The following is a 72,089-nucleotide window of genomic DNA, read 5'->3' as shown; positions in this document are numbered from 1 at the left end:
ATGGAAGTGAGCCTGCCCAGGTACCATCACCCAAGCAACTAGCTTAACATTCCAGAGCTGCCCGGCAACAGTGTACACACCTTGCTGGAGGTGAGCCTGTCCAGTTACCGACACCCAAGCAACTAGCTTAACATTCCAGAGCTGCCCGGCAACAGTGTACACACCTGGCTGGAGATGAGCCTGCCTATCCTTCAAACACTGCCAAAGACAGACATATACACGCTCAAATACAATTGGGCCCACTTCTATAATGTTACTATAAACATACACCTGTACACCTAGCAACCAGCTCCCCAGAACAAGGATGCTTTGAGAGCATTCTCAGGCCATGCTGAATACTACGCACAATTCATAGTGGGGGCTGCAACTAAATGCACTCTGCTAAATGACCGACTACAAAGAATGAGAGGTGTGCGTGATCTGAAATGCATGGTCAAATAGTCACACAGGTGAAGTATCTCATCACATAGGGGCCAACTTTCACCATGTTCTGCATATTCGATTGCACCATAATGACAGTTTGGTACAGCCGGGTCTGCGGCTCTGTGGACTAATGCACCCACTACAGGGGCCTGTGTGTGACCTCATGGTCACAGGTTCGAATCCCAGCAGGTGCACTCAGCCCTTCATCCCATAAAATGAGTACCATTAAGTTGGCTAACAAAAAACAACTATTATTAGTGCCAAGATGCCCCTTGGGGGGTGAACGTGCACTTTACAAATACACCTGGTATGTTGCAATGGGCGCAAGGAATGTAGAATTGGGAGCAATGCTTACACAATTGAGACAAGGTCAAGAAGTTGTGATAGCCGACATTTTAAGGATCAGAAAGAAATTAATTTAACATGGAAAGGAAAACACTAGCATGCCACTGGGTGGCAGACCCTAGCATGCCACTATGTTTCTTGTGGGTATTACCTGTGTGGTCACACATTGACAGAACAGAGCACTTTCTCTAGAATGCATCGCTGGCAATTAGCTCTGCAAGAATTGGCAGAAGCCAGTCACCTGTTAGAGGAGGGTTGGCTCAAGGAAGAGAAGGGTATAAGTCTGCAATGTCACCAAGTCCAACATTAATTGTGGGTAAAAGGAGACATTTTATTTAGGGGGGAACATGTTAATATTTGAGATTAACCAGCGGGGTCATTGAGGAAGAAGGTAGACAAAGCGATGAATAAGGGAGTGGTCCTGGGGGGGTTATCATTCAAAGCGATGGATAAAGGAGTGATCCTGGGGGATTATCTTTCAAAGCAATGAATAAGGAGTGGTCCTGAGGGGGGGGGGTGATCATTCAAAGCAATGAATAAGGGAGTGGTCCTGGGGGTTATCATTCAAAGCAATGAATAAGGGAGTGGTCCTGGGGGGTTATCATTCAAAGCGATGAATAAGGGAGTGGTCCTGGGAGGGTTATCATTCAAAGCGATGAATGAGGGAGTGGTCCTGGGGGTTATCATTCAAAGCAATGAATAAGGTAGTGGTCCTGAGGGTTATCATTCAAAGCGATGACTAAGGGAGTGGGCCTGAGGGTTATCATTCAAAGCAATGAATAAGGGAGTGGTCCTGGGGGGGTTATCATTCAAACCGATGAATAAGGGAGTGTCCTGGGGGTTATCATTCAAAGCAATGAATAAGGGAGTGGTCCTAGGGGGGTTATCATTCAAAGCGATGAATAAGGGAGTGGTCCTGGGGGTTATCATTCAAAGCAATGAATAAGGGAGGGGTCCTGAGGGTTATCATTCAAAGCGATGAATAAGGGAGTGGTCCTGAGGGTTATCATTCAAGCGATGAATAAGGGAGTGGTCCTGGGGGGGTTATCATTCAAAGCGATGAATAAGGGAGTGGTCCTGGGGGGGTTATCATTCAAAGCGATGAAAAAGGGTGTGGTCCTGGGGATTATCATTCAAAGCGATGAATAAGGGAGTGGTCCTGAGGGTTATCATTCAAAGCGATGAATAAGGGAGTGGTTCTGGGGAATTATCCTTCAAAGCGATGAATAAAGGAGTGGTCCTGGGGGTTATCATTCAAAGCAACGAATAAGGGAGTGGTCCTGACGGTTATCATTCAAAGCGATGAATAAGCGAGTGGTCCTGGGTGATATCATTCAAAGCGATGAATAAGGGAGTGGTCCTGACGGTTATCATTCAAAGCGATGAATAAGGGAGTGGTCCTGAGGGTTATCATTCAAAGCGATGAATAAGGGAGTGGTCCTGGGGGTTATCATTCAAAGCAATGAATAAGGGAGTGGTCCTGAGGGTTATCATTCAAAGTGATGAATAAGTGAGTGGTCCTGGGGGGTTATCATTCAAAGCGATGAATAATGGAGTGGTCCTGGGGGATTATCATTCAAAGCGATGAATAAGGGAGTGGTCCTGGGGGTTATCATTCAAAGCGATGAATAAGGGAGTGGTCCTGGAGGGTTACCATTCAAAGCAATGAATAAGGGAGTGGTCCTGGGGGTTACCATTCAAAGCGATGAATAAGGGAGTGGTCCTAGGGGTTATCATTCAAAGCGATGAAAAGGGAGTGATTCTGGGGGTTATCATTCAAAGCGATGAATAAGGGAGTGGTCCTGGGGGGTTATCATTCAAAGTGATGAATAAGGGAGTGGTCCTGGGGGATTATCATTCAAAGCGATGAATAAGGGAGTGGTCCTGGGGGATTATCATTTAAATCGGTGAATAAGGGAGTGGTCCTGGGGGGTTATCATTCAAAGCGATGAATAAGAGCGTGGTCCTGGGGGTTATCATTCAAAGCAATGAATAAGGGAGTGGTCCTGGGGGGGTTATCATTCAAAGCGATGAACAGGGGAGTGGTCCTGGTGGGATTATCATTCAAAGCGATGAATAAGGGAGTGGTTCTGGGGGATTATCCTTCAAAGCGATGAATAAGGGAGTGGTCCTGGGGGTTATCATTCAAAGCGATGAATAAGGGAGTGGTCCTGGGGGATTATCATTCAAAGCGATGAATAAGAGAGTGGTCCTGGGGGTTACCATTCAAAGCGATGAATAAGGGAGTGGTCCTGTGGGTTATCATTCAAAGCGATGAATAAGGTTGTGATCCTGGGGGATATTATTCTATGCGATGAATAATGGAGTGGTCCTGGTAGATTATCAATCCAAGCGATGAATAAGGGTGTGGTCGTGGGGATTATCATTCAAAGCGATGAATAAGGTAGTGGTCCTGGGGGTTATCATTCAAAGCGATGAATAAGGGAATGGTCCTGGGGGATTATCATTCAAAGCGATGCATAAGGGAGTGGTCCTGGGGGATTATCATTCAAAGCGATGAATAAGGGAGTGTTCCTGGGGGTTATCATTCAAAGCGATGGATAAGGGAGTGGTCCTGGGAGATTATCAATCAAAGCGATGGATAAGGGAGTGGTCCTGGGGGTTATCATTCAAAGCGATGAATAAGGGAGTGGTCCTGGGGGTTATCATTTAAAGCGATGAATAAGAGAGTGGTGTGCTTGGGGATTATCTTTCAAAGCGATGAATAAGGGAGTGGTCCTGGGGATTATCATTCAAAGGGATGAATAAGGGAGTGGTCCTGGGGGATTATCATTCAAAGCGATGAATAAAGGAGTGGTCCTGGGGGTTACCATTCAAAGCGATGAATAAGGGTGTGGTCCTGTGGGATTATCGTTCAAAGCGATGAATAAGGGAGTCCTGGGAGATTATCATTCGAAGTGGGGGGTGTGTGGAGTGAAATGAAGATGCCACATCTAGGGCTATCATAGGGTGGCTGGTTAAGGTGTTGAGGGGTGCAGGTGTTCCCTCTATTCTGCTAACAGACAATGGTGTGTAGTTTTAATCTGATGTGGTAGCCACATGTGCAAATGGGGCGTGGGCAGGACATGAGACAACAATTGTGTACTGTCCAATGAAATATGGCATGGTAGAAAGATGTAAGGGAACTCTCCAACTCGCTCTCGTATCAAACCTAGACACCCAGACATTACTCCTGGCTGTTGGGAATGGGAATAAACAAATGTTGCTCCATCACAATGTTCACACAGGGTCCAAATTGGGCCAGAAAAGGCTGCTCTGCAGCCTAGTAGGCATCGCTGGCATCTCCTTGCCCCCTGAAACAATGGGCAAGGTCTCATAAATCCGCCGCCCTTCCACAGCCAGACAATTTAGTAGGATGGCCTGTTTTGTTTCTATGTCAATGGCAGGTTCAGCAGGTCCTGCCTGAAATACAGGTGGGGCGTGTATGGGTGTCACCACGGCTGCACCCGGTGCCATTCCCAATGTACCAATGTACCAGTCCAAAGCCAATACAGCAAACGATGAAATGACTACAGTTTCACAAAGCACTCATCAGAAGCTTGCAGGACAATACCACCAACCGACACGAGGTGGCACCAGAGGCTCAGCAGTTGTTATGATCCGATTTCCGCTTTACAAATTCTTCTCACTCCAACGTGGGGGGAACCAACTTGTTGCCAATATGTTGCAGGTGGGGCCTCTCAAGAGGGGAGCAGAGGACCGGAACAGGAAGGAGTCTGGAGGCAGAGATCAGGAAAGTGCTTTATTCATGAGATGTTGTACTCCCAGCATAGGAGCCTCCTGGGTCCCTGAGCAAGTGTTGATTGCTGTCCTCCGCACAGCAGGTGACACAGGAGCATATCAAAGGATGCTCCTGCGCAACCTGCTGCACAAGGGACAGCAGCCCAGGGACCCACAAGGCTGCATGAACACGTGCAGGCGCAGCCGCACACAGTAAAGACACAGTAACCCTGTACAGGTTTCTCATCAACATTCCACTCAACATTGCACACTGAGCATGTGGCACCTGTGGACTCCTCTTCTGAGTATTCTTCTTCTGATGGACCATTTTTAGTGTTAGCTTTGATTTCTTTTATACTTGTACTCTTATTGGACGGGCTGCGACAGAATTTGGTGTAGTGCCCTGGCGCTCTAGCGGCTCTGAAAAGAAAAGAGGGAGGGGGTTAGTTAGTGGGAATAAGCTGGAGAAGTGCAAGAGAGCAGTGATGTGCTGTTGGCGGCCTCAACCCGGTGGGTCCGTTGGTTGGGCTTAGGGTGTTTTACAGTTGGTAGTCGTCGTGTGCTGTTGTGCGAGTCTATGTGTGATTTGTATTGTTGTTGCAGTGTAGTGAAGTTTGTGCAGATTTTTGTGTTGTAGGCTTGTGGTTGTGTTTGGTTAGAGTTTGAGAGGTGTATGCAGAAGGGTGAAATTGTTAGTGGATTGGTTAATTGGTGTTGTTGTCCGGAATGGAGGAGTCGAATTTCCGTGTTCTCTCCAGGTGAGGTGCAGGAGCATCTCTGCATCTATGTCCTGATCTGGGCCGTCTGATCCTCACAGTCCCTTTCAAACGTGGCATCCACTTACATTCATAACTTTGTCCACCTTCGGTCTCGGCCACCTATGTGACACCTGTCTGTATGCGGGGCAGGCAGACGTATGTGCAACCCTTCAAATCTGGCCCAGAGAGCATTCCCGATCCAGTCGGTGCGCGGCCTTAACTAGCCAGGCTATGCCATCCATTTGTGGCGAGTGGTTGGCATTCATCATCTTATTCAGTTATTCATGCAGGCTACTGCTCCCAGCCCCTTCGAATCGTGGCACATGCCAACGCTTCCAATTACATTCAGGTGTGGCACCTGCCTTCATTCGCAACTGCATACGGTCAGTGTCCATGCCATTGTCCACAACTTAGTTCAAGTGTGGCCAGTGCTGACATTCACACGACTCTATACAAGTATTATACCTCGTAGCAATTATGGGGCGGGTGAAGTTGTTGGCTGGAGATGGCTAGGGATGCTGATTTCTCTGGTCGGTTCTGGGTGTTGGCAGTGTCATCCGAAGTTTAGTCATCCTTTTTTGTGTTTCCTGTTTGGTTGTTTCGGTTTTTCAATTTGAATCTGTGGTGTTGAATAGCCAGGTTTTTAGTAATTTCTTGAATTGTAGGTAGTCTTTGGTGTTTCTTATTTCTTTCGGGAGATTGTTCCAGGTTTTTGCAGCTAAGCATGAGAAGGAGGAGCCCCCAAGTTTCTTCTTAAGGTATGGTTTTTGTTCCAGGTGGATTTCGTTGCTTGATCTGAGGAGTCTCGTTGGCTTGCAGTGTAGGAATTCAGCTCCTTGTCCGCTGATTGCCCTGTGTGTTATGCACATTGTTTTGAAGGTAATGCAATGTTTGACTGGGAGCCAGTGCAGTGTTTTTAGGGCTGGAGTGATGTGGTCTCTTTTGGATAGTTTGAGGAGCAGTCTGCCTGCTGTGTTTTGGATCCATTCTAGTTTCTTCAGGAGGTAGTCTGATATCCCGAGATAGAGGCTGTTTGCATAGTCGATTCTTGACATGATGACGGCAACGATTGTGAGTGTTTTGTGCGCGAAGGAGAGGAAAGGTAGGATTCTTCTTGCCGTTTGGAGGAGGAAGAAGCATTTCTTGATGATTGCATTTATTTGTGGTTATAAGGTTAGGGTGTTGTCCATTAGCACTCCCGGACTTTTTAGTACCTTAGATGGTGTTGGTGCGGTTCCCATTCCCGTTGGCCATGGAATGTAGGTGTTGTTCTCTTGGTTATTGGATATAATCATGATTTCTGTCATTCCAGGGTTAATTTACAAGTTGTTGGCATTCATCCAGTTAAAGACTTCTTTTAGACACTCGATTAGGTTTGAGTGATCGGCTTGAGTGTCTTCGATTTTGTAAATGATTTGAGTGTCATCTGCGTAGTTGTAGCATGTAATGTTGTATTTTTTGAAGATTCTGATTACTGGGGTCTGGTAGATGTCGAAGTACAGTTGTGATAGTGAGGACCCCTGTGGTACTCCACAGTCGTTAACTCGTGGGGTGGATTTGAAGGGTTTTATCCATACGGTTTCTGTTCTGTCTGCTAGGAATGATTTAATCCAGGGTAGTGCTATGTCCATTATGCCTATGTTTTCCAGTCTTTTGGTTAGGGTGTCATAGCTAACTGTATCAAAGGCTGTGGAGAGGTCGAGCAGAATCTGAGCTGAGGTTGTGTTGGAGTCTCTGTTAGTTTTTAGGTCGTCCCAGATGGATAGTAGTGCTTTTTCTGTTTCTATTGCAGGTCTGAAACCGACTTGTGCTTGGTAAAGTAGGTGGTGTTTTTCTACGTGTTCTTGGGTTAATTTGTATACGTAGGTTTCAAGGAGTTTTGCTGTGTATGGAATGTTTGAAATCGGCCTGTAGTTGGAGAGGTCTTCTACGTCGTCACTTGTGTTTTTTAAAAGTGGCTTGATATATGCTGATATGAAGGCTGTTGGTGCAGTTCCTGTTGCTAGTGAGAGATTTAGGAGGTTTCTGTAGTATTCTGATGCCGTTCCTTGTGCGAGGATTGACTTGTAGATGTTAGGGGGGCAGGGATCCATGGGTGATCCTGCTTTCTTGCTGTGTTTTACCAACAAGACGAATGCCTCGGCTGATATTTATGGATAGTTTTGGAGTTTGTGCTGTGGTTCTGTGTTTGGTCCGGTTGGTTGAATGTTGTGGTTGGTTGGTCTGTTTTGTATGATTTGTCGGATGTCGTTGATTTTGTTCTTGAAGTGGTCTGCCAGGTCATTGCAAAGTTTCTCTGACGGGGTTGGGGTGTTTTCTCGCAGCCTGTTGGGTTTCTCATTTCTTTAATGATGTTGAACATTTCTTTTTGTGTATTGGCGGCATTGGTGATTGTGTAATCATAATGCCTTCTCTTCGCCTTTTGTATTTCCTTCTTGTATGCGTGGATTCGTTTCTGAAACCATATTTTTTTGTCTGGATTGTGTTCTTTTCTCCATTCCAGTTCCATCTTCTTCTTGTTCTTTTTGATGGTGCTTACTGGTGGTGTGAACCATTTTGCCATTGTTCTTTTTTTTGATGGGGTGAATGGTTTTTCCGGGTGATCTTATCAACTGTATTAGCAATCCATTTGTGTAGTAGCTCCCCTTTCCCGTCTAGGTCAGCCAGCTCTAATTCTATAGTTGAGGGTTTGGTCATCTCCAGTTGTTCGAATAGGTTGCTTGCCTTGACGCTTTTCCAGTTTCTTTTTGAGATGGTTGTGAGTTTGGAGGGTTGGATGCAGACTTGGGTTGGTAGTCTGATCACGAAAAGAGTGATGAGCTGGTCATTCCACAGTATTTGTATCGGCGGTGCCGTGGTGATAGATTTTTCCTTGGCAAATATTGCGTTGAGGGTGTGTCCTGCCGAGTGTGTTGCCCCTTTGACCAGCTGTTGTAGTTTCATGGCTGTAAGTTGTCCAATCAGTGAGTTTTGGGAGTTGGCGTGACTTTCTTCAAACCAGATGTTGAAGTCCCTCAGGATGATTAGATGTTCGTGCTTGATGGCTATGTTGGTGATGGCTTCTATGAAGTTATCAACAAAGGTTGCATCGTATATCGGTGGTCTGTACACCAGGATGAATGTGATGTTGGTTTTTGGGTTTGGTGATAGGTGTATGACCATGGTTTCACAGTTGATGATGTTGAGAGGTTTGTCTGTTTTTATTTTCAGATGTCCTTTGAATGCTATTGCGATGCCGCCTCCTTTTTTATTTTTCCAGTTTACTTGAAGGTATTTAAAATTAGTTGGGGGGCAGCTTTGGAGTGTGATTTTGTAGTTGTCGTCCAGCCATGTTTCTGTGATGAATAGGATGTCAATGCCGTTGTCATCGAGTAGGTTAAAGATCTCAGTTGAGTGTTTTGACATGGATCTTGCATTTATTAGGATGCAGTGGAGTTTGTAGGTGTAGTTTGCTTTGGGTTTTATTGTTGGGATCGTCTTCCGATCGGTGTTGAGGTTTCCTTTCTGGTCGATCTCTAGTTGAGGTGTTGGTGCAGGTGCGTCTGTGTCGTCGAAAAGTTCTTCTAGTTTCTGTCAGGGGTTTTTATTTTCATCAGGTTCTTCTTCCAAGAATTGTGGGTGTCGGGTGGAAGTTCCTCTTGTTTTGTTTATGTAAGGTGTTATAATGTCTATTGTGTTTTTGTTGTTTCTAGTGTTGTCCGTCCTTCTTCTGCGTTGTTGTGTTCGGTTGTTTGCTGTTGCTGGTTCTAGCGTTGGGTTGGTTCGTTCTGGTGATCGATTGTTTGCGAGGTATGGAGTTAAGTAGAGAGATTTGTCTCTTCTCTCAGTGTTGGTTCGGTTTTCGTTCCTGTCTGTGGGAGTGTGTTCTGCAGTTGTCAGTCTTTGTTGCTGTTCTGGTGCGTTTGTTCTGGGATGCCATTGACAAGGTAATACAATGACCTGAAGGATGACCCTCAACAGTTATTACAATAAGTAAACAGGGGGGTCAATCAAGATGAAGAAACCTCTGTACCAATGATGGATGCAATAGCAACTCAGATTAGAATATGTTCTCAAGTATACAGATCTTACCAAGCTAATGGTGGAACGAGGCAAGGCAGTATGCAAACAGTGCCTATGAAAAGAGCAATAACAATAACTTGACATATGATGCTCAAAGGCTATCAATATAAGTCAACATTATGGCTGCAAGATAAGCAAAAATCTGTACTAAAGGTAAATGCAATAACAACTCAGTTCAGCATAGCGTCCCAAGTATACAGACCTTATAAGGTTAATGATGGGACGTGCTGGAGGCAGTAAGTAAATGATGGCAAAGTCATAATACTAACTTGGCAGATGATCCTCAACAAGTATCACAATGAGTGACAGGTAAGGCATGCAAGGTAAACAAGCATTTGCAGTATGGGTGTATGCAATAGTAATTCAGATCAGCAAAGCGGCCCAAGTATATAGACCGGACCAAGTTGAGGATTAGAAGTATAAGAAAAGAAGAAGTTGCTCTGGCAAAATGGAGCAGGGATTGGACTAGTCCATGTGAACAGAACGCCATATGCTGAAATGTAGAAGATCCTCTGAGAATGGAGGCTGAGTGAGGTTTGCCTAGGTTGGTAGGCAGATGAGGATGCTATACTGGCAATGTCGGTAACGCTGAGAAGGTAGCTCAAAGTGGAGTAGTGTGCTGTACTCTGAACCGCCTGACGAGGTGGGGGCCAAACCAGGTAAATGATGTTGTGAAACCTCCAAATTGAGCCTGAATGGCAGTCCACGGTGAGGCATCAGTGAGGACAGAATGAAGCCAGAGAGGCTCTGTGAAGGAGGATGAGCTCCTGGGTGCTGCTGGCTAGGGGGCTGGCTTTCAGTTACAGGTGTGGCACCTGAGAAGTGAAGACCCGAACGTGAGAGGTAAATCCACAGGCGTGGTGGCAAGAGACGGCCTGAAATGCCCTGAGAGCACGTTTGAAGGGCAGAAGGTGCTCCAGGAGGAGGTAAAATCCAGCCCAGAAGGAGCAGAAAGTAGAGCAGTATAATGAAGGTGCAGGAGGGCTTTTAGTAGACATTAGCTCGTCGCCATTCTGAAGTAAGTGATTTCCGGGAGTCCAGTAGGTTTCTCCAACTGAAGTACTTATTTTCATAAAGAAAAGAAGCCTTCCTGCTGCAGCTGATTCCCAACTCCAGAAGGCTGGCTCACACATATACACAATGCTGTAGAACCTTGTGCAGACTCTATATCTCACTGATTCTCAACTCCACAAGGCTGGCTCGCACACATATACAATGCTATAGAACCTTGTGAAGATTCTATATCTCACTGATTCTCAACTCCAGAAGGCTGGTTCACACATATACACAATGCTGTACATTCAATGCTATAGATCTTTGTGCAGACTCTATATCTCACTGATTCTCAGCTCCAGAGGGCCAGCTCACACAATATACAATGCTATAGAACCGTGTGAAGATTCTATATCTCACTGATTCTCAATTCCAGAAGGCTGGCTCGCACATATATACAATGGGCCTCATTACAAGGTTGGCGGTTCGGTAATAACGATACCGGTAAGGCATTACCGGCATCGTTTATGGGACCGGCCCATCACGACCTGCAATGCCGGTCCTACCGGCATTGACAGGGACCCGCTGTGGACGCGCACCACTGTACCAGCATGCGCGCGTGCGCACGTCCGCCTTGCCTGTAATACCGGCATGCTGCAAGGAAGAGGACATTATGAGATGCACGGACATGCCCATACCGGCATCCAGATGCCGGTAAGAAGGGCCACCAGGATGCCGGCACCTGTTGCAGTTGGAAATACTGCTGTGTTTCCAACTGCAACAGGTTCACACAATCAGCACAGGTGGAGACAATGGAGCCTGGCCCTGCACAAAAGGAGCACACACACACACCACACCCCTTCAAAGACCAAAATGATACCACTTGCACTCGCCATACTGGAGCAGGAGGACATGCCTGCACTGCTACTCCTTGAGCAGGCAGTACAACAGGCAACACAGAGGAGATGCAGGAGGAGAAGGAGGGTGAGACTGGTCCAGCAAATCCCACCAGTGCAGGCAGTGGTTCCCCGCAGGCAGCCACCAATCCCACGTATAAGGGCCAATCCATTCAACTTAACCCCAGCACAGATCCACACCCTGTACCGTCTGGACAGGGACACCATCACCACCATAATGGAACTAATACATGAAGACTTGGTCAGCCTGATCAACATCTGCACCGCCATCCCCCCTCTGCTGAAGGGGGCATCTGTGCTCCACTTCTTGGCCACAGGCACCTACCAGCACACAGTGGGCCAGCTGCATGGCATCTCACAACCATGTTTCTCTGGTGTGCTAGACCAAGTGCTGGATGCACTCTGAAAGTACGCAAGGGCCTACGTATCCCTAACACGGATACCACAGGAGGCGAATGACACCAAAATAGCATTCCATGCACTGGCAGGCATGCCCAATGTAATTGGTGCTCTCGACTGCACCCACGTGGAGTTGGTAGTCCCACATGCCGTGAAGGTGGTGTACTGCAATCTGAAGCTATTCCACTCCATCAATGTGTAGATGGTGTGTGATGCCAGCAAGATGATAACACATTGCTGTGCCAGATTCCCACGATCCACACATGATGCAATGGTGCTGCGGAACTCCTCGCTACCCCGCTAAATGGAAGGCGATGTCGGACGACGTGGCTAGCTGCTGGGTGAATCTGCTCTCTGGGCCATGGGAGAGTGTTTGGGGGGGTGTACATGCATACGCAAGCAGTCTGCTCACTGGGCCATGGGAGAGTGTTTGGGGGGGTGTACATGCATATGCAAGCAATCTGCTCACTGGGCCATGGGAGAGTGTTTGGGGGGGTGTACATGCATACGCAAGCAGTCTGCTCACTGGGCCATGGGAGAGTGTTTGGGGGGGGTGTACATGCATATGCAAGCAGTCTGCTCACTGGGCCATGGGAGAGTGTTTGGGGGGGGTGTACATGCATATGCAAGCAGTCTGCTCACTGGGCCATGGGAGAGTGTTTGGGGGGGTGTACATGCATACGCAAGCAGTCTGCTCACTGGGCCATGGGAGAGTGTTTGGGGGGGTGTACATGCATATGCAAGCAGTCTGCTCACTGGGCCATGGGAGAGTGTTTGGGGGGGTGTACATGCATATGCAAGCAGTCTGCTCACTGGGCCATGGGAGTGACCTCAATGGGGTGTCTGGACACTGTCCATGCTGCCTAAGACCGTGCCCATAATCAACCAAATAAGATGCATGACACAGACAATTGAGGCTGATGCACTCTGGCCGCACACCAATGTGTAAATGTCAGACTCACAATCAGTGCACACCCTTGAACATGTCCACCGGACATCACCTGACCATGCCCTCAGCATCACAATGCACCATCAGATGTCCACAAAGCTCGATACACATGACCGCATTGAAGCACCTCGTAGGACAAGCATCCATGAGTGCGCAGTATTAATTCCACCTCAGGCAATTCCGCGGTCATCGCCCCTCCCCGACAGCAACACTGCATAACACCATGGCAACATGTGCAGATGAATACAAATGGTGGAAGACATGCGACAAGGATGCTTCAAATTGAACCCACCAAGTAGGGAGCAACACCTACATGGGTGCGATTGGTGTGGGAAACCCCCACAGCACATGAGTACCAGCATGCACGTTGACACCCTGTTCATCTAAGGTACTCTTCCCAACACTGGCGGACACTACCAACATTCACATTGTGCCATTGTGACTGGTGTGAAGAAGTTGAGGGTCACGTGCATGGCGTCTACAATAAACCATATGCATCACAGTCTGAACAAGCAATATCATGTAGTCCAGCAGCCTAATGCATCAAACATTGCCCAACATGCATTTAGCCTCATCCCCTGCCACACAACCCTCACATGTGTGTACATCATGGACCTTGTCACTCCATCTGGGTGACAGGTGATTCCAATGTCAAGGCCCCTAAGTCGTGTACGTCACCCAAGACCAGCACCATGGATTGACAAGTAGTGTACAGGGCAGATAGTTGTGCAGATGTGAAGTCAATTGCTGCATTGACGAAATAATGCATGCGAGCATGAACGATGTACAGGCAGAGCACAAATGGAAATTGAGAAGTACCCTTACACATACCTTCTTGTGCTCTCATGCAGGTGATGCTGGCTATCCCCCTCACCCCTGTCAGGAATCCGCAGAACAGGCACGAAGAGGACTTCAATCGTGCCCATACACGCCCGCGTGTGGTCATTGAGCAGACCTTTGGCCTGTTGAAGGCACGGTTTCGCTGCCTCAGCAGGTTGGGTGGCGCCCTCATTTATGGGCCTAAGAAGGTGGGCAAGATCGTCATGGTATGTGCCATGCTGCACAACATGTGCATCCGGCGGAACGTACCCCAGCCACCTGACATGGACCAGCCACCACCAGGTGAAGTTGAAAATGAGGAAGGAGTAGATGTTGGACATCGGCCAGGTCGCGATTCACTTGAGGGACGTATTGTGTGCCAATCGGTCATAGACCATTCTTTCTGACACACTGGGATGCAGAGGGTGCTATGTTTGTGGGACTCTGGGCACTGGGTGTGGGGGTATATGGGCAATGTGCACTGTAATGCAATAAATTGACACACCCAGAAGAAGCAATGTCCACTCATGTGAAGTTTCTGTACACAACGGGTGTATTGAACTGACTGATGGTAAATACAATGTGAATTGATCCTCCACCCCGCACACACCACCTCCGCCACCCCCACTCCCTCCTCCCCCCAAAATCCCTACCCCCTTCCACCCTCCCCCTCCCTCTCCCCCAACAACCCCCACACACCCGCTCCCCCCTCCACCCTCACTCCTCCCCCCAAAACCCCCACACACCCCTCCCAGACTGCACCCCCCACCCCCAAAACCCCCAGACATTAATGGCACAACAGGTGTCCAGATGCACTGCAAGTCAACATGGGCAAAGTGCCCTGGCTACTGCGGATCCCCCTTCGGGGGAGGGGGTTGCATCTCAGAGCACCGCGTGCTGCGCAGGGACCTGCACACAGGGCTGGTCTGAGTAGAACTGGCAGGCGTGGTAGATGATGATGATGTTGATGGTTGTGGCTCAGATACTGCTGTATGCCGCTGCTCCATAGTGTTGGCTATCCTGGTGAGGATCTGGGCCACAGCAGCGAATTCATCATGGACGCGCTTAGAATTTCGGTTGATGGCCTTGATGACGGCCGCAGTGTTCTCACGCATTGCACGGCGTGTTGCCTCACCTTCTGCGAGATACTGTTTGACAAATCCATGCATCTCCTCCTGCCGGCCCTCCTACAGACGTCCCTCGACATCCCGTATTGCGGTGGTGGAGGTGGATGGGAGGTTTGCTGGTGTGCTTGAAGCTAATACGGGGCTGTCCTTTATTGGAGACCTCTCTCCATGTCTGCCCTGTCCTTCACTATCATGGTGAGGGGTGCCCTGTGGGGTGACCTGGGGGCTTGGGGTTTGATCAGCATCCTCAGAGAAGATGCCTCCTACATTGGTGTCGTCATCATGGCCCTCTTCCTCATCCCCACTATGAAGTGCCGAACGGGCTTTCTCCCCTATTGAGCTTGTGGCGGCGGACTGTGAGCCCTCACGCTCAGTTTCCACATATGTGGCCTCAACCTGTGTGGATTGTGTCTCCAGGGGTGCAGGGGCAGGTGTCTGCTGGTCCTGTGTAGGTGGCTGCGGGGTTGTTTGGGCACTGGTGGCTGATTTGTGTGGCACTTGGGCCATCCTTGTACCCCTCGACGTGGATGGCCTGGTGCCATCATCCCGGCCCTGGGCCTTTTGGCAGGTGTCCTGCCCTGTTCACTTGCATCGTGTTCATCACTGTCTGCATCAATTCCTGTGGGGGACAGAGAGAGGCAGGGCATCAGCGATGGTGGTACTTGCATCATGCATGCATTGGTCTTTGTGCAGTTAGTACCATGTGGATCGCTGCATGCTTGTTGTTGCAGCGGACTGGGTGCGTGCATGGTTTGGGGGGGAGTATTGCCATCCCTCAGGTGTTCAAATGTTCACCATGGTGTCTGCTGTGGGGCCCACGGGTGTGTTGTGTCTTGCGTGTTGTGTGACACGTGCAGTTAATCTGTGTATCAGGTGTGTATTTGGGTTTGGGGGTGGCATGCAGCATGCATTTTGATGTGATAGTGGTGGGGCCAGCATCTGGACAGGGATATGTGAATGTGTGTATGATGGGCCATGTATTGGCTCGCCTCACAATCACAATCACATTTGTTGATCAACTATGATCGTTGGATGTCAGGTGTTTGTGGGGACACTCACCTTCATCTGACGATGATAGGACTCCGAACTCCGCTCCACTGACTCCTTCGATGGACTCGACATCGATTAATGTGCTGCAGGTCTTTTCCCACCTTGCCAATTTAATGGGTGGGTGGGCACCGCCGCTTGTTGCCAGCCCTTGGCTGCGATTGGCCGATAGGATGTTACTAACTCTTAGGCGCAGGTCGTCCCACCGCTTTTTGCAGTCCCTGATGGTACGTGCGGTGATGCCAACCGCACTCAATTTCCTCGCTACCGTCTCCCAGATCTCCTTCTTCCTGAGCTGTGCTGGATGCCTCAGGTCAGCACAGACGACCACGTCCGCATGCTCCACTAACGTGTCCGCTAACATGTTGAGCTCCTCGTCCTTGAATCTGGGTTTGCGCAAGAGGGCAGTGCCTTTCTGGGTTGCTTTCAACATCTTCTCCAAGGTGTGTTAGGGGTTTTGCCTGAACAGGTCCAGTCTGTGGAGAATGGCAATGGATTGTGTTTTTGAAGATGGCCGCCAAAGCATTTCCTGTTCCGACGCAATTACGTTACTTCCGGGGCCGGTAGTAACGGACCCGTTAATACCACTGTGCTAATACCAGTACCGCTATTTGGGGGCTGCCGATGGCGGAGGTGTTATCTGTGCATTTCTTGATGCTGCTATCTGGGGGTCGTTACCGGCATGGCGGTATGATTGTTACCGGCATGCAGGTATGCGCATACTTGCACACTCGTAATCTGCTGCTGTTTGCGGAATCAAAGCTACACGGACATGTTGTTACCGGCATGCCGGTAATGAGGGATTTTTAACGCCAATCTCGTAATGAGGTCCAATGCTATATTGTGAAGATTCTATGGGGGTCATTACTAGTATGGAGGTAGCCATGATGCTATTAGCGCCATGGATACCCCCATACCGCATACCGGGTCCGGGTTCCGTGAATGGGGAAATACCGTGCAATTCCACCTTGGAGGACCCGGAATTCCCCATTCAGGGAACCCATTCCCAATCGATCCCCGATAGGGCTCAATGGGAATGGGGAGGGAGCTAACAACGGGCCCGTCAATAACGGGCCCGTTGTTAGCTCCCTGGTCTGCTAGCGGGGCCCGCTAAGGGTGCCTGGTTGTACCAGGCACCCTTTGCGGGTCCCGCAAGCAGACTCGTAATAGGGCGGTAAGGGGTTAACGGCGCCGTCATCATTACCTCTTTCACTCTGGACGCCCTCCTTGGGCCCTCTGCCTGCGCCTTCCTGCGAGACAAAAAACCTTAGTGTCATCTTCAACTCCACCCTCTCCTTCTCTCGTCACATCATGGACCTCTGTAAGAAGTCCCACTACCAGCTGCACCTCCGCACAGGTATTCTTCCCTTTCTCACTTTTCACCAGAAGCTCACTGTGTCAAGAGCCCTGGTTCTCTCTAGGCTGGACTACTGCAACAGTCTCTTTCTAAATCTTCCCGCCTCTACTCTTTGCCCTCTGCAACTAATCCAGAACAGGACTGCGAGACTTGTCCTTGGCCTCAATCCCAGGCATCGTATCTCTCCAGCACTGAAATCTCTCCACTGGCTGCAAGGATCAAGTTCAAGACCCTCTGCATTGTCCACTAGGCTTTCTGGGTCTGGGGACCACACTACATCCAACTCTCTCTTCCTAAGCACTTTCCTTCTCGAGCCCTGCGCTCATCCACCTCCAACTCTCTGAGGGTCAGGCGCTTCTCCAAGCAGAGGGTAGGGGTAGATCTCTCTCCTCAGCTGGTGCCTCCCCCTAGAACAGCCTCCCTGCCTCTATAAAACTTGAGCAGGGCCACCTAAGGCTCCAGAAGTAACGCAAGACCTTCCTTTTCACTTCTGTTTTCTCTCTCTCCCTTGCTTGCTGATATATTTTTCTGCTGCTCTAATTGGTTACCTGGCCACCCTTTGAACCTTGTGTGCACCAGGCTCCTTCACGACCAGTAGCCCCATGTACTGCCTCCAGGCCGACCACACACTTAGGGACTGTATCTGCAACCCTAAAGTCCCCTGCCTCCTTGCACTTACTTAGGGCCGGCCACCCCAGCGGCCCTTACTTGAGCTTTGCTTATTGCACTCTCCCCTGCTTCCCTCTGGCACTTCTCCTCACCCTTCCACCCCATTGCACTTGCATGATCTGAATGAAACAAGGCCTAGTAAGATCGTCTGTTTTGTCCCCCTTTTGTCTCCTCTTCATTGTCTTTTCGCGCCTAGAAACACTTGTGTACAGGTGCGTTATAAATAACTTCTATCATATCATATCTAAGATTGCTGCTTATTGTCCCAACCGTACCCTGCGCTCTGTCGGACAGGGTCTTTCTGCAGTTCCTCCATCTAGAACTTCAACCTTGGGGGATAAACCTTTGCCTTCGCTGGCCTTCGTTCTTGGAATTCTCTTCCACAGAACTTGCGGCAAATCAAATCATTGAGGACATTTAGAAAGCAATGAAAGAAATATTTATTTACTAAACCCTGTTAATACTAAAAACAAGTGTATAAACTCTGTGCAGAACTTGACGATAATGTTTTATCTGCTGTCAGATGCAGTTCTTTGCTGGGTTCCCATTATGAGATATGCACTATATAAATGTACAAATCAAATCTGCGGTCACAACTAGGCCTAGTCCCTCAGGAGCTGGGACCACAGTGGGTGCTGCTGAAATAGCTACAAGAGAAGGGGCCCCCTTCACAGAGGTGGGTTTCTTCCTCTTTCTCTTTGCCTTGAGTTTCCCCTTTGGCTTGGGTAATTGACTGTCAGTCAGACCCTGTTTGACCTGTGATCCAGTGACTGCAGCAGCAGTCAGGAGTAAACCATAAGAGATTCCCCCATCTCCACTAAGGAATTACCCAACAAAATGTTGGCAGGTACATTGTCCTGCACCAGGACAGGAAGCTTTGCTGTCTTGTGGTCAATCTAAATGGTGACTAGGGCTACAGGAGAACATTTGGGGGGCCCACCAGCTAACCTGATGGTTCTCAGAGGAGCACTGACTTAGTCATCTGGCCTGAGCAGGGTCATGTCCTCCACTGTCATGCTAGCCCCAGTGTCTCTAAAGCCATTGGACGGCCATTTATGAGGACACTTCTCACAATCTGTGGGTGTTCTGTGGGATAGTAGGCAGTACTTCTGAGTACTGCTCCAAGGCGCCAAGGCACACTAAGGAAATCTCTACAGGAGCACTAAAAGTGATCCCGTGAGAGGAGGGGAGGACAGTGGCCGCCATTTCAGGCACAGAGTAAGGGTAGGTCAGGCTGACAACCTGGACGCCAAGTGACTTAACTTTACACTTGGGGTTATCCTTCAGTGGTCTAAGGCCCCATTCTCCCAACAGGGGCCAGGAATGCGAGGAACTGAGCCTGATGCGCTGAGAGCCTGCTTTGTAGGGGTGTACGTGATTATTTCGTAGATGAAAAATTCAAATCAGGAAGTTATGAATTCGAAATGTCCGGCACACAATAATCACGTACATACCCTCTGCCTGCTATCCCACCTCCCATCACCCCCTAACGCTAAAACTTACCTTCTGTGGCACACTTACCTGTTGTGCTTCTCTGCAGGTCTTTCCTTGCGATGTGAGTTCTGCCTCCCCATTGGGGGGTAGAACTTCCACCACAGGGTACTTTTCTTTCTCTTTCTTTTCTCTTTCTTTGTCCCCCACTTTCCTTGAGATTCAAGGTCTCGAGGTGTTGGTATTGGAAAGCTAACTGCTCTCTCTCTCTTTAGCTCTAGCCACTGGGATACCGAGTCCAAGAAGAGAAATGTAACAAAAGTCTCTATGAAGGGCAGCAGTTTTTTACTTTGCAGTGCCCTCGTTGGTCGACGATTTCTCCGACTGTAGGAGTTCTGGGAAGATTAAACTTGCTGTGGTATCCTGTAATGCTTGACAGATGAGAGTAAGACCTCTGGGGACCTTCGATGACTTCTGGTGGTGACGGCTGCAGGGGTCAGGATTTCGCAATTTTCTGGCTTTCCGTCCTTTGGTGTTTTTGCTTCTGCAGCTGCAGCACGGACCTCTGGAGGGCTTTTGGTGATCTGGACTCGATCACTGGAGTGGACTTCAGACCCCCATCAGGTCTGGACCCTCTGACATCTTTGTATTATTCTAGTGGCGGGAAACCCACCGATGGACCTTCCTTTGCACTCACTGACCCTGGTCCTTCTCCGGCGAGGAAAAAGTAGTCAGTGATGATGGCAAGGATGTCCCTTGAAGTATTCTTCAGCAGTTTGGAACTTTCACAGCTCTGGCTCCCAACTCCATTCACATAGGTCCCAATCCTAGGGTGTACCCTAAAAACACAGTCCCTGGGAAGGTTCCGGTCGGTCTGACAGGAGCCAGCCACAGCGCAATATATGGTACTTCCGCCCACCAGCCATTCAGGGGAAGGGGCAGTGTCAGGGCTCCCCAGGACTTTGGGAAAACAAGGTGTGAAGGCAAAAGAAACCAAGTGGCTACAGTGGTCATCTTGCCTTTGTCCAGGAATCCATTGATTCCTATTGCAGGGCCTGGGTGCCCCAAAATGGAGGACACTCAGAGCCACTGTCAATTCAGCAGGTAGCTGCCACCAGCCCATACCCTGTTCTGTGTGCAGCACACGTGTGCCCAAACATATATACTAGGCATACAAGGTTGTACCCCCACCGTTGCGTGCCATATGGGTATGTAGTTGAGGTGAGTGGGCAAAGCTTACCTTAAATCTGACTTGTCTATGATGTCTTTATTAGATTCTAAAGGTGATCATTCTTGTGAAGGAGGTGCACACCGAATGATTAGTGCCTCCGTGCCGGGCTCACAAAATGAATGAACAATAAAATGAAGGCAAGTTTGCCTGCTCTGTGGGCTGCACTCCCTAGACATCACAATGTGGTTATATTTAGTAAGTACGGTTGTACATATCTTTCATTCAAATTCTATATCCCATGAATACACCAAACTTAGTTTTGTTTTTCTTCATTAGCGCCAAACTGGCTTATTTGAACAGAATTCATTTGCAGATGCACCTACATCCGATGCATTTCGGACTATGAAGTCCTTCTTCAGGACTAATAATGGTTATCTTACACGTCAAGTCACGTGTTCCAACCCATGTTCAATAATCACACAGTTTATACAAATAGTTGAACCAATGTTTGTTAAGCAATGGTTCCCACATTCACAGTAATAAAACATTCAGGCAGCAAATCCATATTATGCATCAAATCAAACAGTCATCAAATACATTTCCGTAAAATGAAGCAACGGCCACAAAACAAACAACAAAAGAACAACATGTAAAAGAATGCAAAAGAAATATTTGTGAAACATGGTACATCATCAATGTTCTTGAGACACACCACTGTTTATCATGCTTACATAATATCAGCAGGGAGAAGAATAATGCCAGAAAGGGCAGCAGCAGTACAGAACACATCGCAGCCTACTGCTGTTAAGCAGTTGCCGCAGTTGTTAGGTTTATGTAACTATTATCGAGCATGGATATTTGACTATTCATCTTATACCAAAGCCCTCTTCCAAGGGCTAAAGGAAGCGCAAAAAACAAAAGGACCAATTGTTTGGACAGTGCAGGTGACTGAATCATTTCAGGAGCTCAAAAACGTGATCAGTAATGCCTGTGTTTTACCCACATCATATTACAAAAACAATTTGTTCCTCTGGCTTATTTCAGTGGTCTCCTGGACCCTGTCATGCAGAGGTACTTCCTGTGTGAGCTGGATCTGGCAGCCACTACATTTCCCCATGCAGAAATCATCTACCATTACCATGGGATGCCCTGTCACACTTTAAGTAGAGCATGTAGTTCTTTCAATCCTAGAAAAGTAGAAATCTACTCTCACCATCCAACGAGCATCAGGGTATGAGGTCATTCTGTGAAACCCCCCTATTCATATTGTGAGATGGTACACCATGAATCCAGCAACCTTTATTGTGGAGCCAATACATCCAAATGGCCCGGTGCATGATTGCACTACCTATGAGGACACTACCGTTGAAAGTGACCATTTTAGGGAGGAACCACTCAAAGAGGGAAAAGTGATCTTCTTTGATGGTTTGTCATTAATAGATCAGAACACAGGAGTAAGGCACATGGGAGCAGTAGTAGTGAGCCTCCAATCAGAGGAATACCATGTGTTAGCAAAGATGCCACTGTCCTCACACTACTCTGCGCATGTGGCAGAACACGTAGCCCTGATAACAGCATTAGAACTTTCCCAAGGGTGCTCCACTACCATCTGTTCAGACTCAGTTTATGTTACATCTACCATACATCCCGGCCTGTCCATATGGCAGAGGCAACGGTTTAAGAAATCGGATGTTACGCCCTTGCAGCATGCCGCGTTACTCTCCAGGTTAATATATGCATTATATCTCCCTACAGAAGTAGCAGTGGTAAAATGCCCAGTTCACACAACCAGTACAGACCCAATTGCTAAAGGCAACCGTGCAGCAGATTTAGCAGCCAAATGGGCAGCTTACTTACAGAACCCGAATGCCACAATCTCCTCTGAATTGATTTTATAGCAAGTGGAAATTACCTTACAACGAATTACAAGCATACACTCCCGAGCAGGAAAAATATTTATGGATGAAGATGGGGTGTTCATTGTCTCTCACAGACCTCACTTGGAGGCTGAATATTTCAGGCAAGTCTGTTATGCCTCAAGCGTTGCTCACCGTCACCCTTGATCAGTTGCACTTTCCCTCACACACATCCAAACAATACATTGCTGCTGATTTATAAGCTTATTTGTTTATCCCAATCCTACAAGAGCTTGTTGCTAATTACATAACAAACTGTATTACTTGCCAAACATATTCCACTGTTTGCACACTTAGAAAGCTCAAGGTGACATTTCCCTGCCCTTCGGGCCATTTAAATATCTACATATCGATTACTGGACGTGGTTAACAGGTGCAGTAACGATCGTTACCTAATTGGTGGGTTCTGCCCATTCTCACAAGGGATTGAAGCAGGTTCATGTGTTCACCCTGATACTAGGTCTGCAGCAGACTTTCTAGTATGTGAAGTGTTTTCCCGATGGGGGATTTCTGATGTTTACAGGTCTGACAACGGTACTCATTTTTATAATGAAATGTTTAAGGAAATATGCTCTTTGCTAGGTATAAAACACAAACCATGCACTATTTTTCACCCACAAGCCAGCGGGGTCGTGCACTGCATAAACGGGTTGTCAAGCAGACACTTGCAAAATTATGTAACACGCTTAAGAAAAGTTGGTAACACTGTCTGCCTCTTGTTTTATTTGCTCTATGCAATCAGCCAGGGACTGACCATCGCCTCGCACTGCGTGAAATAGTAACAGGCAGGAGATTGCATACCCCGCTCACACCCACACACACTGTTAGAGATGCAAATACTTCTGCTCAAATTTGAGGGGGTATTATCAGGTTTATATCTCACCAGGTTGGGGTCCAATGACATGATCATGATCATCGTGGCCACAACAGGAGTCATCGCAGCTGCAGCAATCACAGCTTTTCCCAGGTGACTGTGTGTTCATCAGGAACTTCGTTCAACAATGGAAGGACCCCAGGTTCGAGACCCCTTTTGAAGTATATAGTTCGCTTTGGTTGCACAGCTGAACCTTTCACACATAAACCACATTAACACAGTGAATACAATTAATATTCAATATGTTTAAATTTAGTTTCAAAACTATTAAACATTCCATACAAGACAATTCATAGAAAAGTACAAAAACTATTTTAAGACCAGGACTAAAATGCAGTACTAAAATCAGTCAATACCATTTCCACAAATTCTAAAATTACAATTAACAATGAAATAATTAGTATTTTGGATACAGACCCATAACTGATGAGCCCTAGTAATTTCTAGGTTCTGTATACATCTGTTCAACCTCTCATAGCGTTCATTCTCAAGGGCAGGGCACTCCATGCACAAATGTCTTGGGGTCTCAATGCTATGACCACAGTAACAACATAACCTTTGATCCACAGGAGACTTCTGCCTCATACCTAGGACATCCTGTGATGGTAGCACATTCAATTTCTATCTTAGCACTCTAGTTCTAACATCTCTTCACAGGTGTTTAGATAGGGAGCAATACCGTTAACATTGTTTACATTCCAATAAAAATGATCACTAAAACATCAGTGTTCCAGTAAAATCTCCCTCGTCCTAATCCGTTGATATCTGTAAAGTTTTTTTTTTTAATTTGATTTTATTAAGTTTTTACATATGCATCCATATTCGTTACACAGGTGGAAGTAATTCTAATATACAGTGCTTAGTTTTGTTTCTATACATCCAACGGTATAACAATGGAAAAAACCAACGTATTTTTCTCGTTCTCTTTATTCTTTTGCACCTTCCCTCCTCCCCCCACCCCTCACGGACTAAGAAATCGTGTAACCAAGGAGTTGTGTTTTCATGGTCATGCGCTCATTGTCGCAGGCTGAAACTGTTCCGATGTGGTGTGTTCAGGGACTCGCCATAAGGAGGGTGTCTTGTCACGGTTCTACTGATGCCTGAGAGGTAGCGTAGAAGCGGTCTCATAACAGGTAGAGGGGGAACGTACCCAAGGGGAGAAGGACCCAGTCGGGCCCTATAGACAGTGAACCCTATCTCCATTTGGGGTTGGGTGTCTGTTTGATGTGTGTTTGCTTAGGAAATCTGACCACAGGACTTCACACTGTGTCGCCCTGCCGTGGAGTGATGCAGTAATTTTCTCCATGGTACATATGTTCATTGCAACATTGATCCATTCATTCTCGGTCGGGGTCGTGATTGATTTCCATTTGGTGGCAATTAATGCCCGAGCAGCGAGCAACAGATGGGGAGCTAGGCTTTGGACTCTCTGCCATTCGTCCTCTATTTTCTCGAGACCGAACAGGACAAGATGGGGGTCCGCCGTTCTTTGAATCCCGTCTAGATGTCTAATCCACCCCAAGACCTCATTCCAATAGATCTTAATCTTAGGACATCCCCACCACATGTACCAATAGTCTGCGACTTGTCCACATTCACGCCAACAGAGTGGGGAGGATGATTGATACATTTTGGATAGTTTATAAGGGTCATACTGCCAGCGGTGCAAGAGTTTGATGGAATGGAGTTTGTATTGGCACGATATAGAAGTGCGTGTTGCCATGCGGCACATTTCATCCCACACGTCTTCATCGATTTCCGACCCCATGTCATTCCCCCAACGTGTTCTGAGGTTATGTGTGTTCCCTCTACCCGCCTCCACTAGTAATTTGTACATGGCGGAAATCAGGACCTTCCTATCAGTCTTGGAGTCCAACAGCTTTTCGAAGGGGTTGAGCTCCCTACTCAGTTTTTCCTTCCATACTGCCTTTGCTAAGACCCCTTTGATCTGTACGTAGTGGAAAGTGAACAGCACACCTATATTTAGGGCCTCTGTTAGCTCCGGGAGAGTGATAAAGGAATCGTTTCGGAGAAGCTGGCCCACCCTTTCTAGTCCTGCTTCATACCACGCCTGGAATCTTTCAACATTGGGGATGTGGTGATTTATGCCCGGGGACCATAAGTGGCTCAGCGGAGATGGCCATGTTGTGATTTCTCTCATCTCTGGACCCTCCCTCCAAATTTCCCATATGGTAGCAAAGAGCGGATGCTCCTTCGCCCTCCTCAACACTCTCCTTCGTGGGGCCCATAGCCACTCCGAGAGTGTTGCTGTTCTAAATAGTGGTTGTCCATTGCTATCCACTGCGGTTCTTTTTGGTTACGTAAGTGAGGGACGAGCACCCGTAATTGGGCTGCAACATAATACTTCTTGAGGTCTGGGAGGCCTACCCCTCCTTTATCTTTGGACAACGTTAATGTGTTGTCGGCGATCCTGGCTTTTTTTCCACGCCACAGGAATTTCATGGTCGCTTTTCTAACCTCTGTGAAGTATTGCTCTGGTATTTTAATGGGAAGCATCTGAAAGGGGTAGAGAAACCTCAGGAGACAAGTCATTTTAATGGCGTTAACCCGGCCAAGCCACGAGATTGTCAATTTGTCCCACCTGGCCAGATCAGCATGGTATTTGACAAGAAGCTGTGGAAAGTTTGCTTCATAAAGATTGTATATTTGTTTCGTAATTTGAATCCCTAAATATCGCATGGTGTCGTGCTCAAGCGTCAGTCCAAGGGAGGAATATTTTGTTTCGTTTACCTCCGCCGCCCCCTGGAGGGGGAACAATATGGATTTGGACCGATTGACCTTGAACCCTGATAACTGACCATATTCTTCAAGGAGGGATATAGCTCAGGGAATAGATCTTTCAGGATTGACCAAATGCAGGAGTATGTCGTCGGCATACAATGCCAACTTATACTCTGTGTGTCCCAGGTGCATCCCTTCTATACTGGTGTCCGTTCTCATCTTGTGTGCTAGTGGTTCAAGTGATAAAGCAAACAAGATGGCCGACAATGGAAATCCCTGTCGGGTACCCCGCTTCAATTGGAACCACCTAAAATATACCCCATTTACAAATACTGAAGCTGTAGGCATCGAATAGACCGCCTGGATTCCCTTTGTAAGCTTGGGGCCCATCCCAATTTTTTGAAGGACACCCATTAGAAAGTCCCAATCTACCCTATCAAATGCTTTTTCTGCATCGATGGAAAATAGTGTGGGATCAGTGTTCAGGTTGTGGGAGGCATGTACCAAGTGCAGGGTCTTGCACATGGTGTCTGCACCCTGGCGACCCAGTATAAAGCCCACCTGGCCAGGGTGGATGAGTCGGGGCATGTATGTTTCAATTCTGGCTGCCAAGACCCTTGTGTATATCTTTGCATCTAAGTTGAGTAGGGAGATAGGATGGTATGATCCGCATTTTTTGGGATCTCTGCCTTCTTTTGGGATGACAGGTATGAGTGCTTTGACAAATGAATCCGGAGGTTTCCCCGTCTCCAGGATCTCATTAAATAGTTTCACTAGAAAGGGTGTGAGCTGTGAGGCAAATGTCTTGTAAAAACCTGCAGTATACCCGTCTTCGCCTGGGGATTTACCTAGTGTTAGTCATTTGATGGACTCCTGAATCTCCTGCTCAGTTATGGGGGCGTCCAGGGTCTCAGACTCAATGTATGTCATTTTGGGCATATCGATATCAGCTAAATAGGATTGAATGCTAGACGGGTCTGATTCCGTCTCTGGGGTATACAGGGCTTCATAGAAGTCTGCAAAGGCTTCGGGGATGGTGGTCCTACTTATAACTGTGTTGGGTCCTCCATCAACTATTTCCTGTACTCTGCGCTCTGCCTGCTGTGCTCGTAGCCTGGCCGCTAACAACGCGTCTGCTTTGTCTCCTTTCTCATAAAATCTTTGTCTTAGGAAAAGAAGTTTGCAAGCTATTTGGTTATGTTCTAGGAGACGGAGTTCCTCCCTTTTTTTTCTTGCTTCACTGACTTTTTCATGGTCCATTACGTCCCCTTCCTTTGCCTCGTTATCTAGTTGGGCGATTTCTCTACGGAGTCTATTTTCAATCAGGGTTCTCTCTCTCTTTTTATTGGCTCCCTCCCTCATCAGGACCCCCCTCCAGGTCATCCTGCCCGCATCCCAGACCCCTTGTGTAGAGACCTCCCCGGTATCATTCAATCGAAAGTAATCAGCAATTTCAGTTTCCATCTCCGACTTAAAGACAGGGTCTTTCCATAGGGTCTCGTTGCATCTCCATTTTCCACCTCTAACTGGTAGGGATTCCCATATTATATCGGCGGTCACCATGTCATGGTCAGACCATGCGATCGTGTGATTTCTGTGTGTGAGGCCGTATCACATAGATCTCTTGAGAGGTAAAGGTGGTCAATGCGGGTGAGTGTATTGTGAGGGGCTGAAAAAAAGGTGTAAGCTCTCGCCGTGGGGTGCATTCGTCTCCACACATCAGTCAATCCATACAGTTCCATCATCACCCTGAATTGAGCGTGGTCTCCTCTGAGTTTATCACGTGTTTCTGGGTTACCGGGTTTCCAATCTAACGTGGGATCTGCCCATGTATTAAAATCTCCTCCAAGGATGATATGACCCGTTGACTCTAGCATGATTTTGGGGATTGTTTTGGAGAGGAATCTAACCTGCCCTACGTTGGGGGAGTAAATCGTGGCAATCGTAGTAGACACATTCCCAATGGTCCCTGAAACAAGCAAGGCTCGGCCTTCAGCGTCTGACCAAACCTTTGTGGTCTTGAAGTATATCCCCTTCTTAATGATTATTCCCACTCCACCCCGCTTTAATGGTCCAGAGCCCCAGAATTCAATCCCGGATCGCGTCCCCAGGACCGCCCTTTCCTCACCCTTCATATATTTAGTCACCTGCATTAAAAGGATATCGATATTTGATCTGCGAAACTCTCTAAAGACAAGTGATCTCTTGGTCGGTGAATTAAGACCTTTGACGTTCAGCATTCCCACCCTTGTGGCACCCCTGCTATATGGTTCAGTGGTCATCGTAACAACGGAATCTGAAACCATACATACTCTCTGACCATTTCAACCCGCTTCCTCAGTGTTTAAACAACCATGCAAACATTGTACTGATCATAGTTCTTGAATATCCCCTTGATTTGACACGTGCCTTCGTCCGTCTTCCCCACCCCCCTCCCTTCCTTCTTCCTGAGTTCGGTGGCGACCGATCGAGCTTAGTTAAACACACTAGCCCGGATCCGAACCACCAGTGGAGAACGTTACCTCACGGTCCCCTTGTAAAATATGCATCAAAATATCTAATGAACCCCTGGTAACCTCCCCCCAGAGCGAGGACATGTCTGCAAGATAAGTGGAGGTCTCAATCACGTTACCCCAATAGACACCAATGTTTTCCCCTTATCAAATGTCAATTCAAGCAAAGAGTACCATACTTGTCGAGGATCAGCTGCCCCCTTCTGGGGAGCCGTTTCCCCTGCGATATTTCCTCAAGCCCTTCACCTTCTTCCTCTTCGGGCCCTGTATCTGCCATTCCCTCCCGTCCTTGGGGGCATGGTCACGGGATTCCTCCCGATCCTGCGGGTCCAGCAAGTCAGATATGCAAGCTTTGATTTGTTGCTCAGAGCTTAACCTGATCCTTGTGCCTTCATGTTCGAAAGAAAGAGAAAAAGGGTATCCCCATCTGTAGCGTGTGTCACGAGATTTAAGCCATGTCGTGAGTGGTTTACACATTTTCCTCAGGGCCAAGGTCAGGGAGGAGAGGTCCTGGTATATCGTTATTTAGGATCCATTTAGGGAGATGGTGCTCCCGCTCCTCGCCTTTTCCTACACTCTTATCCTATCCTGATAATGGTGAAATCTTGCTAGAACTGATCTCGGACCTCCAGGTGGGCCTCCCGCTCTATGAATGCGCTCTGTCTTGGGTTCATCAATGTTGTCGTCGGCAACCAGGAGCATGATGATGTCGTGGAGGGTTGTTTTCAGGTCCTCTTCTGTTTCCCCTTCTTTCTCGGGAACCCCAAAAAACATAGGTTGTTTCTCCTTTCACGATTCTCCAAATCGTCCATCTTAAGTCTAAACTCCTGCTCTGTTTGTTCTAGCTCAGTTATTCTGTGGGCCAGCTGTGTTTCTGAGACATCGATTGAGGCCTGGTTGTTTTCGACACCTTCAACCCTATCCTCTATTTTGTCAAGGCGCTGTGTAAGTTTATCGATCTTTCCTCCTATATTGGCTCCCATGTTCCTTATTTCCGCCAGTAAATCTGCTATGTCTCCTTTCGTGGCAGCGGTTTCTGTATCTGTGATTGGCGATGTGGCCATTTTGGAGCCGATGTCGATTTGGGGTATCGAACCGTATGCGTATATGGCAGGTTTCTGTCGGGCGTTCATGCGCCTGATGTCGTAGTTTCAACGTGTCGGACAGCGCCGCTGCTAGAATGCCTGTTACCACAGAGGAGGCACACGCCCCAAGGTCACTTATTTTGTGCTTTTACTTTCCGTTCCAAGGGGGCCTTTCCCTCTGTGAGGTAGATGCGTCCGTTATTACAGTCTGGGTAAGGTCCTTAACCCCGCCGCGTGTGTCCCAGGTCCCGGCGTTGAACCGCTTCCAGAGTTCTCCCCGCTCCTTTCTCCACTATTGCGGTCTACCGTCTTCATGCTTTGCTGTAGCGTTCTTGAGCTCGTCCCCATACTAGTATCTGTCAATACTAGACTATCTGATACATTACAATAACACATTGGGGGTCATTACCAGGGCCGGTAATCCCCTACCGTGCAATTCCGAGGTCCCTTAGCGGGAACCGTAAGGAACGTGTGGTCGGACCACCCGTCCCTTATGGGTCCCGCTAAGGGACCAGGGCGCAAATAACGGACTTGCCATTCGCGAGCCCGTTATTTGCGCCCTCCCCATTCCCATTGAGCCCTATGGGGGCTCAATGGGAATGGCGAATGGTTTGGTCAAGGGGGACTTACCGGTCCCTCCTGGGTCGGAATGGATCGGTAAGCACCCATTGAACCACACCGGAGTCGGTACCGGTATGGGAGGCAGCCATGGAGCTAATTGCTCCATGGCTACCACCATACTCGGAATGACCCCAATGTCTCAGATATCATAATCGGCAAGGAAGGGTTAGGTGATGTTGTGGCTTGTGGGAGTTTGGGTTAGAAGGGCCACATTCTGGATTCAGATCCTTATCCCCAGGATGGGAGTTCATCCCCAAGAGGTCCTCTCACATATTACCACCCTTAGGAGAACTGTCGGTTAGCGGCCTCATCACCATAGCCTCATGGAAAAGGGCTCCTCTCTGGGGAGTAGTGATGTCATCTTTAGGATCGTCACACCGTTTAGTAAGTTACTGTACATTGTGGCAATGTGTTCTTATTGCACTGCTGAGTGGGGGGCTGGGTACAATTATGGGCCTGCTGCTGCACTGGTTGTTGCTGTACAGGGTCTGGGGCAAATTGGGGGCTGCTGGTTAAAGGCTGTTTAAGAGATAAAGGGGGGTTGATACATTGGGACACTATGGTGGAAGGGTATGGCTGGCCTGTTCATGCATTCTCATGCAAAATGGCTCATCTTCCAACAAGACCAACAATGCTGCCCCATTCGGGGTCTCATGCTTTCAACTTCTCCCCTCCACCCATCTGAAAATGTCCTCTTCTTCTCTGGAAAGTTCCTGTTTCCGTCCTCGCATTCCTAGGCTCCTGTGCCCATGCCTGCGGGGGGCTGTGCGCAGGTTGCCCTTCCAGAGTGCCTGTTATTACTGTCCCTTCCATGCTTAGCTTAGCAATGTTTTTGGTACAAACTTTGCTTCTGCCCTTTGTGTCTGTACTGCCTGATCCTTCTCCTGTTTCCAATGACAATGGTGTATTATGTGTGCCTGTATCTTGGGCCACGACTTTGCTTCTTTTCCAACTATTCTTTAAAACTTTGCTTGTACTTCCAAGGGGAGCCCCTTGAGTAACACATGATCAAAAATTGTGATATTTCTGTCCCATGACTCCCCCATCTCTAAATGCCACATCTCTTGTATCTGCTGTATATAAAGTGCGGGATGCTCATCGTATGAGCCATGATAGATTGCAGGTCAGGCCTGTCGGGGTAGAAGTCCGTTAAAAGGTTCCATACTTGCATTCGACAGTTGTTAAATGGGGAGCCATCATGGGTGGTATTATTAAACGTTATCCCCTTATGCCCAGCCTTTCTCCATACCACGTCCGCCTGCTCCCCCAGCAGGGAGGCAAATAGACTGTCCATGTTCCCCACCGGTAGATGATGCCTGCTGTATATTTCTCAAGGGCATAAATCCACTTGCCGTCTCCCACTGTAAGGAAGGGCAGGGCACGCATTCCATTTTCCCAATTCATAAGAGGCCAAGGCACATGATGAGGTACCCCTGGTCCCTTCTTTAACAACGGGAACTGTATTGCCTGCTGTTTTGACCATAAGGCCCACACTCACCATTTAGCTCTGTCTGGGGCCATTCGCCCGAAACACTGGTTGAAGTCTGCAGTTCCTCTGTGTTGCCTCCTCCGAGACCTCTGACTCCCACCCATCATCATCATCAACCTCTCATTCTCTCTCGGCATGTAATGAATCATAGTCAGCCACCCCCCGCCTGTCCTCATTCGTGTACTGCGATTCTTCACTTGTGACCCCTGGGCTGCCCTTGCTTTTGTCCTAGAACATGGTCTTGTCTGCGGATATCTGGGGTTCTTTGACAACCTTACTATAGATTTTAAAGAGAATCTGTCCCACCCTCCATTGGTCAGTACCTATAGGTGTGCTATAGCCCGGCTCTCGCTTTTGGCTGTGCAATGCTTGCGGTAGCTCCTGTACTGCCCTTTATAATGCTGCCTCCACTTATCGGTGAGCTTTATTCTCAAATGCTAAAATCACTGGATCTTTGGTGGTGTCCCCAGGCTTCCATGATGTCTCCTTCCCCTCCTCCACTGAGGGAGTACACTGGGGGTTGGTGTACCATACGGCATGCTGCAGGGAGTAATACTCATATGGGGGTGGTGGCGCAGGGGTTTTCCTGACCATTTATTTTTTTATTTTATTGTGTATTTATAATGCGCCTATACACAATGTGTTTCGAGGCGCAACAAAACAAGGGGATCGGGACCGGGAGGACAAAACAAAGACAATCCTACTAGTCCTTATGACATTGGGAACATACAAGTGCATTAAGAGAAGTGCAGGGGAGAGGGGAGGAGGGAAGTGTCGGTCAGGGCATAAGGGTCCATGCGAAAAATGAATGCCAGAGGAGGCCGGGTGGGCAGTACCAGGGGAAAGCACAGAAGGAGGGGAAGGAAGGTCCACGAGCTAAGTGCACATTAAGGGGCTGGAAGAGCCACAAGGGTGCTGGCCCAGCCATGCAAGTGCGGTTGGAGAGGCCCGAAGGGCAAGTTCAGAATAAGGGAGGGGTGTCGGAGAGACCAAGTGCAGGGTTAGACTGGAATGGGGGGTGATGCCCTGAAGACTAAGAATCCAGGCAGTGGCAGTGAGTCAAAAAGCAGACAGGGACATTAGCAAGGGAGGGGGAGAGGGAAGGAAGAAGAGAAAACAACGGTCTTGAGAAGCTTCGGGAACTTAATGAGATACGACTCAAGTCTGAGAGGGGTAGGGAGGCCATTCCAGAGGGAGGTACCTGCGGAAGAGAGAGATCTACCTCTCACTCTCAGCTTGGAAAAGCATCTGATCTGCAGATAGTTGGAGTTAGACGACCGAAGGGCTCTAGCAGGGACGTATTTAGGGAGAGAGAGTTGGATGTAGAGAGGTCCCAGGCCCCAGAAATCCTTGTGGATGATGCAGAGGGTCTTGAACTTGATCCTCGCAGCAACCAGGAGCCAGTGGAGAGATTTTAGGGTTGGAGAGATGCGATCTCTGGGCTTGAGGCCAAGGATAAGATTTGCAGGCCTACTCTGGATTAGTTGAAGGGGCAATGGGAGGAGTTAGGCAGATTGAGGAAGAGGCTGTTGCAGTAGTCCAGCCTAGAGAGGACCAGAGCTCTGGAGACATTCAGTTTCTGGGGGAAGGTGAGGAAAGGCCGAATGACTCTGAGGAGGTGGAGCATCAGGGTGGTTCCCTCCCCACCACTATCAGGGATACTCTCTTTCTCCACAAACATTTTCCATAAATCTAATATGCCCGTGCGATTCTTCAATTGCTTCCCTTTATAGGTTGATAACAAGTACGTATGCAAATGTTCCAACAGGCTGTTATCGTGCATGCCCTCTTGGTGTAAACATCTTGCCTATAGTTCCCTGAATCCATTACTTATGATAGTTTAAAATCTTTTCCTTATAATGCTCCAATGGCCTGTCCACACTACCACAAAACTCTGATCACACCCAAAACAAAGTCTGCAAAGTCTGCAAACACCGGCCTGATAGCCGTTCCCTTACCAAACCATCAAACACTCTTATCTCCAAAAACTCACAATCTAATAATGAACCGGTCTATTCACACACCTGCCAACAACACTTCACCCTAAACACCTTCATTTAGCCAATCACTAACAATACCTGACAACAAAGCACAGTTATTTACTCAGTTGCTGACAATGCCTATTAACACAATGGCTAGCAATGCCTTCCCTCGAGACGAGGATACTCAAACCTCCTCTAGTTCCCTTCCCTGGGATTGAGGGATATCCCGTCTATTAACTACTGTAAGAGGATTCAATTCAACACTACAGCTAAGTCAATGCCTAGTCTGGGATACTGAATGGAAACCCTTATTGATATATCTTTATGTCCAGTTCATGCGTTCTGGATGACTACCCCCATATAACACCCCTCTCTTGGAATCCCCCTGACCCCACTGAGCCAAGAAGTAGTTCTGTTTTGCAAGTTTAAAAGGTTTATTTGATAATTTAAACAATAGATATATATATATCACACTTTATAATAAATTAATAATTGAATATCACACTTAATCTGAGCAGTAATCAATAATGGATAGTCTGGCACTAGCACACTTGTGAATAGGAACAGAAGAATAAGGTGGTAGAGAATACTTTATATAAGTTCAGATGGATGTAATGTTGAATGAAAAATGCAATACAGAAAATACTCAATATGATTTCAACAAAACAATGTAATCACTTTTCTCTGGCAATCCCCTCCCCCCTTTATGCAATGCAAGGAAATGGAAGGAAAGCACACAGTTCTCAGAAATGCAATCAAATGTAATTCAGTTCACCCCAGCAAGCTTAGACTACAGATCGGAGTTTTAAACACAGGCCCAAAATACTTTTACATGTGCTGGCAATGAAGTGAAAAATATGCTAAAATGCTTTTAATTCCCCCTAGAGGTTCAGGTTGAGGATTAGTTGGTTTAAATTAGTTCAGGCTTACTTTAGCAATATTCTAGGAATGATTGGCAGGTTGCAAACGACTTTCTAACAGTTCTAGCAAGAAGCTGCTGTTTTCACACGTGGAGGAATTTTCAAATCGCTGTAAAATTCGCGCGTGCGTTTTCCGTGATTACAGAGGAACTACAAGGACTAGCACTATCGTTTTGGGATCCTAGGACAGCGTAGGATCTCAGCTTCCAGATGAAAGTTACTGCAAGTCTCTAGGACAAACGGTCACGGAGATATGAGCGATATGGTAAAGGTCGTTTTTCAGATTTGAAATTTTAAAGTTCAAAAAGACAAGTGACAGCTAGCAACTGGAGAATGACAGGTGACAGTTAGGAGGCAGTTCTACTTAGATTAAAATAGCTTGGATTAGATTATTTTAACTAAGAGATTGGTTCTGCACAGTTTTGCTATGTACTCACAATATATTTAGAAATAGAATGGGCCTCGCCACGGATCTGGTCAGGTTTTAGACTGGACTCTGGTCTGGTCTCGGCACTTCACAGTGATCTGGGTCAGCTCTCTGGTTCTGCTAACAGTGGTCTGGGTCAGCTCTGCTCTGCCTCTGGTTCTGGATATTGATAGATTTGAAGTCTGGATCTCTGGATGTGGTATGGTCCGGCAGAGCGCGTTGCAGCAAATGGAATTGACTGTGTCTATCTGTCCTGACTGTCTGTTTTTATGTGTTTTGAAAATGGGTGTGTGTGCAGCATCACTAGGCTCTACCCCTCTCCACTTGTCATTGGCCACTTCATCCTCTTCCCCTTGATTGGGAGAATGAAATGAAGTGTCATTATGATGAGGTCTGTTTATGATACAGAGAACCCACCCCTGTCAACTTTACACACAATCTATATTTGCTCAAAAAGACATATTTGCACAGGTACACATTTGTTTAAAATTACATGCACCCCTCACATATCACAGGAGTTATACCCTGTCCAAATCTGCTCTTCCTGGGAGCTTGCATTCAGAAATGGCAACATATTTCACTTTTTAACTGGTTTCGTAATATCAGACATTACCCCAAATGTATACATATGTGCGCAAGGAGTATGGACATTACTTGATGAAGTGGCAGATTTTTAACATGCATACATTTTAAGTAATACCCTCTTAACTGCTAGCTTGCCCCCAGATCATGCCACCGGTTCTAAAAACCTCTTAAAATGTGGGCAGAAAAATCACAAGAATTATGGTATCATTTAAATAATTTTCACAAGTCCGTACTATGAGTTATTCATCTTTTTCTAAAACCATATTCTGGCTACAGGGGTGTGTCTTTTCAGGTCACATGGTACAGAAACCAGTCTTTCCACTTTCTTCAAGCTCAGCCTCTGTCTCCAGTTTCTCCCCCTCCCAGTTTCTGCCAAGAGGAAGCCGTTTTTATTACCCCTGCAATAAACCATCTGCCTGGGCCCTGGAAGGCCCATTGTTCAAGAGGAAGCCATTTTTACGGCCCCCGTAATAAAACATTTGCCTGAGTCAGGACAGGGCTTTGTTCAATTTCCTGCAGAGCCCAGGTAATTCAATCAGAGAAGTGTCATATCCCTTTTGGTGGGAGCAGCAAAAGGGCAGCTAGGCCTGGGAACACAGCTGTTGTGCAAGTCTCATCTCCTGTCGGGGGTAGCTGGTGGGCAATATTCAGTTCCTTAAACCAGGCCCCAGCTAATGTCACTTTTAGTTACCCAGTTTTCTGCATTCAAATAAACTAACCCTTTTTTACATATGCAGCTAAAATGCTGATTCTAAGTTTAAAACTATGACATTTAAACAATTGCAACCTATGTGACACTCAAAAGTAGGTCACTCATTTCTTTTAAACATTTAGATTTTTAGTGTCTTTCAGTCCAAATTTACTTAAACTGCTGAAATCCACAACTAAGCCAGTCTTGTTATAAACCTTCAAGTCACTTCAGAATATAACTTTACATTGGATCCACCTCTCAGTAAGTCTTTCTTTGGCATGCTCTGGGTTCATTTATTCAGTTTTACACAAAGTCTGGTGGTTTTAAAATGCCGGCTTTCTGATAGTGGTGAGTACTGGTAATGCAACCATTTTTGGGATTTAAGAAAATGAATTCCCCACAATTCTAGGTTGCTTTTGGCAATCAGCATTGCCATTCCCAATGGTTTCAGACTACTGTGTGGGTAGTCCAATGGTGGTTTTAGGCAGTGCCCTTCTGTGCCCATAACATCGGCAAAAATGAGCGGCAGCCTATTCTTCATGCATTTCCCTGTGCATTTTCTGGGAAGCTCTGGCCATCATGATGTTTTCCATGTCAGTACTGCACAGTTTTGAGGTAGGGCTTGGATGCATGGATAAAAACATCCCACAAGCCCCCCTCTTGCGATGGCCATTCGGTTTCACTGATGGAACTCGCAAGATCTGGGATGTTTCCTCATCTTCTTCCAATAGATGGCACAGTTCAGCATCTTTTCCTCCATCTGGTCGGATCGATCGGTTCTCCTCGCCGGTCCTGATGGGAATATTGGGCGGTACCCCGGGCCCCTCGCGTCTCTGCTCCCGGTCTCCGGATCGTCCTCCTTGGCCCGTCTCCAGGTTTTCTTTCTCCTAGGACGACAAAGGAAGAGCGGCAATACCTATTCATGGACATTTCTCCCCACCATTGATATAGTGGGGTGGCATATAAATTTATCGTCAAAACATAGGAACATGCACATTTCTTTTTGCATTCAAAAACCAAAACACCCACATTGAGAAACTCAGAATTTGATAGGCGATATGTAGGATCTTTTAAGTTAGAACTGAATTAATATGAGACAGTACCCTCTAGGATTCCAGAGGATTCCTCCAGTTGTTGCAGAGTGTGCCTGGGATGGCAACACTTCAACTGGTTAATGTGGACCCACTTGTCTTCCCCCTCTGCCAAACCGCCTTTGGGGATGCGGATCTTGTAGGCCACAGGGGAGATTTTGTCTATAATCTCAAAGGGTCCCTTCCATGTAGGCAAACATTTTCGCTGTTTGGCCTGGTTCCTTTGGAAATTGTATAGATAGACCCGGTCCCCCACCTGATATTCCTTCCTGGAAGTCTTCAGGTCATAGTGGGTCTTCATGCTATCAGCTGATCTTTCTAGATTCCGCTGAGCATAAGCAAAAGCATGTTGAAGGTGTTTCCTTAAATTCTCCACATACTCGTGAGTTGTGGAGGCATTTATTAGGGTCTGCTCTTGGGTCCTGTAGAGCAAATGCTGCGGAAGCACCATCTTGCGCCCAGTCATCAACTCAAATGGTGACATTTTGGTTGCAGATGAAGGGGTAGATCTGATGGCCATTAGGACCAGAGGTAATCGGATATCCCAACTTGGCCCAGAATCTGCCACAAACTTCTTTAATATGCTCACAATGGTTCGGTTATATCTCTCTACTGCCCCAGAAGAAGCTGGCCTGTAAGCAATATGTAACTTCCTTTTGACCCCCAGTATCTCCCACATCTTTGTCATTACTTCGCTGGTGAAGTGGCTACCCCTGTCTGACTCAATCCTTTGAGGTAGACCGAAACGGGAAAAGATGTGGTAATTCATCAGAGCAGCTGCAGTTTCTGCCTTGCAATTTGGGGCTGGAAGACATTCCACCCACTTGGTAAACAAGCATGTCACAGTCAACATGTACTTATTCCCCCTAGCAGAGCGAATCACAGGGCCTACAAAGTCGATTTGTAAATCTGACCATGGCAGTGTCATCCCCCTCTTTTGGAGAGGCGCACGGTGCGTGAGGGATGATGGCTGAAATTGTGCACACACAAGACACCCCATCAAGTATTGGTCGAGGTCCTGCCCCATGTGTGGCCAGTATGCAACCTCTCTTAAGATTTCCAATGTTGTGTGAAACCCCCTATGACCGGCGGTGGCCGCATCATGGGCGTGACTTAACATCAGGCTTCGGAATGAGGTAGGAACCACCCACTGATCGTGGCCAGCTTTGGATTTTCTTACCAACAAACCGTCTTGGATCCGGAACATTTTTGGACATTTCATCAACACTCTTAGGTCCTCTTTCCCAGTGTAATCGGTATCCGTTAGGGGAAAGTTCTCAGGGTCCTCAAGGTGCTGGTAAAACTTACCAATAATTGGATCCCCCTTCTGAGCGGTAATCAAATCAGCATCAGGGGTCTCCTTGCTCCATTGTGCAATTGAAAGATCATTGTGAGCATTTGTCTGGGACCTAGTGATAGCAGTGACCTGGATTTCCCCCAACAGGGACTCAATCTCAATTTGATCCCCTTGGATGGCCCCGGTTTTGGCCAGCTGATCAGCTAAGTCATTTCCAGTTTTGTCTGGTCCCTCTACTTTGGAATGACCCTAGATCTTTTTCCAATAGATGGTCATCTCATTCGAGGTGACCAGATCATCAATGTTTTGGATCAACTTCCCATGTTTCAAGGGTTTGTTGTTAGCACATAACATGCCTCTGGTTTTCCAATTAACCAGGTGCTCCACGAACCCGTTCCGTACATAATCCGAATCTGTGATTATGACCAGTTCGTGGAGTTGATGCTGGACAGCAGTGAGGATGGCCTGATGCACAGCCATCAACTCTGCCACCTGACTACTTCAGGGACCAATTTTGTACCCAGCGGAGGGTTCTGGGAACTCCTTCACCCATGCATTCCCTACGCCGGCCACCAGTTATTTTTCCCCGTTGTTGTCAACATGGTAAGAGCATCCATCCACATAGACAGTGGGCATTCCCTCACACTTGTCCTCTTCAAAGACTTTGTGTGGGGAATTAAGGTATGCCTCCGTGTTGTCCTTTATTTTTAGACTTTCGTCCTCGAGACAGTTTTCTCTGGCACAATCATGCAAGTCAGCCAGACCTTGCGCGAAGGGACTCTTCTTGTTTTGGCCATATCTGACCTCCACAGGAAAGCCTTGCATTGACAGAATCCAGGAAGTGATTCGGGAATTACTCACATTTCCGGCCCGGATTCTGTCACTTTGGAGATATTGCAGAGGCTGGTGTGGAGTCTCCACTATGATGTGTTCCCCCTGGATAAACGGGCGGTAATTCTTCAATGCCCACACCGTTGCCAGGAGTGCCTTCTCACAATTGTTGAATTTTTCCTCCACAGAGGATAAAGTTTTGCTCGCATAGGAGATTACTTTATTGACCTTGTCATGCTTTTGGTATAATACTGCTGTCAAGCACGTATTAGAGAACCCCGTCTCCAGGAAGAACTCCTTGTTTCTGACAGGGTAAGCTAGGCAGGGCGCTTGTGAGAGGCTTATTTTGAGTTGTCTTACTGCGTCAGATTGTTCTGGACCCCATTCCCACTTGACCCCCCTTCAGGAGATGGATCAGGGGGCTGCTGATCTCTGCGTAGCCCTCAATGAACTTTCTGCTGTAATTAGTCAGTCCAAGGAGGCTCCTTAGTTCCCGCAGAGTTGTGGGGTCTTTCAGTTTCTGAAGTGCTTCCACTTTCTTTTCCTGGGGACAGAGACCCTGAGGAGTAATCTCATGCCCCAAGAAATTAACACGGGTTCTACACCACTGTGCTTTCTGAAAGGAAAGTTTTGCTCCGGCGGCCCTCAACTGGGTCAGAACATAACGGATCTCCGCTATGTGTTCCTCCACAGATGAACTTTTGATGAGGACATCATCTACATAAGCCAGGTTACCCCTCGCACCCAGGTTGGGCATGGCCTTATGTAGGAAAATGTTGAACTCATTACCGGAGTTAAGGTATCCGAAGGGAGTCCGGGTCCATGTGTACTGCTGGCCCCCAAAAGTAAAAGCCAGTTCATATTGGTCCTCCCTGCTGACAGGCACGGTCCAGTATCCATTGGTCAGGTCTATTGCAGTGAATACCTGTGACCCCTGGATCTGGGCCAGCCCTTGGTCAATGTAGGGCAGAGGCCATCGCGAAGTATGGACCCGTTTGTTGAGCTCCCTGAGGTCGGCGCAGAGTCTCCACTGGCCGTTTGGCTTCAATATTCCCAGCACCGGATTATTGAAGGTGCTGTGGACTGGACGGATTATTCCCCGGGACTCAAGGTTCTTAATTAATTCAGTAAGGGACTCCATTGATGCGAGAGGCAAGCGATATTGCTTCACAAACACAGGAGTCATGCCAGGGTCCGTTGGGATTGTTGTTGTGTGGATGTCAGTGCGACCACAGTCATATGAGTCTACTGCAAAGGGATCTTGGAAATCCAAGAAAACTTGTTTCAACTTTTGCTTTTGTTCCAGAGTCACACAGGCATCAGCTAGGTTGACTCTCTCTTCCACCATCTGCCTGAAGCCTGGAAAGACTTCTGGTTTGGCTATTTCAGCGGCCTCCTCCAGCTGGGTGGAGAAGTCCCTGGTCAGAGTGCTGATTTGGACCGGAGGCTTCAGGTGGGAAAGGCAGCCCTGATGGACCTGGAAAATCACCTCATCCCTCCTGAAGTCACAAGTCACATCTTCCTTACCATAAGGGCAAGAAGTGTACACCAGGAAGTTCCCCCCATGCCGGGTAAAAATCCTGTCTGGTGTTGTATTGTCATCACTGTCACTGTCAAAGCAGTCCTTGGGGATTGGCCCTAACAGTTCATTACCTAAATCGATGGAAAAATGTCGGTCATCAACCGCCATTCCAATAATGGTGCCTGCGGCTAGAGTAATACTCTTTAAGTCGCTGTTATCCACCTCTATTAGAATGGTGTCATGTTCTATGTTGACTAATGGAGTTGGGTTTACCCCCAACCCTTGCTGTTGGAGAGAAGCGTTTAGATGTATGTAAGCATCAGGGTTTTTCAAATGTTGTCCTCTTTTAACTTTCACTTCCAGGGAGAATTGTCGGGTCCTTTCTGGGATGGTGACTTCCTCTTTAATCTGAATTTCAACTGCATAAGGTAGCAATTGAGCTGACCTAAATGCTTTTTCTGGATCATAAAAGCCCATGGGATTATCCGCTAATCGGGACCAAGCTTTGAAGTTTATTAGGTCCAAACTAATGGCAAAGCGATTGAGAATGTCACTGCCTAAGTAAAAGGCGGCAGTGACGTCTCGCACGACCCAACAATAATGGACTATGCTCTTGTTGCCAATGGAGATTTTGAGCATACACCTGCTTGGCAGGAGCTGTTTGGAATTAGGTGCTTCCAGGTCCATTTCCCATTTGTCTATCAGTTTGAATGTGGGAATGGCTGGATCTTTTGGGAGTTGGCGGAACATGGCTTCGCTGATGATGCTCTTACCGTTGTTCACACACACTCGAGCAAGAACAGAGTCCTTCCCATCATTTAATTGGACAGGGATGAACAACTGCTCTCCAATTTGCTGAATATCAGCCAGGCTCTGAGCTGATTTCACATCTTTCTGGACTATAGGAGTGGGAGTTTCTGATTGTGGATTAGTATAGAATCTCAGAGTGTTTCCTTCCAGCGTGGAGTACCACTTTAGACTGGAAGGAAGGTTGATTTTCAGAAATAGAGAGGACCCTCCATCACCAGTCTGTTGTCCTACTGCTATTACTGTCACGTCTGGAATTTGGCTATTCTGGAAGTGAAATTCTACTTGGTCAGATTTTTGTTCCACCATGTGGCAGGTGCCGTTTAAACTAACATGGTTGACACTCTGTTTTAATTTTATTGGTCGGCTAGTCTGGGTCCAGAGGACCTTGTTTACGCAATCTATTAAGGGTGACAACCTCCTCAGGAGGTCATTCCCCAGTAAACAAGGGGTGCCCTCTGGAGTCACTACTATGACCGGGTGTTTCACCTTGTGTCGCCCGATCTTAATGTCCAAGTCTGCAGTCCCCTCAACGGGAATTTCCTTCCCGTCAAAGTTCTGCAGTTGTCCAGGAAGAGAGGTGAGAGGAATTTGGTAATTCTCTCCCCTTCCTGCATTCAGTTCATCAAAGGCCCTTCTGGACAGAAGGGTAGCTTGAGATCCCGTGTCCACCAGCGCTGAAATCGTACCCTGCCCCTGTACTTGTACCGGGGCATAATATCTTCCCTCCTTCTCCTCAAGAGGGCACAGATAATGCACATTTTTGGACAACTGGTGGGCTAACTTTCTGGTTTTGGACATCGCTAGCGAAGAGATTTGGGCAGAATTCTATGGAGAGCCTTGGGAATCTGAAAGAAAAAGTTGGCAACTGGAGATCAGAGCCATTGTGGGTTCCCCTGGTTCCGGTTCTGGGACGGCCCGCCCTTTTTGGAGGCAGTCATCAGGATGGGTTTGAACCAGGGGATTTTGGTATTGTGGGTTCTGGGATGAGATGATGGGCGGCGGTAGCTCAGTCTCCATATCTCCCCAGTCTGGGTTGGAATCCCTTGGGACCCATTTTTCCTTGGGAGGAGTTCCCCCATCTCTGAAGGAGAAGATCCTTTTCCCAGGATCTTCTGAGGATCCCTCTCCCTCAAATTGGAAGATCTGCACCTCCTCCTCAAACTGAGTCTGTTTGGGTCTTTTGTTTCTCCTACCCCCCCTCTGCTCCTTAGGAGGCAGACTTTCAGGGGCAAGAGATTTTGTTTCCGGTTCCTGGGTTTCCAGGGGCTGTTTACAAGTGAGGAAGGAAGCTTCCTCCAAGGCTTTACACCCCCCTTCCCCTTGTGCCTCCTCCCTGGGAACCGGTGAGTTATCGGGGTGCTGCCCCCGTCATTGTTCTGGGGCACCAGGTCCAGGGTTGGGTGCGTTCTGCGCCAGCATGCCGATCTGAGGGTTCTGCTGAGCCCTCAGTATGTGACCCAGATCCCGTGCCATGTTTTGAACCTGGCGCTCTAACTGGGAAACCCGCTCAGGCTGATACGGGGCCCTGTTTTCTCCCCTGGGCTGATCCCAGGAAGGGTAGCTATCCCTTCTTTGGTAGTACCCCTGGTTGGGAAGATTTGGATACCCCTCCACCCTTGGCCTCCCCTCTCCCGGATTCGGTTGTCTGGGCTCAGGGAATTGGGGAAAGAAGGGTGGAGGATTTTGGGGCTGGAAGGTGGGTGGATACCTGGGGAAGAAGTTCTGCCCAGGGTTTGGTGAGTTTCTGCCCTCCTGTGAGAAGTTGGGAGGGAAGTTCTCTGGGTTAGGTGCTTGGCTGGATCCCCCCCTTGGGCTGGAGGAGTCCACACATAACCCAGGATGGGTCTGTTTCCCTTGTACCGGGGGCTTACATAATCAGGAGAGCGAGGGACCCCATTTGTGGGGCTGCCTCCCTGGCCCCCTGTCTGTGACTGGCCCGAGGACCTTCTGGGCCTAGCATTATTAGGTGCAGGTAGGTTTTTAGGCCCCCCATCTCCAACTCTAAAACGGGGGTGACCTTTACCTCTGCCACCTTGGCGGCAGCAGGGGTGTTGTTGGCTTTGGGGTTTTTGGGCGCATTATTTTTATTTTCTATTGGCTTCTGCACCTCATAGATCCGGGTCGCCTGTTCAATGACCCAGTCTAAAGATCTTTTCTCATGAAAATCCCTCACGAGCTGGGTCATTATGTATTTGGGCAAGGCATGGAAAAACGTATTAATACATTCTCTGCTATCCGTGCGCACCCTTCTTGTGGTCTGTGCAAAAGCACGCTTTAACTCCTGCACAAATTCTTGTGGGGCCTGATCCTCCCCACATTGTAAATTGTAGGCTGCCTTGCGAGCCTCTTGAGGATTTCTATGAGTAGAAAAATGTTTCAAGATGGCCGCCTTATAGGTGGACCATCTTAAATGATTTTGGTCCTCCAGCCCCGCAAAGAAACTGGAGTATTCCGGGGAGAAGGTCCACTTTACATATTGAATACAGCTTTGGCTGTCCTTCAAATAGAAAGTCTCCATCATTTGCTCAAACAACTCCAAGTGCTCCCAAACAGAATACTTGGCGTTCTTATGATAAGGCGTGATAACGCTCCTGATTGCCTTAATCTGCTTTAAGGGGTCCTTAAGCAAGGCCCTTTTTGTCTTATTGGCCCTTTTGGTCCGGGTAACCCTGGTCCATTCATCTTCTGACTCAGAGGCACTGCTCCCAGAGGTTCCTGTCTGATTTTCCAGGTTTTCCCGGATTCTGCGAGCATGGGAATGGCTGGCAGAATGTGGGGACCTGGTCTCCTGTGTCCTGTACCGTTCAGAGGAGTCTTCAGATTCCTCTTTGCTGCCAGGATTTGATGGGTACCCCCCCACTGACCTAACTGGGCAGAGGTTTTCAGGATGCCCTTAATGGGCCTACTCTCCTGGGGTTCCCCACTAAATTGCACTGTGCTTGGGTGCCCATACCCGGATGCCCGCCCATCCATTCCTGGGAGGTACTGGCCTATGAGCCCCATGCTTCTGGCTGGATAGTAATCTGCCATCCCTGTGGCCCGGTGCTCATGTGCGCCAGGGGACATGGGGGTGGCAGAGTCCAGGGACTGAGAGAGATACAGGCCTCTGGTACTAGGGCTCCTGAGGTTATGCTCATGAGTTTCCCTCTCCCAGCGAACCTGGTCTCTATCCGCCCCTGCTCCCTGTTGCAATGCAAGAGCCTGCGCTTTCAGTTCCTCAGTTAAGGCCTTACTCGACTCTATCAGTCTCTCCTGCATCGCTACCTGTTGCTGGAGCCTATCATTGTGCTGGCAGAGGGCCTCATTCTCTCTCTGCGTTTCCTGATTGGTCCTGGAGCACTGGGCCAGTCTTTGCTGCAGGAGGGTTACCTCCTTAGTCCCATCCCTACTGGCCTGCTCCTGTCTTGACAGAGCCTCCTCCACCCTCCTGGTGTGCTCTAGCAAGTCCTGGTGTTCTTTTTGGAGGTCACCTAGTCCCTGGTGGGCCAGGTGATTTTCTTCCATTTTTCTTCTGAAGTGGCAGACTTCCTGGCCTAAGGTGTCCCTTTCCTGACCAAGAGCTTGAATTTGTGATGCCAGGTCGTCCCTTTGCCTTTGGAAGGCACCAGCTTTCTGGCGCTCCTGATCAAACTCTGCCTGGGTATCCAGGTCTTTCAGGATCAGTTTATTGCTCTCCTCTTTCTCTCTGTCTAGTTGGATTTGCAGGGTGGCTACCTGCTCTGTGCATGCCCTGTTGAAATTGATCTGTTGCTCCAGCTTTTTCTGGCTCTGCAGTAGGGAGTCCAAACCTTCTTGGTACTCCTTCTGCAAGGCCAGAAATCTGGTATCCTGGTCGGCCTTTTCCTGTTGCAGGATGTCCATATCCTTCTTTATTTTAATGATGTGCTGTCTACTCTCATTTTCTGACTCCTGGCTCCCCTGCAGCCTCTGCTCAGAAGAGACCAGGTCAGATTGGACCTTCTCTAACGCCATCTGTCGCTTATTCGCCAGATCTTGGCTTTCAGTACATTTATCCTGCATGTCTCCCATATATAGGTACAGGTACGCCGCTATCCTAACCATCTTGTCTTGTTCATCCTTAGCTTTAGGAGCCATGTATAGTTCACTCAGGGCCACATGTAAAGGACCCTGATCTCTCCATGTATCTGACCCTGTTTCCGTGACCTGTTGCGTGATGGCCTGCAACCAGACCATGCGGTCCTGGTGAGTCCACTCACCTCTCACAAATAACTTGTGTAAGAAGTGCTCTCTGGCTATTTTCATGTCTACTAAGGTCATCATTCTGGAATTTGAGTTCCTTCCTGACTTACAGAAGTTTGTATTTTATTTTTGCAAAACAGACCTTTTCCTTAGAGCGTTCCTTTGAGGAGTGCTTTACAGCGTAACACAGCGTGGTGATCCGACCGGATATGTGTATCTGGTCAGCTGGCACGCTGTATTAATCTGCACAAATGGTAGATCTAACCCAAACGTCCGGCACGAGCCCCAATTTGTAAGAGGATTCAATTCAACACTACAGCTAAATCAATGCCTAGTCTGGGATACTGAATGGAAACCCTTATTGATATATATTTATGTCCAGTTCATGCGTTCTGGATGACTACCCCTATATAACACCCCTCTCTTGGAATCCCCCTGACCCCACTGAGCCAAGAAGTAGTTCTGTTTTGCAAGTTTAAAAGGTTTATTTGATAATTTAAACAATAGATATATATATCACACTTTATAATAAATTAATAATTGAATATCACACTTAATCTGAGCAGTAATCAATAATGGATAGTCTGGCACTAGCACACTTGTGAATAGGAACAGAAGAATAAGGTGGTAGAGAATACTTTATATAAGTTCAGATGGATGTAATGTTGAATGAAAAATGCAATACAGAAAATACTCAATATGATTTCAACAAAACAATGTAATCACTTTTCTCTGGCAATCTCCTCCCCCCTTTATGCAATGCAAGGAAATGGAAGGAAAGCACACAGTTCTCAGAAATGCAATCAAATGTAATTCAGTTCACCCCAGCAAGCTTAGACTACAGATCGGAGTTTTAAACACAGGCCCAAAATACTTTTACATGTGCTGGCAATGAAGTGAAAAATATGCTAAAATGCTTTTAATTCCCCCTAGAGGTTCAGGTTGAGGATTAGTTGGTTTAAATTAGTTCAGGCTTACTTTAGCAATATTCTAGGAATGATTGGCAGGTTGCAAACGACTTTCTAACAGTTCTAGCAAGAAGCTGCTGTTTTCACACGTGGAGGAATTTTCAAATCGCTGTAAAATTCGCGCGTGGGTTTTCAGTGATTACAGAGGAACTACAAGGACTAGCACTATCGTTTTGGGATCCTAGGACAGCGTAGGATCTCAGCTTCCAGATGAAAGTTACTGCAAGTCTCTAGGACAAACGGTCACGGAGATATGAGCGATATGGTAAAGGTCGTTTTTCAGATTTGAAATTTTAACGTTCAAAAAGACAAGTGACAGCTAGCAACTGGAGAATGACAGGTGACAGTTAGGAGGCAGTTCTACTTAGATTAAAATAGCTTGGATTAGATTATTTTAACTAAGAGATTGGTTCTGCACAATTTTGCTATGTACTCACAATATATTTAGAAATAGAATGGGCCTCGCCACGGATCTGGTCAGGTTTTAGACTGGACTCTGGTCTGGTCTCGGCACTTCACAGTGATCTGGGTCAGCTCTCTGGTTCTGCTAACAGTGGTCTGGGTCAGCTCTGCTCTGCCTCTGGTTCTGGATATTGATAGATTTGAAGTCTGGATCTCTGGATGTGGTATGGTCCAGCGGAGCGCGTTGCAGCAAATGGAATTGACTGTGTCTATCTGTCCTGACTGTCTGCTTTTATGTATTTTGAAAATGGGTGTGTGTGCAGCATCACTAGGCTCTACCCCTCTCCACTTGTCATTGGCCACTTCATCCTCTTCCCCTTGATTGGGTGAATGAAATGAAGTGTCATCATGATGAGGTCTGTTTATGATACAGAGAACCCACCCCTGTCAACTTTACACACAATCTATATTTGCTCAAAAAGACATATTTGCACAGGTACATATTTGTTTAAAATTACATGCACCCCTCACATATCACAGGAGGTATACCCTGTCCAAATCTGCTCTTCCTGGGAGCTTGCATTCAGAAATGGCAACATATTTCACTTTTTAACTGGTTTCGTAATATCGGACATTACCCCAAATTTATACACATGTGCGCAAGGAGTATGGACATTACTTGATGAAGTGGCAGATTTTTAACATGCATACATTTTAAGTAATACCCTCTTAACTGCTAGCTTGCCCCCAGATCATGCCACTGGTTCTAAAAACCTCTTAAAATGTGGGCAGAAAAATCACAAGAATTATGGTATCATTTAAATAATTTTCACAAGTCCGTACTATGAGTTATTCATCTTTTTCTAAAACCATATTCTGGCTACAGGGGTGTGTCTTTTCAGGTCACATGGTACAGAAACCAGTCTTTCCACTTTCTTCAAGCTCAGCCTCTGTCTCCAGTTTCTCCCCCCCTCCCAGTTTCTGCCAAGAGGAAGCCATTTTTATTACCCCTGCAATAAACCATCTGCCTGGGCCCTGGAAGGCCCATTGTTCAAGAGGAAGCCATTTTTACGGCCCCCGTAATAAAACATTTGCCTGAGTCAGGACAGGGCTTTGTTCAATTTCCTGCAGAGCACAGGTAATTCAATCAGAGAAGTGTCATATCCCTTTTGGTGGGAGCAGCAAAAGGGCAGCTAGGCCTGGGAACACAGCTGTTGTGCAAGTCTCATCTCCTGTCGGGGGTAGCTGGTGGGCAGAATTCAGTTCCTTAAACCAGGCCCCAGCTAATGTCACTTTTAGTTACCCAGTTTTCTGCATTCAAATAAACTAACCCTTTTTTACATATGCAGCTAAAATGCTGATTCTAAGTTTAAAACTATGACATTTAAACAATTGCAACCTATGTGACACTCAAAAGTAGGTCACTCATTTCTTTTAAACATTTAGATTTTTAGTGTCTTTCAGTCCAAATTTACTTAAACTGCTGAAATCCACAACTCAGCCAGTCTTGTTATAAACCTTCAAGTCACTTCAGAATATAACTTTACATTGGATCCACCTCTCAGTAAGTCTTTCTTTGGCATGCTCTGGGTTCATTTATTCAGTTTTACACAAAGTCTGGTGGTTTTAAAATGGCGGCTTTCTGATAGTGGTGAGTACTGGTAATGCAACCATTTTTGGGATTTAAGAAAATGAATTCCCCACAATTCTAGGTTGCTTTTGGCAATCAGCATTGCCATTCCCAATTGTTTCAGACTACTGTGTGGGTAGTCCAATGGTGGTTTTAGGCAGTGCCCTTCTGTGCCCATAACATCGGCAAAAATGAGCGGCAGCCTATTCTTCATGCATTTCCCTGTGCATTTTCTGGGAAGCTCTGGCCATCATGATGTTTTCCATGTCAGTACTGCACAGTTTTGAGGTAGGGCTTGGGTGCATGGATAAAAACATCCCACACTACACAACGCTGTCTTTCCTCGTCAAGAGGAGCTTTCCCACTGTAAATCATCTCATCCATCAGTTTACAGACAATGGAAAAAGGAATATCAAAATCACTGTAGTTTATATAAAAAGTGCACTCCATTTACTATGTGTCTTCTGAGTCCCCGATGCCGTGGCCCTGTGAACTGCCTGCACAACCCAGAACAGCGGCCTGTTCCAGAAACCAGGCAGACGTTTAGAGAATACAAGGTGTCTGCTCACCTGTCTGTTTATGTGCACGAGCTGCTCTCTGCAGGCAGGCGCCGTGGCCTGAGATATGCAGCGTGACACCATGCTTCAGGAGGCCTGGAGATCACGTCGGGATTACCAGATGTAGAGGTAGGCCAAAAGTAAATCCAGAAACAACAATGAGCTGCACAAATTATAGAAAACACAGCTTTACTGGAATGCAGTAACAGACAGGAGTCAGTTATTTTATAGAATCAAGTGTCTTGGAAAAGGTTTCATGAGAATGTGTAACAGAGGCCGAACTCTTGGGAGAATGACTCGTATTTTCTGCTGGCAGCCCACCCGTCCCCCGTATTTGCCAGTCAACAGACTCTCGAGAGTGCGGCAGAATTGAAACCCAATTCAATAAAATAGCATCAACACACATGTTATTAATCTTCATGCAGCCTGTATTTTCTCTTGCGTTTAAAATGTTGGACCTGCATAACAAGAGGCAAAGGTCAACAGCAAGTCTGCTGTTAGAGCTTGTGTACTTTGCCTTCTGACATCACACTCAAAGTGCTTTGTGCTACAGGAAGTGGAGGGGACAGGAAGGAAAGATGGATGGAGTCAGAGAGAAACAAGGCTAGGAGGGTAGCTCAGGGGCAGCGTGATTGTCTTGGAAGTACGACAACACATAGCAACACAGGTTTGAATTCTTGGCTTGCTCTTAAAAAAACTGGTCCCTGGTATTAAGTCTTTTATAAAAGAACAATTATATTTGTAAATATGGTGGATCCTGCCTCCAGCTGTAAGGAGCTGCCTCTGTCTTCACTAACCCCGCTCCCCTAGACTCAAAGGCCCTTCTGGTATGCGGCACCCTGATGTGAGGATACTCCTTTTGTGAATAGGGGTCCCCTTTGATTCTTGTTTATAGGACCACCTCCTGTAGCGTTACTGTCTCTCTGGAGAGGGTGTAACCTGCTCTCACAAAGGAACAAAGAGGCAACCCACAGGGCTGCAGTCTTGCTAAGGAAGGCAAAGCAACCCTGGCGGGGGAGGAGAGTACACATGCTCCTTCCACAACTGGGCTGGGCTCACAGGGCTGACACCAATTTGATGTGGATGTAATAAATATGAGAAATACCACCCACCGTACCATAACTCGGGTATGGCTTATATTTAAAGTTTAACTTGCCATCAGGTCAGTAGATTATAAATGATGTGGTTTTGGACCAAAGTTGCATATCTTAAATGCAGCCCCGGCGCTGCTGTGCCTTGGCTGTCACTGCACTTGTCAACTGGGCCCCTGTGACCTCTGAACCTGCTCTATGCCACTTGTAGAGCAGGAGCTGCAGGTCAGGATACTGATACAGCTGGGCACAGGTGAAAACCATCGGCACTCGTCCACTGCAGTGCCGCATAAAATTGGTAATAGGGTTATTTTGCATATTAACTTTAACATAGTTACACACAAATTGATTCAACTCTTTACCTTGTGAGACAAAAGGGCTGCAGGATTAATTATACTATTAAATCAACAATATCACATCAACATCCCATCATTACTTTCTTTATGGACAAGGAGTGACGCAAGCGACCAGCGTTTGGGAATTGTTCCTTCAAGCCCGCACCGGGGTCGGGGTGCTACCAGCCGCCTGTCTTTTGTTGGGCTCATCTTCCCCTTCCATTACTTTGCGTTTGCTCAGGCTGCAACTCCTTACCCATGTCCCCTCAGCAGCTGGCATGTTAATTCTGGTCACCACTGGCCTGGGCTAAAAGGAGTGATGTTACTTTCAGCTCCTGGTGAAGGGGGCAAGTGGCAAGGGGCCTGCAATTTTATACCAGAGTTCCCCTGCGGTTCGACATCCAGAGGGTGCTTGTCCATTTGCAGAGGCAGCAGAAATCCCCCATCCAATGTTTCATTGGTCTGTTGCATATAACATTGGGCAGTCTGGTTGCAAGTTTAACCGCCAATCGGTCTCTTGCGACAAAGTAATGTCGTATTTCTGCCAACAGGGCGGGTCGCAAGGTAAAAGATGATGGCGATTCATGCCCAAAGCAAAGTGGGGGGTGGGGGGCGAGCAATTGTGTTCCAGCCACTGTGTGCCTCCTTTTATGCACCAGCAGTTCAACCTTTTTATGGCCTCTTCCTTTTTTTCTTTAAAAGGTTCCTGGCCAAACCTCTGACCCTTGTATTGGGCACTGCCATATTACCCCTATATTTTCATGTGCTTCACCTGGCAGCTCTGCCCATCCCCGGGGCGTCCATCCCCCAACAGCCTAGAAAGTGGATTAATAGTGTCATCCTCACTATGTTGAAGGAGATTGTTGCATCCTTCACTGGTACAGAGTTGCCAGGTCAGAAGGAAAATATTAACTGCATGCTCCTTCAAAACAAGCCCAAAACAAGCTGACTCCCAACCAAATAGAAGTGCACCTGTGCACTGTGGATAGGTGCACTGTGGATAGGTCTCAAAAGTAAGACAAATAACACAATGAAGCAAACATACAGAGAGGGAACACAGACACAGAATGTTAGAACAAAAAGCATTTATTAAAATTCTATTTTATTTTTCAGACAATTAGTGTCTATTTTAATTTCTTGTGTGTGTGAGACTTATAAAAGCACATCATTGGCTTTTTGGGTCCTTGGCTTCTCGGGTCATCGTCCAACTGGTCTTTGATTAGCGGCCCTCCTCTGGCCCTTGGCTCCCTTGCATACCTACCGGGTAGCCCCAGGCCATGCGTGACACTGAGCCAGTTCATGCATTTCCTGTTGAATGCTGAGACTGGTATTTGTGTTCTTTTCATCATAAGTAAGGGCCTACAAGAACCAGCATGCAAAGTGAAAATCCAGGACTGGCTCCTGGTGTCTAACATGACATGGGCCCCCCACTTGGCAGCAATCCCTCGTGAGTTGCTTCTCTTGCCTTGACCACTCTGGTCCTTGACTCCCTTTTGTGAGTCACTCTCCTCTGGTCAGTCACTGTTCTGGTACTGGGCAACCTGGTTGATCACTCTCCTCTGGTCTTGGTTCATATGGCCCATCACCCCTCTGGTCATTGGCTCCCTCGTGAGTTTCTCCTCTGGTCCCTTCCTCCCAGATGAATCAGTCCCATCTGGTCAATCACCCCTCCCCCCCCTGTTCCCTGGCTCCCGGGTAAATCACTCCACTCTGGTCAGTCACTCCTCTGACCCTTTGCTCCCTAATGGGTCACTCTCCTCGGGTCCTTGTCTCCCTGGTGGCCCACACCTCTCTGGTCTTCGGTTCATACGGTCCATCACCCCTCTGGTCTTTGGTTCATATTGTACAACACCCCTCTGGTTGTTGGCCCCCTCGTCATTTTCCCCTCTATTCCCTGCCTGCCAGATGAATCACTCCCATCTGGTTAATCACTCTCCCTGGTCCTTGGCTCCCCGGTGAGTCACTCCCCCCACTGGTCAGTCACTCCTCTGACTCTTGGCTCCCTAATGGGTCACTCTCCTCTGGTATTTGGCTCCCCGGTGGGCCTCTCTTGTCTAGTCCTCAGCTCATATGGTCTATCACCCCTCTGGTCATTGGCTCCCTTGTGAGTCACTCTCCTCTGAGCAGTCACCCTTCTGGTCCTGGGCAACCTGTTTGATAATGTTCCTCTGGTCTTTGGTTCATATGGTCCTTCACCCCTCTGGTCTTTGGCTCCCTTGTGAATCGTCCTCCGGTACATCAATTCTCTGGTGCTCGGCATGTGGTGCCTGGTTGGCTTTGTCAGCTGCTACTTGATGATGCATGTCCAGTTCCATTGTGCCATAATCCCATGTAAGACTGAGGGGCCGATTCATGGAACAAACGTGCGCCGAAAATCCTGGAGCAAGCCGGCGCAAGCAGGCGCAAGCGTGAAAAAACAGGCGCACGCGGGAAATTCATGGAAGTCCCTGCGCATGTTTTCCAAAGGATGTGCGCCAAACCCACACGTCATAGCAACATCCTTAACGCTGTACGCGACGCCCACAGGAAAAGCACACAACGTCCGCGCATACACCAAAAAGGGGACGGGACATGGGGCTTGACACGCGGAATGGGGAACAACGCGTGAAAAAGAAGGCGTAACAGGGGAAGTACTGCAGGGAAATACACGAACGCCCACATGCACACGAACAACCCGTATTCATGGATTCGAATACGGGAAACCCGCCCGGCAAAATGAAATCTGCGCACGGCAAAAGACGCGCATAGGCGTCAACACGTCCGCCACACGAAGGCAGGCAGAAGCGTCCCCGCGCACAGCTTAAAAGTGCGCGCAAACAACAAACACGTATATACCGCTACGATGAATGCCCCATTTGTCGCAGCACTGATCGTGGGACACCGCAGGAGGAGGAGAATAGCCAGGGCCCGCATTTTTTTTCCACGGACCAGCCTTTTTGGGATGCCTGATGACCACGTCTATGGCAGGTATAGGTTTCCACCTCATATCATCCTAGACCTCGTCAGGGAGTGGGAAGATGACCTTACATCACCCACCCTGTGCTCCCAAGCATTGAGCCCCTTAGAGAAGGTGTTCAATGTCCTGCATTTTTTGGCCACTGGGTCATTTCAGCGGGCAACTGCCACAGTGGGGGGTCTCATAGGCCATGCAGTCACACTGCCTACACCAGGTGTTGGCAATCATCACTGCACGCCCCTCAGTCCGCAGGCACATATACATGCCCAGAACACCCGCAGAAAGGCAGGCCGTGGTCCAGGACTTTTACAGGGTGGCACACTTCCCCAAAGTGCTCGGTGCCATAGATTGCACCCATGTGGCCCTACGTCTACCTAGTGCCACTGAGCACATCTATCGGAACCGCAAGCACTGGCATTCCATCAACGTGCAGGTTGTATGCGATGCTAAAGGAATCATCACCTCTGTCTATGCAAACTACCCCGGCTCCAGCCAGCCAGTTTCATATACAGAATGTCCGCCCTGAGACGGGCCCTGGAAGCTGGGTATCATGGCGACACATGGCTCCTAGGTGAGTACAAATGCCTGTGCATATGAATGCATGTCACACACAGACAAATACCAAAACCCTAATAATCACAACTATTATCACCTCCCCAGGGGACAGTGCCTACCCTCTGAGCAACCACATGATGACGCCAATGGGAACCCCACCACACCACCCCAGGTAAGATACAACGATGCCCATATTGAAACCAGGGGCATAGTGGAGCGCACATTTGGAGTGCTAAAGTCACGCTTCCGCTCCCTTGACCGCTCTGGTGGGCAGCTACTATATGCACCCCCAGTAGTGTGCAGGATCATTGTGGCAGCATGTGTCCTGCACAATTTTGCAACACGGCGGGAGGTACCGGTGGACATGGTGGTGCCCCCACATCCCCAACCACAGGCACAGGCGCTGCCCATGGGAGGGGACAGGGCATGTGGCGAGGCAGCCCGGACCCAGCTTGTGGCCACATTCTTCACCTAAACTCACACCCCTGCGGAGTGCACACAGGCCTGGCAGATACCAGGTGACAATCGATGATGACAAAGAGACAGTCAACTGTCACAACCTTACCAACCTGAGAATGTTGCCACGGAAGTGCTACAATGTGTGCATCCCTAGCTACTTAAACATAACCAATCCTGTGTGACCAAAAAAGGAATACATGCAAGGTGTGTATTCAAACCCCCACCCCCCAAACCGGCCATGACAATCCCTGGTATGTCACCCAAACCCTCCCAAACCACATCACCCTTGTCTGCCACACCATGACATGGCATGCAATAGCAAAATGCCAACACATGACCAATAAGATACGAAGTGACATGTGATAAATGGAAAGTGTCCCGAGACAATGACGCCTGACATGGAATCAGATGAAATGACTGACCAACAACCTCCCACACATACCAAGCCATACACAAATGCTATCCACCGGTCCTACCATGAACACAACACTGAATGCCTGTTCACATGCCCAATTCGCAACACAAAATCCATACTCCTGAACCCGTGTGCTGTGTGTGTCTCCTGCAACACGCTGCACAGCACACAGCACTTTGAGCACCCATTGTGTTGCAGAAACACCTTGAGCACCACATGAAAAATACTAATCACATCCAATACCAAATGACACATGTACAGGATACACAAATGGCAATAGATCATGTGCTGCATGGACACAGAGGGCCTGAGAATGCAATATGTGTGCACCCGTGGCCATGGAAGGGTGGTTGTACATGTGGTGTATCATTGTGCAACTGGGTGTGTCATTAGGGACATGCACTCAATATATGCATGTGAAATCAAGTGACTATCACTGTCCTGTACACATCACATGTGAACATTGGTCATGTGAACCCCCCAGCATGTCAAAGCACACCAATCCCCTGACACCTGTAAAGTAAACACAACACAGGGACAGGCATTGGTAATCAGAAGAACTGCAAAGAGGGGCAGGCGAGTGGATGTGGATTAGCAACGGAAAGTAGGCAAAATAAAACTATTCACAAAAACACATACTCAATTAGAGAAAACATTTCCATCATGCACATTGTACTAAAACAGTCAAATGCAAGCCAAAGAGAGACTTATCTCTGGGGTGAGTGCTGGCCTCCTGCCTGCGCACTCTCAGGTCCGGTAACAGGAGCACTTCAATGCTGCAAAGAGAGCGTGAGTTACTAATCTGAATGTGTGATTACAACACACACACACAACTCCATCTATGCCCCAAAGTAAGTGACTTCTCCACAAACAAACACCCCTGTCTGCTGCTTTGTACCCATATGTTCGCTTGGCCCACCGATGGTTCATACACTGTCAATGCAGTAAGGCAGGCTCATGTGGCCGTGTGGGAAATGGAACACCAATGGGTCAAGAATCACACATGATACAATGGTCCCTGGGTGAGCTGCTAGAAGCGTATAGCAAGGTGCAACTTCAGTCCAAGTTGTGTTCTGGCAGCCACATATTTCAATAAGTAGTGCACCTTGCAATTAGCACACGCAAATGACATGCAGTGGCCACCAGTCTGTGCCTCGCTGGGTGTCCCTGTGCGTCATATCAATATCTGGCTAGGAATGCTACTACCTTAATAACTATGCTTCAATGGGGCAGGGGGTACTCCAGGAAATATTTGATGGCCCCTGCGTGTGCCCCTGACAACTTGTAAAGCCACTAGGCATTTGGCCCTCAACGCATGCCAGCTGTACTGTATGTGTCTCCAACAATGCCTGCCAAAGCTCCCCAGCACTGGTGCCACTTAGCATGCATGTGCAAGTGGCCTGGTGGAAGGTTGGCTGCGTTGTCGGCCCTTGTGCTGCTCACCTTGGCTGGAGATCCTGGAAACATGTCTGCTTCTGTTGGACGTCTTCGCACAAGCCCTGTGCCTGTGCTTGCGCACACATCCACACGTCTGCAACACCGAATGTGCCCCGTTCTCTGGATTCGTTGTCCCTGTGTCTGCTGGCAAAGGTAATCTGGATGCTCATCTTCCTGCATAAAGGGCATTAAAGAAATCAATAAGATATGAAAGTTCCCTGTGTGTGTGTCTTCATGCTGGTTGTCATTGTTCCAGGTCACAGAGCTACATCCAAACTCCTCACACCATCATTGACAGGCCAAGGGTGCAGGCTACTGTCTACAGCATGAAGTGCATCAAGCACATATACAGGCAAGAAAATGACATACATCACAATCCACATCAATTAATGCATAAATCAATCACATACTCACCCAAATTCATTACAGACATGGGGTGGATGAAACGCAACAAATCCCCACTATGGGTGTTAACACAAGTACAACAGCATCAGACAGGCCACAGTTATGAGGCAAGTCCAAAGCCCTTGTGTAAAATTTTGTAACACCGAACCATCCTAGTGAGCCCATGGATAAGGGAAGCAGGAGTGGCCCATGTGAGTCAGGACTCCAAGCCGCAAACACATACACAAGACAACTTGAAGGGCCCAGCTGGAACAGACAGTGGATGCTTTCAAAAGCAACAAAGCACCACACCGTCATATGAATGAACAATAGACAAACAATATTAAACTATATTAACTAATTAAACTAACTATGAACAACCTACATAACCTAATTAAAATAACTATCAAGTAGTCAATGTAAACTAACTAACCTAAAAGGAAAAATCAAAAATGGCCACATACGACCCGGGGGGGAGGCACCCAGGAGGGGGGAGGTACAGGGTGCACCTCAACACCCACATGCGATGATGTTGAGACAAAAGTAAAACCTTCATGGGCTCAACGCCTGCACACCACGACCTGTGTGGAAGATAATGCGTTGTCCGAGTCTGATGAGTATGCCTCTTCCTGTAAAGGACGACGTGGCACAGGAGCCTGACCACGCCTAGGCGCAGCTTGCCCCTCATCGGCAGCAAGTCTGCCTGACGGGTGAGCTTGGTTCTGTGCGGCAATGACACGCAGGTCTGCATGCAGAACCTCCCGTGATACACGTGTTTCCTCTTGCAAGGTAGCACGTGTAGCACAGAGTTCTTCCTGCGTGGTCTGGCTGGACAACCGATGCACCTCCCGGCAAGCATGCAGCTCAGCCGAGATGGTACGCTCAAGCTGCTCAAACCTCTCCTCTGACCGCACCCTCTCAGATGTCATGAGGGCATCCAGAGTGGATCTGAGGGCCAGAGACTCAGGCTTCAGGCCCTCCATGAGTGCCTCTGCGTGAGCATTAATTGCTTGACGCAGAGACAACATTTCAACCTTGCATGCCCTGTCAGAGGCCGCCATGCCCAGCCTGAGCGAGCGGGCCGTGGACTGCGCCGCCCGCTGCTGGAGAAGCGTCTGCCTAGCAGGGGGGAGCACGGATTGGGCCACACCCTCCATGCTCGTAGCGATGGTATTAAGTGCTGCCCCCTGACGTTCTGAATTGGCAGTCATGTCTTGCTCCCACTCAGTATACCCCAGTGGCACGGGGCCACCGTGTTGCTGGGCTGGACACCTGCGGGACCCAAGGAACGGGGGTCCTCAACGTCGTGGCACCGCCCACGGCTACACGACTACATGCCTCCGTCTACGTGATGGCCCAGGCACATCAGCGACTGGTGTGGAAGGTGACTCTGCGTCCCGAACCACCACAGGCGGAGATTCCACCACTGTCTGGCCCCTCAGTGCAGGTGTCGCAGACAGAAGAGTGTCCACATCGGAATCACTCACCCCTGACGTATGGACCTGATGCGCATCCAACTCGACATGGTTGTCAGAGTGGTCATCTGAGCTGGACCCATAGCCAGCCAAAGTCAAGATGGTCTGAAGCACACGTGGGTTTTCGCTGACTACCACCCCACGACACCCACTTGTGCCGGGTTGTGGTTGTGATACCAACCCTGTGCCTGGCATGGCAACACCATCCTCTGGCTCCATGTCGTCATCACCTGAAAAGTAGAGAGAAAAAAAGAAACATCAGTACACATGTTAGAAGCACATGACACACATACACATAAACATCACACAGACAGCCAACACATGAAGCAGACATGTCACACACAAAAGTGAACCTGCCATGCACGGCAGGCCAATTTTACATAGCATCAGTAAGTAGGCATGTAGAACGGTGTTACATGGCTCAGAAGGGGGTTGATGCAGTGCAGGACATGTGTACGTTTCTATCTACATGAACAAGTACTTCATAATGTGTATCAAACACCGTGTAGCCAGTGGAAGGGCTAGTTCAGGCATCACATGCAATGTGCATGCAATGTCTTCCATGGCTACAAGCAAACCCCCCACCCCTCAGTGAAAATGCAGGTATGCCTTGCATGTCAGCAAAAGGCTGACCAGAGACCTGTGTATTGGCAGGCAGTGTTGACTAGCATCAATGTCATCATCTGAGTCAACCGACAACACAGCAGATGATGATGGGACAGTAAGCCGGACACATGACGAACCCTCAGTAGTACCCCCAAGTGTGCAAATGCTACTACACCAGTTGGACAGTCAGTGGCCCTGAAACCGGGGGAGGACTGTGCCTCACACAGACTGACACACCCTAAACATGTGTGTGATGCAGGACAGGGCCAGAGTGGGCATGGGATGGCTGAAGAAATCACATGAAATGTTGCTCATACAAGACACGTCCTACAATGATCATCCAGGCAAGGACACATAGGAGCATGCATGCAATGCACATGGAGCATGAATGGGCACACATGTCCCTGCGGAGCATCTGCCTTCTGCACAGTCCAAGTGACACACCCTGCATGAAGGCCAGTGGATGTACCCCACTAAATGTGTTTTGCAGGTTGGCTGGTGGAAGTCAGCATGTACACAGGAGGCCTGAACAGGCCATTGCAGTACGCAAAAATGATGCACAACAGTGCAATGGTGTAATTAGGGTGCAGGGGGGGTGGAGTGACAAGGGGGCATGCCTACGTGGAGTACCCGCATGCAGGCAGAGGACACATGCAGGTCAGTCATGCAATGACATAGTCCCAGTGCTGAGAGGAAAACCACCCCTGTCTACATGCAGAAGAGCCAGAGAGCATGACCATGGACCGGAGGGGCGTCTGGGTGACTAGCATGTGAGTATGCTGCAAGTGTGGTGATGAGGACAGTCCCCGTCTGCCCTACATGTCCATCATCCTGCACAGCAAGCAGGCATCTGTGAAGCATTGCATGACTAGCACATGAGAACCATGTACACAATGCATGTTGTGGCAGTCAAGCACAACACATCACACAGGCAAACCACACATGGGCTGCACATACACACAACAACACTCACTGGACTGGGCATCAAAGTCCTGCATCTCTCCCACTCCTTCGACCAATTCTGGTGCTATGAACTCTGCTATGAGTGCCTCGTGCGGAGTGAGGGCATCCTCCTCAGGTGCTGGCCCACCGCCAGTCACCAGAGTCATGTTGTAACTTGAGGCACGCTTGGCCTTAGCGCTGCATTTGAGGTCATCCCAATGCTTCTTGCACTGGGCACCTGTGCGTACCTCATGGCCGAATGCATTCACATTATTTCAAACATGCTTCCAGTGGGTATTCCGACGGGCAGCGGTAGTTTGTGATTTAGCCCCCACTAGCATGTCACGTCTGTGGACCTTCACGTAGCCCACAAGGGAGTCCAGTTCCTCTTCTGCGAAAGGCTTCTTCCTTGACTTGAAGGAGGCCGTGGCTGTGTCTGGGGTCCCATCTGTGCTGCAGATGCAACCTTCCTCCTCTTGGATGCTGGCGTGGACCCTGGCTGGCCATTGCAGCCCTGATCACTATGGCCAGTGGGACCGGTGGATTGAACCAAGGGAGTGGCAAGTTGGAGAACGACCAAATGCTTGACTTGCGTCTGTGGCTGCTGGGTACCCTGGAATGGATGCTGCGCAGCAACATCTGCTGTGCCAGGGTCATTGACCGCAACTGTCCTGGGTGGTAGAGTCACAACCGGGGTGTTGTTGGCTGCATCTGCCCCTGCAGTTGCCAACACCCGGCTGGACGGGGCAGCAGATGACATTGCTGCCCCAGGGACACGTGTCTTGGTCGGGTCAGCCCTGCGTGCACCTCCGGTCTTACTCCTGACCTGCTGGAATTCTTCAAGGGACTCTTCGAGTGCCAACGCAGCCTGCGCTGGCAGACCCTGAGCCTGGGTGGTGGTGTCCACAGCTGCACCTGCTACCACTACCCTTGGGGCCCTGGCAGTTGATAGAATGGACTGCCGGATCACATGGGCACCAGTGCCAGATGCAAGAACTGCATCTCCCGTTGCCACAGGGGGTGGTGGCATGGATGCACCAACACGTGGCACATCATTGTGCTCAAGTGGCGCACCCCTGCCTCTTCCCCCTCTGCGACTACCCTGGCCACCCTGGAGTCCCCCTACTCCCTGGTCACCCCGGCCATGACCATGCCCGCCACGAGGAGGATGCACAGCAGAGGCGCCCCTCACCTTTGGTGGCCTCCCAACCATGGCACAGATGGAGTACTGCTGGCACAGATGGAGTAGTGCCAATGGGAGGTGTAGACCACAATTGTCCTGGGCAATTGGGGTGAAGGGGGTGGGATGCAAGATGTTAACAGCACCCCTGCACTTGCAAGGCTGTATGTGACCCGGTGATGTAGTGACGGGTCACGCAACGCTCAGGCACCCCAAAACTGCAGTAAAACCGTGCACGCAACCCCTGCAGCCTACGTGCGTGGAATTAACTTCCCGCAGTACGCGGTGGTACCCAGGAACACGAAAAACGCATACGCGTGGGACACGCAAGCTACTATGACCTCGAAAACGGGTGCGATACACAGGGGCACCCACAGTGGGAAAATAGCGTGCCCGACTCACCGTCTGACTAGCGCGATGCAGAAAAACACTCGTAGCCAATACCCCCGCCAAAAGAAGAGATACGTCCTTGATACCTGTGGAGTTGGGATGGTGGCGAAACAACACGAGTAGCAACACACACGTCGGTCTCCACGAAAGGGACGTACAAGAAAATGGCGTCCTGGCGTACCTTTTAAGCCAGCCCACACATGCACGTCACTTACGCGCGTACGTGCTAAGGCCCTTTCATCCAATCACGTGCAGTTTCTGCACGTGTACAATAGACATGCACCCGTGTTGAGGGAAACGCCCGAGCGCGGTTACGCGCATCACGTCACAGATGCGCTTACGCGCTAACAGCCTTTGGTCCAATGAAATCCCGTATGCGTGCTGACGCGCTTACGCGCTAAGGCCCTTTCCTCGAATTACATGCTGACGTGCAAGATTTTCACGTGCCAAATCACTCCGTATCAAGCTGGCCACGCGTAAGCACATGGAAGACCACGCTCCTGCCCAGAAGGCCGAATTACTGCCCCCCAGAGCCCTCAGCATGCTCCCACCTCCCATCTGCTGCTGCCTGACTGCCTGCTGCCCACGTGCCCTGCTATTTGCTGCCTGTACATCAGCCAGGGGTGCAGTTGCTGTGACCACCCCTGTTGGAACTGAAGACTCCCGACTGGGATTCCATCGCTCCACAGCCCAGCCCCAGGACCCAGTTGCCCACCCACTCCTGCCTCTGGGGTTGCCATGTCGGGCACAACACCATCTGGCAGCACTGGCAACCCCCAGCCAGAGAGGCAGAGGGCCACCAGCTTCAGTGCCACCGAAGTTGGTGTCCTGGTGGAGCAAGTCCTGGGGCAGTATGATGCCCTCTATGGAAGTATGCGCGCCGACAAGGAAGGACGGACCAGGATCTGGACGGACATCGTGACTGCCATCAACGCGGAGGGGGTGGCAGTCCGCGACTTCGAACATGTCAAGAAGCGCTGGGAGGACTTCAGGTCCAGGACCCTCAACAAGGCCCGGCGCCTCGTGAAGCCAGCAGATGGTAAGGGGCGCTGGGGCCATCTGTCGGAACATCAGATGAGGGTCCTGGAACGCATATCCCCAGCGCTCCATGTCCAGGTCCTTGAGAGGCAGTCCCGTCTGGAGTTGAGCGGTAAGTGTATATGCATACTGATTGTAAGCTGTGCGTGTGGTGGTGTGCCTGTAGTGTGCAGGTTGCACATGTGTTTTTGGAGGGCCATGTATGGATGTGTATGTACAGGGCCGTGGGGCTAAGACATGCGAGTTCTCTCTTGTGTGAGACACATGGATGCTGCATGTGTGTGTAAGCTTGCATGCCAAATGCAGATGTATGAGCACACATGTTTGAATGACTGTGTATGTAAGTTGTCATGGTTGTGGTGTGACACATGGATGTCGGTTCAAGCTGCATGTATCGGCACTGTGCTGTGTACATGTGCATGTGTGTGTATCTGACAAGGGTGCAACAGTGATGCAACATGGATGCTTGGGACACTGATATGTAGAAGACTGATTGCCAGATGTGACATGGGTGCAAATCTCATCACTGCGACAGTTGGTGGAGGTGTACACATGCATGTAGGTGTGGTGGCATGAGTGCATGTCTAGTGCACTCCCTGTGTTTCATGTGATGTCTGGCTCACCTTTGGCTGATCATGCTGTTGTATGTGTATGGATGTTGCTGCCTGTTGCCATATGGCTGTGGAATTGCTCATGTGTGTGAGTTGACATCCCCTGTGTGTTGGGGATTGTGATGCCATGTCTGAAGTCTGACACTGCCACTCATGTGCAACTGTCAAATGTGTGTATCAGTCCATTGTACAGTGTCCTGATGCCTGTCTCCTATCTCTCCCTGTCTGCAGCGTCAACTGATGAAGAGGGCGGAGGGGGTGCTGTGGAGCACAGCGGTGGGGATCACACTACCAGCCGGAGACGCAAGGCCCGGCTCCCCTCCCAGGTTGTCATCTTGTCGGGGAGTGAGGACTCCGGTGCCGCGTCCCAGGCCACAGCTGCCGAGGGAAGGTCCAAGAGGCGGAGGTCGGAGTTGGACTCCTCGGCAGCAGAAGGGGCAGCTGAGACCCCACAGGGTCCGACGGCGGAAGATGGCACAGAGTCATCCAGGTTGGTGGGGGGTTTGGTGGAGGAGGAGGCTGTGCAAGGGACAGAGACGGGGTCTGGAGGTGGGGATTCCACTGGTGCTAGTGGTGCAGCGCAGGGTCAGGGACAGGAGGCAGCACAGGCCGCCGCGGAGGTGCCTGTGTGTAATCCTGTCCCCGATCCTGTGACTGCATCATCTCGCACCAGCAGGGATGCCTACGTCCAGACCCGTTTTCAGGGAGGGGATCCGCTTACGACAACTGGCCTTCCTCTCCCTGCGGACGTGGCTATCCGGGACCGGGTTGAGCCTGTGCTGAGTGTGGTGGCGACGCGTCAACGGGCCATGCGAGCTGACCTGCAGTCTTTTCATGAGGAGACTGCAGGTCATCTCATATGGCTCGTTGACCACGTCAGTCTACTGGGACAGGTCACCCAGGCCGGAATCCTCCATTTACTGGAACTTGCTACGACCCCCTCCTCACCTGAACCCCCTGCCAGTCGTCCTCCGTGCCATCTTCCCACCCATGTCTCACCTGGGTGCCCTGTGGAGCTGCCTCTGACCGTGCGGCCAGGCTGGTGGAGGACACATCCCTGCCACAGTCGGGAGTTGGACGTCCAGCAGGGGGGCCACCTCAACAACTGCACCCCAGCCGGAGGAGGATGTGCAGGCAGCAGGAGGCAGGGCACAGGCACAGCAGCAGCAGCAACAAGGTGAGAGCCATGATGGCTCGGGGCCTTCGACATCAGAGGGGCAGGCATCGGCCAGAGGGCAGGTGAACCCTGGAATGGGAGTGTCTTCCGTGTGGGAGCGGCTGGGCCAGGAGATAGGTGGCGGCGGGCGGAGGAGCAACGGCTCACAATGGTCAGGGTGGAGTACTCCATGCGGAGGGCGCTGAGGCGGGCTGAGTGCCTCGAGGTTATTCGCAGGGAGTTGGAGCTGGACACCACATTATCCCTGCGAAATCTCGGGGCTAGTGAACATGCCCTCCTCTAAGCCATTGAACGGGAGTTCGATGATGCCCTGGCCCATGAAATCAACCAGTGAGCCGTCGGATAAGCCTGCCGCCTTTGTATATAGTTATTTAGGTTTAGGTTTCATTTCTTTATTATTATGATTTGGCGTCCACGGACTTTGCTCCACTTTTTGTATATAGTTGTATTTTAGATAGGGTTTTTGGTAGGTTTCATTTGCTTTTGGGATAATGGACCTTTCAGACTTTCGTTTCCAATTTTCAGGATATGTATATACTTTCTTTTAGTCATATTCACATGGATTAATGTTTTTTTATGCTTTTCATCTTTGGATTTCGTTCTATGGACTTTGGGGATGCACCACTTATATTTTTTCATGTTTTGGATTTCTTTTCTTGCTTGGATTTGACTTTGTTTTTCTTATTTCAAAAATTATTTCTTCATTTGCATGTGTGCTTTTCATTTTGACATTTGTTGTACTTTTTAATACATTTCTTTATTCAACATTATTGGTGTGGCGTACAGTGATGATTTTGGTGCATGTCTCCATGAGCATTGGCACAGTCATGTGTTGCAACTGTGTGTCTCTGTAGGACATTTGCTGATGGGCATGCTGGTTCTTTTCAGACTATCATGGAATGGGTGATTTACTAGGGAGTGGGTGCAGTGGATCGTTGGGTGTTTGCACTGGGGGGTGGAGGGGTGGGATTTGGGTTGGCATTAGGGCCATGGGTCTGTATAGTCATGGCGTGGTGTTTGGGGGACATGTGTGGGGGCCTGCTGGCAGGTGCCCCTGACTGCTGGGGGGTGGGGGTGCTCGGGGACATGAGTGGAACATGAGTGGGGGCCTGCTGGCAGGTACCCCGCACTTCTGGGGAGTGGGGGTGCAGGGGGACATGAGTGGAACATGAGTGGGGGCCTGCTGGCAGGTGCCCCTAACTGCTGGGGGTGGGGGTGCAGGGGGACATGTGTGGGGGCCTGCTGGCAGGTGCCTGTGATTACTGGGGGTGGGGGTGCAGTGGGACATGTGTGGGGGCCTGCTGGTAGATGCCCCTGACTGCTGGGGTGGGGGTGCAGGGGGACATGTGTGGGGGCCTGCTGGCAGGTGCCCATGACTGCTGGGGGTGGGGGTGCAGGGGGACATGTGTGAGGGCCTGCTGGCCGGTGCCCCTGACTGCTGGGGGGTGGGGGTGCTGGGAGACATGAGTTGGTGATCATATTGTAACGTGACATGTGGCTTGGCTGGGGGGCATGCCCATGGTGGATGGGCTGCCTGCGGGACATGACCAGAGGTGCAGGGTAGTCCCCTGTGATGTGGGCTGCCTGCAGGGGCCGTGGAGGGGGTAGAGGGGACACCTGGGAGGACCCACACTGTCAATTCACGTGTAGGACTCCCCGCGCACCCCTGAAATACACGTACCCCGCTCCCCCAGGCCCGATCGCGTGTGAAAACACCCGCGCACCCCTGGAATACACGTACCCAGGCCAATCGCGTGTAGACCTTCCCGCGCGCACCTGAAATACACGTACCCAGCCCATTCGCGTGTAGAACTTCCCGCGCACCCCTGAAATACATGTACCCAGCCCAATCGCGTGTAAAACTTCCCGCGCACCCCTGAAATACACGTACCCTGTTCCCCCAGGCCCGATTGCGTGTAAAACTTCCCGCGCACCCCTGAAATACACGTACCCAGTCCAATCGCGTGTGAAACTTCACGCGCACCCAAGAAATAAACGCACCCCGCTCCCCCAGGCCCGATCGCGTGTGAATCTTCCCGCGAACCCCTGAAATACACGTACCCAGGCCAATCGCGTGTAAAACTTCACGCGCACCCCTGAAATACACATACCCAGGCCAATCGCGTGTGAAACTTCACGCGCACCCAAGAAATACATGCACCCCGCTCCCCCAGGCCCGATCGCGTGTGAAACTTCCCGCGCACCCCTGAAATACACGTACCCTGCTCAACAGGCCCAATTGCGTGTAAAACTTCCCACGCACCCCTGAAATACACGTACCCTGCTCCCCCAGGCCCGATCGCGTGTAAAACTTCCTGTGCACCCCTGAAATACACATAACCTGCTTCCCCAGGCCCGATCGCGTGTAAAACTTCCTGCACACCCCTTAAATACATGTACCCCGCTCCCCCAGGTCCAATAGCGTGTAAAACTTCCCGCGCACCACTGAAATACACGTACCCAGACCAATCACGTGTGAAACTTCCCGCGCACCCCCATAATACACGTACCCCGCTTGCCGTGCTGGTACAGGGTTTGCGCAGTCCTTTGCGCTGGATTGGGGATTTTGATGGCTTTTCCCTGCGCGAGGGGCGTTCTTGGGGGCGTAACTGGCGCTGCTGCAGGGTCGCTGCGCCACTCTGCGCCACGGCTGGTTATGGATGTTGAAATCCATGAATATGCTGTGCGCCTGAATGTGTTTTGGCGCACGCAGCTGGCAGAGACTGCCGCACGCGCACACTGTGCGCAAGCCGCGTGCGCCTCTTGTGCGCTGAATTCCATGAATCGGCCCCTGAGTGTTGCTGGAGTGTCTCTAAGGAGTCAGTGGGCAGTGAGAACCGAGGTCCCGGGAAACCCACTAGAAACTGTGGGCCCTAAATTGTTACCATGGCAAAATCATCTGGTTTAGCAACGCTTAGCCTAACATTACACAAAAGGGCATAAGAAGGCATAAAAGCTGGAGAATTAATCTTGTGCATTGATTTAAGCAAATTAATGCAACCAGCTGTAATGTTTCCAAATGAAATGGTTGTCTCAAGCTGTCATTCGGTGGTCTGTTGAGCAAAACATGTTAAGAGTAACACCTGAAAAGCATTCTACATCCTACCCTAACCAACAACACATCCCTAAACAGAAATGCACCAGTGAAACAACACAGGTTACACATTAGAACACACACCACCTGAAGATATATCTATACATTACATGTGCCTACAGATAAACCTACACAACTCTCTGCACTCCTAAACACCACATTGACAAACACTACAATAACACCCAAAATGTACGTTAGTAACAAGACGTGCACATTAACCACTGCTCCAAACTACTCACAACATGTATCAAACTTGCACACCACAGAAACCCCTAGATTTTCACTTCAAGCACACATGAATACTGCAACAAGGAAGCCTTGCCATGCTTGTACGTTAGACCACTACCCCACCTCGTGCACATCCTGCACTCGAAGAAACTGTGAAAATGATAGCCTGTGTGCTATACAAGACTTGATAACATAGCATAACTGGGCATAGCAAAGAGTTTCACTCATTCTCTTGTTGGGCACTCTGACATCCCCACACAACTTTCTGTTCTGGGAGGAACAGGGGAAGAAATAAGATTTGGCTCTACTCAGTGGAGCCCTCGATACTAACTGAGATTACATTATTTGCCTAGGATCACCCACTTTGGTTAAGCAGTGAAGCTGGGATTTTAACCCATGCTACAGTTTTGGCACTTGATCACATACCTTCCAAGTGTCAGTTAGCACAAGTATTTACATTTTGTATTTCAAGACCTACATTAATGTGTTATAGAGCAGAGCTCTCAAGCTTCCTGTGGCGGTTATGCATGAGAAGGGCACCTTGCCTTGATTTTGCTTGGAATTCTTGGACTTTTAGGTTTCCTTAATTTCAAATGGGAAAGAAAACTACTAGTCGGAGAATGCAAAGGGGCAAACAGGACTGCATGGACTTCTCACGCATGGTCACAGGAAACTTCAGAGCTTCTGAGTTTACAGGCTAAATACACATATCTCATATTAAATCAACATTACAACATGTACATCTTTAGAGAAACATGCTAAGCAGAAAGAATGTTGTTGCAGATTATTTTCCCACATCCTAAATGGGAAACTACAAATCTCAGAATGTAAAATAATGCAAGCCTGAACAAATATCTTCTTTTTAGGCCACTGCAGTAATGTCGCTTGATACTGTTATGCATCCATTGAATCCAACCCCTTTTTCATGTCAGACACAGTGGCTTTCCTTTAAAAAATACAAGTTTTATTTTAGGTGGACCCATATGTGCTAAAGTAATGAGGGGGGTCTTTCAGACAGTCAGCAACGCCCACACATAGGAAAAAGAAGGGCGTGGGTGATGGAGCAGCCTGGTCATGAAGGGCATCAAGAATGAACGCAGCTGTTCAGCAGTGGGAATATTCCAAGTCTTACTTATACAAAATTATAGACCCCTAACGAGGTCTCCCAAAAATTGATTCTACCGTCATCACCGCCACACGAAGTGCAAGTGACAACGCGTACAACCGGGTTCATATATCAACAATGCGTTGCCCTTGCAATTGCAACACGGAGGTGCCCTTATGTAGTACCTATAAGAACCAACATACTGCTCACCTATGGTCGCCTATAGATGTACACATATTATGGGGCAAGAAAACTAGAAGCGCCGTCGGGCAAAAAGTAGGACATTATTTATTAGAAGAGAAACTTGAGATCATTCAGACTATTGCACGGATGCAGATTACCGCAAGGGGTTATGGGTAAACTGATATTCACCACGGGTTGCGTGAGGGAAGGGGGCGGGGCGCGAGGGAGGGGCTACATTCTACACCCACTGAGTTGACCCTGTTAAATCCACCCTCTGGATGCCCCCTTATTGCCAGGACTGATGGTGGTTGCCCACCCTTTTACCCCACCCCCAGACCCTCCTCTGGCAGGTGCTCCCCCTGATTATCCCTGTAAGTAGCTTCTTATCCAGAAAACTGTCTCCAGCTCTTTCTAAAAAGCGAATGTAAAATAATCTCTTTCAGCCATGACACACATGCCACCTGCCATAGTTCATGCCTGTTCGGAGCCACCGAGCAATGCATTGTGGGTATGCAAATGCTCACAAGTGCCTGCTTTATCTTTAAAACTGCCTTTGTCTTATAAGGCAGAGGTGAACTTCCAGTGATGGCCACTGGGAGGCACTGTGGCATCTGTGACTTGACTGAAATGGCTTCTTCTGCTTTCACATTTCATGGGAAGGTATTTTTTTTTCTCCTGCTTTCATAGCCACCATAACTTTGCTCATCTTCCTTAGGAAAGGCTGCAGTTCTGCTGATAGCCAATAGATGTCCTCACAGTAATTCACACTGTTCCTGTTGCAGGCAGTGCTTTTGTTGTCTGCCTTTCCTTGTTTGTGTTTAAAGGTATTATAACCTAGTGAGTCTTCACTACAGAGCTTGAGGAATCCTAACTGTTGCCTGTTCATCCCACTTCCATTCCTCACAGAGGTACATCAGGGTGATCCCAAGGTCAGGCTCAAGTGGAGGTTGCAGGGTTGCTGTTGACAGGTAAAAGGTGGGTATTTAAAGGATCTAGGCCCTGATTCATGGAATTTATTGAGCAGTAGATAGGGACTTTGCGCTGCAAATCGCGCGTAAAACCCCCTTCATCGATTCATAGAATTAACTGCAGAGTACTTTCTTGCAGTACTTTGCGCAGGCTCAACACGTCGGTCCGTGCAGCCGAGTGCCTTGCGTGAGACACCCACCATGCAGATTGTGGGCATTTCATGCGCAGAGGGCCAAGTAGGGGGTGGAATTCGGAAAATGAGTAAGAACAAGGGAAAATGTGGGTGCTACGAGGGATGGCCCACAGGCACTCCATCCCATGCCCACAAATGCGCAGAACAAGATGTATTCATGGATCCGACTGCGCAACATCTAATTGGGGAAATGGCCATGCAAAGCCCTCATTCTATCTGCCACCCAAAGGCAGGCACACAGACACTTGCGCATAGGATTCACCACGCAGAGGTGAGATCGCATGTTGGATTTAAGGGTGCGTGTATGCAGCTGTGGTTGTGATCTAACTTAGGGGTGTCCATTAGCGGTGTAGTGGGGTGCAGGAACGGTTTACGGGGGTTGGCACGCACATTTTTCTGACTTTTACCTGAGTTACAGCAATTTGAACGCATGTTGTTGGGGTGCCAGTAACTATTATTAGGGACCCCGCACAGTGCCCCTGAGGTGCAGACCTGGTTGCAGGGGACCCCATGCACTGTTTCAATGGTGGATGTGTTCCTGCATGAGGCGCAGTCAAATGTAGCTGTTTGTGGCTGTTGTTGCATTGCGGGGTAGCGTGTAAGAGGCGTTCCGGCTGCAACTTGCATGTATGGTTCCTTTGCATGAACAACTCCATGACTACGTGGAGCGTGCAGAAAAGCCTTTGACTGCAGGCTCGCGCAGAGCCGTTCTCGGTGCGCAGGCTTTGCAGGATCTCTGCGCACTATCCATGAATCAAGTCCAAAGTGCCTCATTCACAGAACTCTTTGCACGCTGAAATGGTACTTGGTGCACTTTTCAGCATCCAAAAGTACCTTCATTGATTCATGTAATGGATTTTGCGTGCATTTCTGGCACTTTGCAGGGACTTTGCGTGGGTCCGTCACGTCTTTGGGGCCGATTCATGTAATAACTTGCACAGAAAATCGGTAACATGAATGCCAAACTGCATTAAAAATTCTGTTAATCGATTCATGGAATGAAATGCATGGGACATCTCTGGGACCTGCATGGAAATCGCGCTGTTTTGGCATATCTCTGCGTGCAGCCCGAGGCCTGCGCAGAGTGTGGAGAAAGCAACAGAACTCGTAAATTAGGAAGAACAAGGCAAAAACTGGGCGTTCCAAGGGACGGGACGCATGCAGTCCATGGCACACCCCCGAATGCGCATGACAAAGTGTATTCATGGATGTGACCGCACAACCTCTCGCTTGAGAATGCTCACGCAAATCCCTTGATCTCTCCGCCACCTGAAGGCAAGCGTAAGGACACTTGCGCATAGGATGCGCTGAACGGAGGTGAGTTTGCATGTCGGAATTAGGTGTGCGTGCACGCAGAGGGGTTTTCATTCAGACCTAGGGGTGCTTGTACGCAGTGTATTGGGGTGCTCGGCCGGTTTACGGGGATTCGCACACAGTTTGACAGGAAAATAATGCATTTATGGGAAACTATACGCATGTTCTCGGGGTGTTGGTTGCAGTTATGGGGCACCCTGCCCAGTGGGGCCGAGGTGCAGGCTTGCTGGGGTGAATCCCACACACTGTTCACGGGATGCGTGTGTTTGCGTCCTTTGAGCCTGCAAGTGTAGGTGAATGTGGCAGTTTTGGCTTTGTGTGGGAATGTGTCTGGGGCGTTCCGGCCGCGATTTTCGTATAGACCTACTTTGCGTGAACAATTCCATGAATATGCTGGGTATGCATTTTTTCTTATGCGAGAAGGCTAGCGCAGAGTTGTTCTCGGTGTGCAGCCTTTGCTGGATATATGTGTGGATTCCCATGATTCGGCCCTTTATGTGCAGTCTCCTGCTTTGCGCGACACTCCATGTAAAGAGTGGAACGGGCCTACGCAAAGAAATAAAAAGGGGACGGAACATGCATATTCCCCAT

This window comes from Ambystoma mexicanum, chromosome 5p, assembly GCF_040938575.1.
Source record: "Ambystoma mexicanum isolate Mex_15411 chromosome 5p, UKY_AmexF1_1, whole genome shotgun sequence".
Lineage (NCBI taxonomy): Eukaryota > Metazoa > Chordata > Amphibia > Caudata > Ambystomatidae > Ambystoma > Ambystoma mexicanum.
Note: the sequence above shows the minus strand (reverse complement) of the source record.